Here is a 72,089-nt window from a genome sequence, read left to right as displayed (position 1 = left end):
TGTATGATTCTGGTTGTTCAGCGTTTTTGCTAGGATTTTTTAGGATTAATTTTTGACCGGCTGTCCTCCGCTGTTTTGGGAAGTATCCCGCTTTCAGACAGCAGTTATATAGGTGCAGAAGTAGGTTGGGTGCCAATTCGACCACTCGCTTGACGATCTCAGGTTCCATCTGGTCTGTGATAGGGCACTTTCTATTTCTAATCCTTGCTGCCGCCTGCTGCAGCTCTTCCAAGGTGAAGAGGAGTTCCTGTGCTTCTGGATCATAGTTATCATTCTGGTGGCAGAGTTCTCGCCGTTGTTCAGTTCTCGGCGCCACTTGCTCCCTGTAGATAGTATTCAGAATGTTGTTTATTGATTGTTCCAATGTAATGGTTAGCTAACCTTGGGAAGTTCTTGTTGTTGTTAGTACTTCGCCTCTAGGGAGTTTGTTTCTAGTGACCTTGTACACCACTTCCCAGGGGTCGTTGTTCCCCGTTGTTTTCACTAGTTGTTCCCATGCGTTTCTTTTACTTCTCTGAATCTTGTCAAGTTGTTTAAATGCCTCTACCACATGCTCTGGCCACGTTCTTCGGGTCGCTGGAAGTCCTTTCTTCTTCTTGCTACCTCCTTCCTCAGTTCCTGTAGCTCCAGGGACCACCATGGGACCGCTCCGGCATAGGATTTTTTCTTTTTATTGCAGTTTGAGTGACATTTGTTATGAGATCTGTAGTCTTTTGTTGCCGGGCATCCGACTCAGTCTCCGATTGGATTTCTTGATATCTAGAGTGGATTGCTTCAGTGAGCCTTTCCTCAAAGAGATTCCAATCAGCTTTGTTGATGGCGAACCTATTGAGCTGATGCCTAGTTGCTGAAATTCTGGCAAGGTTTCTTTTGATCTGGAAGGTGATTACCTGGTGGTCCGATGTGGTCCAGTCTACCCTCCAGTTTGGGACATGTGAGGCCAAATTGGTTGTGGCGAGTGAGATATCAATCATCGCCTCCCACTGTAGGTTGCAAAAGGTTGGGAGCTGGTTCGGTTTGTTTAGGTCAGTAAGCCGTGATCCAGGAGCTTTCCGTTGTGGGTCTCTCTTCTATTCTCTGTGGTGCTGTGCCATGTAGGCGATCTGCAGTTGACGTCCGATCCAATGATAATTTTTTGTTCTGGTAATATGTCTAGGAGGTGCTGCAGGTAGTTCTTAGCTGAAGTGATATCCTGCCCCGGTCGGCAGTACAAGGAGACCACAAAAAGTCCCCAATTGGCGAGATCACGTGGGCACAAAGTATTAAAAGTATGCTTGTAGAGTTATTGGAGGCCCCCAGGGTTTCCCCTATCTCCTCCGTATATTAGGCGTTCGCCAAATGCCGGCAGCAGAAAAAAAAAAAAAAAAAAAAGAGATAAAGACAGAAGAAATGTGTTAATTAAGTGTGTGTGTATTGTGTTGTTACTGTTGTGTGTATGAGCCGGCACCTGGCATTTAGCAGCAGGGAGCCGAGGCAATATGCCCAATGCCCGACTCCCCGCTCCCGTCCCTAGCCACGAGGAGGCAGCCAGGAACTACTAGATAGCGAAAAAGTAAGGGGGTACCAGAAAGTCTGATAGCCCAAGAAGGAAAGTAAATTTACTAGTTGGAAAATTCAAATTCTGGATTAAATTATAAGTAAGCAAATTTTGATAAAATAATCTAAAGATATAATTAAATTAAAATAAGGACAAAGTTAACACAAGGTTGTTGGCCAAAAAAAAAAAAAAAAAAACATTTAGTAGCCGGGAACAAAGCATTATAATTTTAGCAAGGTTTACAATAGGTAAGTTCAACATCTAATAATATTAACTAAAAGTTTACAGTCCCGGTACAAAAGGCAACAAAAGTTTGGTGAGACAGAAGTTAACTAAAGTTTTAAAAGTTTTAAGAGGGACTGCTAATAAGTTTTACTAATTAGTTAACTGTTAACTTATCAGTTTATGGAGTAAAATTTGTTTTTATTTTATTGGTCAACTGAGCTTTCACAAATTCTGGACATTTTGTATCTTTGTAAGAATGAGAGGCATCTTTATTTTTAGACCTGCAATTTGGGCAGGATGGAGGACTTTCAAGAGAAGGACAGTTTATGGTCTGGTGTCCAGATAAGCCACAGTGACCACAGGTGAAGGTAGGTTGTTTACAGTACTTGAAGGTGTGCCCGTATTAGAGGCACTTGAAGCAACGAGTAGCAATGAAAAAGTCTTTAATGGTATGAACAGTCCATTCAAAGTATATTCTTCCTCCAAGCTCAAGGAAGTGAGATCTAATTCTAGGTGATACCTCCAGAATCCAGTGTTTGTTAGATTTATTTCTCGCTGCCATTTTAAATCTTAGTTTAATTTCTGATTTATAATCTTCAAAGGATATTGTAGAATTGTTAAAGTTTTTATTGTATAGTTCTTCAAAGAAAGTATTTTCAGAAACATCATTGCTGATGTCATAGACCACTAAGGTAGGATTGAGTCTTTTAGGTGTATCCAATCGGGGGTTTAATTCTTCAATCTTAGAACTTTGTTTCAGGTTTACCAGATCAGTGGAGCTAGCAGTTTCTACCACAACTCCACAGTCACGGGTCTTCCTCATAGATTTAATTCTTACATGTTTCCAATCATCTTTGAAGTTAGTAGTAACAGCAGAGCGTACTTCTTCACTAGTGATCATGTTAGACTTTTCATTTGGTTTAATTAAAACAATATGTTTTGGAGAAGAGCCCTTGGGAATGAGATTTTTGGCCATCTTAGGTTGAACAGGTTTAATAGTAGCTTCAGCAAAATTATTTCAGAGGAGTGAGGTAAAATTGAAGTGTCACGTACTGGAGATTTTAGTTTTAAGATTTCCATTTCCTTAAGGTACAATTCGGCTTCAATAGTTAACTTAGTTATTTGTTCCTTTAAGGTTGCTATTTCCAAGTCTTTAGAACTCAGGACGACCTCGCGAGAGAGCGAAACATTTTCTTCCTTCAGTTTAAAATTATCCAATTCAAGAGCACAAATCTTGTTCTGGGCTATTAGCTGGTTATTTAAATCTTGTAGTTTGTTGATTTCAGCTGTTTTAGAATTCAATTCAGTATCTTCTAAAAGGTTATCTTTTAATTTAGTATTTTCTAGTTCTAAGGTAAGGGATTTCATTTCTGCAACTAGGACATCATTTGCCAACTTAAGTTTCTGAATTTACAATTTTAGGTTGAGTTCGCTTTCTGCAGAAAGGTTACTCTTAGTAGTCTTAACGTTTTCCAGTTCCATTTTAAGAGAATCAGTTTCTGCTAGAAGAGTGTCATAAGCAGTTTTATATTTCTCAATTTTCAATTTATGTTTTAATTCTCTTTCCATAAGAGAACTTTCCCCTGCGGACTTAACATTTTCCAGTTCCAAAGTAAGACATTCAATCTTAGCAAGAAGGACCTCATTTGCGGCCTTAAGTTCAGTAAGCTCCAAATTTGGAGATTGCTTAGTCATCTGAGAGCGAGGCATTAATCTCGCGAAGTTTTACATTTTCAAGTTCTTTGTCATAAATTCTAACACTATCAACCAATCTAGTGTTAGAATCCTGATATCTTACTAACTTTTCATAAATCTTAGCACCATCAATAGCTATGTTAATGCTAATCTTCATAGCCTCGGACCAAATATGAGTAGCTTCATTTACCAATCTAGGAGTAATGGTATCATCTTTCTCAAAGAGATTATGGAATTTTTCTTCATAGTATCTTAGTTCCTTCACGTTACGAATTGAAGTAGTTAGTTCAGTTCCAATATATCGATAAGTTTTTGGTACTACCATAGATCTAAAAAGAAAAACAGGATCATCTTTCCTGATGATGTCAACAAGTTCAACAAGTGGAGATTTTACCTCTTCCTTAGGTACCTCGGACGAAGTTCCAGAGGGAGCCTGAGAAGGATCAGAATCAGGGATAGGTAATTTACCAGCAGGGCCAAGCTTAGGAAACTCATCCATGTTTAAAAACGAAGTCAAATCTGAAGAAATGCAAAGTTCAAGAAATAGACGCTAGGTGGCGCTGTCAGTCGAAAACCAAAGTAAAGATATATATATATATATTCCAAGTTTCATAAAAATTCCTCGATTAGGGACAAAGTTATGGCTGTTTGAATTTTTCCTTAAATATAGCAATTTTTCCGGGATGAAAACACTGTTTTAGAAGGAACTCTAATATCTTGGGAAGTTACTGTACAAATGAACTGAAATTTGGTATTGAGGTGTAAACCTCTGTAAGGAATGCATACACTGAGTTTCAAACAGTTCCAGTGAACGGGGGTTGAGAAAAATGCAAACTAAAAATCTATCCACCAGGGGGAGCTGCCACCCCGGAAAATAGAAAGAGAGTCTTTAAACAAGATAAAGGAAACCAAGATTGGTCCAATCGGACCCATACAAGCTGAGATATTGCACTTTGAAATTTCTTCACAAAATAGCCCAAAAAATAGCCTACAGGGTCTTGGGAGTGTCCAACAGATAATACTTACCAAGGCACTCTAATATTTTTTTGCAAAATTTACATACAATAATTATATATATAAGTTTTTAAGCTAGAAAAACCAAAATGGCAGAACCCATGGGGGCAGCCATATTGCTTAGCACCTTATACTTTTTACCAGTAGTATACATAATATCCATTCCAAGTCAAGACAGTCTAGGCAGCAAAGACACTCACTCAATATATAAGGTTGCCAAGACAACCCAGTAGTATGACGTATGATGTAATGGTAGCTCTCCAAAACAATCGCGCCAGAAATTTTTCCCAACAATCCTATTGGATAGGAATTTGGGGAAGACAATATGGCTACTATTTCTAAAAACTACGACGTAGTTTTATTAGGGCTAAGCCAAAGTTATTCTTTTTTATTAGGCTGGCTATGAACATCACAGGTAAATTTTAAATATATCCCAATGTTCCTAACAGCCTCCCTCACGTTCTAGAATTAAAATTGACCTCAAACACCCCTTGAGAGGGGGTCAGAAATCAAAACAACAAGAAAAATTATCGTTGAAGGAAAAGCACACGTTAATCGTCAGCCATTTTCCTATGTTAAAGCAGTTCAAGATGAACGATAAAATAGCAAATTTGTTTTCTTCTTAGTTTGACACTTCTCCTTCAACAACAAACAAACCAAAAGTATCTATCAACTCACCAACACATTCTGCTTCAGGGATACATACTTATACTAGGGGGGAGGGCCAATAAACACTATAATACCAGATAAATCCACGAGACTAAATCAAGCACATCTTCACAGGGCAAAAGCCATCCAACTAGTATCACGTGGACACAGACTGCCCACGACGAACAGAGCTGTCCGACCTTTGTCACCGTTATGTTAGGGTTTCGCACTATTATTGCTGCCCGTGGGGTGTCGCCATCGTTTTGGATGAGCTTGTAGGCTAAAGGCTCGTAGGCTCTTACTTTCTTACCATGAGTGTATGGCTCCTGAATTAGAAAGATATCAGCCCCCTCCTCATCGGCCTTCAGTCTCAGCTGGTCGGCAACCGCTTTAGCCCTCTGCGCATTGTGCTGGAAAATCTTAACCTCTGTGCAGTTATAATTTTTTTTTACCACGTGTCCCCATAATCGGTTCTGTTTTGGTATATTCCTTTAGCTTTCATATAACATGGGCACTTTGAATCTCTTACTGAGTGGTTTGCATCCATTTTTTGTATTTTGCAGTTCGCGCATTTAGGGTTGGTGCTCTTATTTGGGCAGTTTCTGAACTCGTGCCCCTTTTCTGTAGTGTCCGTAGGTCGGAGCCTTCTGCACACACGTGTGGGTGGTGTGGCCAAACTTCAGACACCTGAAACATTTCGGCACCACCACATGTTCCTTGAATCTATGTGAGCTCCATTGCACATAAAGTCGGGTCAGGTCCCTTACAGTCCGCCATGCATCTGGTGTGAATTCCACAACCCAATTTTGAGCGTTATTATCTCTGGACATAGTCGAGTACCTAGGGGTTATAAGTTCCTTACACTCCGGTCTGGCATAATCTCCTGTAGGTTTCTCTCATAGATTTCTTCTACTAGGTCTTGCGGGCCAATGTCCTTGGGTAGACCAAATATGATCGTCGTTGGGCCCCTCCTTCTAGGGGGTTCCGCCTGCAGTCCCAGAGTTGCCAGCTTGGGGTTTTCCATGATCGCTTGTATTTCTCCTTTATTCTCTGTCTCAATGGCGATTCCAGTGCTCCTCATCTTTTTGATTGCCTTTATCTATGTTCTTTTAAGGTCTTCTTTCATGGATTCCATGATTTTATCTTTGATAACCTCGCTTGTTGTTTCTTGCTTCCCGTTGTTCGGTCGTACAATTACTAGGTTTGGAGTTTTTAAGAGGGTTTTCGTCTTTGGCTGTGCCTGGTCAGCTTCATTTGTAGCTATAGCTGTGGCCGGTGTCCTCAGCGCCTGTCTGTAGGATGGGGCGCGCTGTGGCATTTGGATTCCACTATCTGCTCGGAGGACCTCCAGAACTGCAATCGCTTTCTGGTGCACATCATTAGTTTTAAGCAGTATTGTTTCCAATTTTGTCCATCGTAGGTCAATCTCTGCTCTTAAGATGGAGGATATTCTACTGCTATTGTTTTTCATAATGGCCTCTAACTGTTGGTAAGATTAAGGTCTGCTCCAGGATTGTCCCCTGGGGAAGGGTAGGGTTCAATGGGGGTTTTGTCCCCCTGCCTTTGTCTTCGATACCTTTGTGCTGCTCTGGTAGTTCCTTGGCTTCACTAGTGCTGCGCGTTTCTCGGTCCAAATTTAGGCCCATTCTTCTTCTATTCTTCCATTTTGTGGTGACCCGTCTTTATCATTCAGGATCATCAACTCTTTCAATTGGAGTTTGTTCCATCATGACTTCCTCAGATTGGCTTTGTGAGTCATTGGGGTTTCCATTTTGTAAAGTTTCCGGATTAACGAGGCTGTCCGAATTAGCAGTTCCTAGTTGTATTACTTTATTGGAGGCTCCAAGAGATGCTGAAGGATTCAAACCACAAGTCCGTGGGTATATTTGCTGCCCTATAATAAACGGACGAAGTTTTGGGCTCTTCCCCACTGGCAGGTGGGGGGGGACGCCCAATAACTCTGTATAGTGCCTTCAGATGGAAATTAGGGAAATGCAGCAGTCAAGGTCACAGCTGAAGGAGTTATATCAACCCACTAATCCCTGCGCCGGAGGGGAATATGTACTACACATTCCGTTGTCACACAAGGGGGTATACTTTTCGTTGTCACACAAACCTCTCAAGTCAAGTGCAGGGTATTTGCGTGGCAACCGCAGTATAATTGCCTCTCTATAGCCCTGCTGTCAGCCGCATGGTGACCAGTACGGTCTGGCAACAAAGGATATAGATTAAAAAAAACGTAAATAACCTGCAAAGTTCCCAGTAAATAAGCAAAAGTTTCTCACCCTGAGATCCACTGTGGTAGTTCTACTAAAGAGTACACTTTTCCAAACTAGTAGGCATTGTAACCACAAATTCATGAACAAAATTCAGGAGCGCGGAAAACGTGCGTCCAACCTTCACGGCGGCCATACTGGCTATCTCGCTATACATGGAGATGAAACAGGCAAGGAATTTGAATGCCTTGCTTTGGGCCACTCCAATGTGCCCCGAACTGATTGGAATAAGTGGGAGGGGAAACTCGCCGCGGAGAATTTTTTTTAAAATACAGTAAAGTGATTATTATTTGCACCAGTATGTTAGAGAAAACACTAGGGGTAAGAAAATTGTTGACCTCATCATTAATCACGAATCAGATGACATCACAGCGCATAAAGTATTGCGATGTGAACATACCATTGGCAGGTACTGATCACTCAGTTGTCAGTTGGAAGATGAAGAAAGATATAGTTGTTAAAGGTAAAGACAGGCGTTTAAAATTCCAAAAACTGGAGTATGGAAGTTTAAAACTGTACATGGCATCTATTAATTGGGAGGATTGCAAAGAGGAGGCGAATATACCAACCAGTAGCTTATGAAGGAATTTGATTGCTGCTCTCTGGTTTTGGTTTTAATATTTTATGAGGCAACTCACGTGTTCAGCTTGAGAACAACGACAACTGTTTGTTGAACTTCATAAATGGATTTTACTCAAATAATTAAAAATGTACTCTTCAAAAACTGGTACAATGGTTTTTAAAGGCAATGTTTCCTCCACCAGACCTCCACTTATAAAACTGAATAATATTTCTGTTCCAGTTGTTTCTTGTACCAAATATTTAGGATTAGTTATTGACAGTAAACTCGTTTAAAATAACGTTTAGATTTTGTTCCAATAACTACTATTTTTAATAAAGCCACCTAAAATTGTCTTGTTCCTGGTTTATATTCGTGTTTCATTTTGACGGCACGTGGAACTCTTAATTCAAAGTTATCGTGCTTTAATCTCTCTCCATCTGACCTTTCTGCAGAATCCGTGAGGTCATCTCATATCCTTTTTGATTGTCGTTTATGTAACGAATTCAAACAAGAGCTCTATGCCATTACTACACCCATTTTGCCTGACCAGGAACCTCTTCTTGTGAGCAACACGACCAACTTTAAAGCTTTACAAAACTTTGCCCCGAAAGTTATGATTATGTGTGATGTTAATGTAAACGCATAAACTGAAATATCATTGATATTTATGTTACAAACTTACTTCTAACTCTCTACCAATTGTGACTTTTTAAATGAATTATATTGACTTGACCTCTCACCTGTCATTCTGTTTTAACTTTTTTGCTATGTTCTTTACTGGACTTGTGTTTTGGGAAAAAAGCTTTGCATTGTTCGAGTTTGATAATTGGTCAACCCCGTTTTGGTTGTAATTTCTTTTATTTCTCACGATATAAGGAGCAAAAGTATTAAAGAATTTCATCCAGGAACTCCATGGTGACTCAGAAGAATATTCAATGTGACCAATAAAATCCCTTCAAACCCTTGTTGGTGGTTCTAAAAATTCGATGCTTGTATAATGGAATTACTTTGCTCAGACGTAATAAAAGTTTCCATCTTTACAGGATTCGTCATGGTGCTGGATTCCGCCAGTTCTTTTAACGGCCAGGGATACTTGTTCAGTCGCTCGTTTGAGATTCAGTTTGCTCGGCAGATGTGTGTGTCTTTCGATGCCTTCACTAGCGGTCCCTGGGAGCTTGCTTTCATTCTATATGATCAAACGGCCCGTGTACTTATCGACACTGTGGAAACAAACGGAAAATGGGAGTCTGTACAGCAATCATTCAATTCTAGGGAAGATAGAATCCAGGCAAGTATTTTAAATTTACTCCAATGCGCTTTTTATACATCACATCTTCTTTTGAGATTTGCATAGTCGCTGATCGATGTGATTTTTTTTAATTAATTAGAATATCAATTAGAATTTCTTTTCGATTGTTAAATAAATTCTAGAGTTAGAATTCTAAAATTTATTGACGAGAAAAGTATAATTTCATTAACGTTTCTCTTTTTCGTTCTTGTTTCAGTTTGGTTTCCACGCGAAGGAATACGGTAGTGGATCTGGCTCAGCAGCTATCGACAACTTCAGCTTGAAACCGGGTCCATGTTAAAGAAAGTTCATATATCGTGCTCAACTCTTTCGTCCGGCTAATTTTCTTCTAATAAATGTGTCTTTAGATTGTATTCCCAGGAAATGCAATAAAGAATACTAAGAAAAAGAAAACAAAATCCAAAAAATGTATGTAAATATGAATGCATTCCAGAATGAAGCAGTTTTCTTAAAACACACTTTAGTGTTATATTGGTTGGTTATTAAAAGTGAAAGAATCGCGAGTTACTCATACATTCAGTATAATTGCTGCCATCCAATTCTCAACAGAAATTCCCAGAAAGGGCAGAATATGTCGTAGAGATCTTACAAATTTTAACATGATTATATTCTATAGATATTTGCGTTTAATACCCTTTTAGGCCTCTGACCATATTGTCTTGCCATCCTTTCTGTCCAAACACTAATTTAGAATGGCTTAATATTTTATTCAAGCCTGTCTTGAAACGAAAACTTCAATCAAAGTGGTACAACTACACCTTTGAACTTAGTCCTGGGTGGACAGGTAGGAGGAGGGAACCCCTTGCCCTGGCTGAATTGAGCGTAAGGTGTAGAGGGGACGCGGATTCTGTGTTTAGTTTTGAATTTTGTTATGTGTTCCTGCCTGCCAAAAACGAAATTTTCCTCATTACCGAAATTGGAATAATTGTTTTCTGAGCTAATGTGGGCATCTTAATAAATAAATAATAATAATAAACACACTCACACATACATACACAAGTCCTTAGATCTAAATGGATGTCAGATGAACTGATGATACCCGTGGCAGAGAAGAAAACTGCATGGAATACACGTTAATTATAAGATGACATAAAAGCCTATGGTAGGTATAAACAAGTCTGCAATTAAGTATACAAAGGAAGTAAGACAAGCTAAGGCAGATTACAAGAGGTCCCTGGCCTCTTGTAATCTTATAATATCGAGGGTTTAACTGTTGATGGTCCTCCTGAGGTCGCGACTGAATGAATATGATATATCATAACTGCTTGGCGTTCTTTTAAAGTAGTTGTGCATGAATTTCTTAGAAGAAGGAAAGAAGATAATTATTAATCATCGGTGTGAACTATACTGTTGTTTTCCTCAAAATTTCGGAAATATAAGTGATGAATAAAGGAAACTCTTACAGGCATATTCCCAATATAAAAACAGTATCAAGGTCACTTAGATACTACCATAATGTGTGATTACTGATGGTTTTTTTAAGACGGAAAGTAAAATGGACTGCAAAAAAACTTTATTTCTAAAGAAATAAAATGAATGTAATACATTATATGTTTTATCAAACAATTTTAAAATTAATGACTCATTCTGTTAGTAAAACCGCCATATACAGTCCTAACTCGATTTTAACAAGCTAAGAGTAGAAAAGTTGATCCTTACCCTAATGGTAGCATCCATTTACCCTAATTCTGGCCTCTTGCCAAAGCTATTGGCCGTAACTTTTGCCCATCTCTGCTCCCTCATCTGTCAAAACCAGATGGTTCGGTTCTGTACTGTAGCTAGAGCTTTTGCCGTCCGTCTTAACACACACCAAAAATACTACAAAAAATCAAAACGACGTATAGGGAAATAAATTAAAACACGATTATTTTTGAAGTAGAACTCTAATTCCAACATTCTAAAATTAAAAAAAAAGAAAAAGAAAATTGTGTATCACGTGAAAAGTGTTGCCCGAGGCGGACCTTCTCCTTCGTCCCCCCATAGCTACGCCACTGATTCTGTTGTCACTTCAGCCAAGGATAAAGCTGACCTGCTAGCATCCCATTTTTCTTCCAATTCATGTATTAATGATCTTGGTAAAACACCTCCCACCATATCCAACACGCTTCATTCAATGTCACCGTGGTCTTCCGTCAAAATTATGTCAGAAGGATTTTTACGAATCTTGATGCTAAGGAAGCTCCAGGTCCCGATGGTATTTCTCCACGTGTTCTCAAAACCTGTGCTCCTGAACTTGCTCCCATTCTTTGCCACCTTTTTTCACTTTCTTATTCCAAAGGTGTTTTTTCCTTCTGCTTGAAAATTTGGTCACATCCAGCCAGTTCCTAAAAAGGGTGACAAATCCCTCCCATCCAATTATCGTCCCATTGCAATTACTTCTACTCTTTCTAAAGTAATAGAGAAATCAATTAACCGCCAACTCTTAAACTACCTAGAAACCTTCCGTCTGATCAACGATCACCTGTATGGATTCCGTCAGTGTCGATCCACTGGTGATATTCTGGCTTATGTTACCCATTTATGGACAAATAGAATGGAAAAGTTCGGGGAAACACAAGCAGTTGCTCTTGACATCTCAAAGGCTTTCGATCGTGTTTCGCATAATGGCCTTCTAAACAAGCTTCCATCTTATGGTTTGCCAACTGTTTTTTTTTGTAATTGGTTAACCAGTTTTCTCTCTGATCGCTCACTGACGGTGATGGTAGATTGCTCTCTGTCTTCTAACTTCTCCACTAATGCCGGTGTCCCCCACTCCTTTCCTCTTGTATATTAATGACCTTCTTCCATTGACTGGAAATCCTCTCCATAGTATTGCTGATGATAGCACATTGCATTCCACTTTCCATTTTGAGAAACCTTGTCCTGCTCAATCAGCTTCAACTTCTCGAAAATCTGCTACCAATTCCTTAAATGCCGATCTTCAGGTAATTCTTCAGTGGGGCAAAGACAACTTAGTTGATTTCAACCTTTCTAAAACTCAGTCTTGTCTTATATCTCGCAAAAAGGATTCTTCTGCTCCTATGCTTATCTTTGGTGACACTACGATTTCTAGGCAAAATGATATATCTCTTTTAGGGATTACCCTGACTTCTAATCTCTCTTGGCACAAGCATTACAAATACTGCTTCTTCTGCATCTAAGAAACTTGGATTTCTCTTTTGCTCTCGGCGTTACTTTTCTTCCAAACAGCTGCTCACTCTGCATAAATCGCAAATTCGCCCTGCCGTGGAATATTGTTCTTGCTGTTAGGTTAATTAATGACTCCTCTCCAACAGAGTCTCTCCACTCGCTGTCTCATAGACGCGCTGTTTCTGCTGCATGCCTCTTCTACAGATTCTTCCATGGGCACTGTTCTTCTGAACTGGTTTCTATAATTCCTGCCCTCTCTTTCAAAACAGTCCGAACACGCCCATCCAACATTCATTTACTGTCCAACTTCAAACCCACAGAACCAACTTTTCTTCTTCCTCGTTTATTCATTCAACTGCCGTTTTCTGGAACAACCTTCCTTCATACGTATTTCCTGAAAATTACAGTTTACAGAAGTTCAAGTCCAATGTCAACAAATATCTTCTTTCGTCTTCTCAACCTCCAACTCAAGCACGGTTCTAAGTACTATAGGTTCTAATACCTCTTGTGTTTGGGGTTGCATAAAAAAAAAAATATATATATATATATTATTATTATTATTCGTTTATTATATATTTTTACTATGAAATCGTTTTTCCAAAAACGATATAAAAACTTACCAATGCAATAACACCATCTTGAAAATTTCCTTATGTAATTGCTCTCTTCAGTATTACTAATGTCCTCCCGACTAGATCGCTGAATATTCGAAAAACGATTTTCACTGGCTCGACTCTTCCATGGGATGCCCTCAATGACTGTAGTCTCGACCTTTCCATTGATCTGCACACTCGATGGCTGAATCTAGTTCTAGGACTTGTGCATCCAAGAAAATAACCACCACCGCAATAACAAATGCTTGGTAGACTTCGCAATTATCTAGTTTATTCAAGCTAATGCAGCACCTTCACTCACTATGAAAGGCCTCTGATAATCCATAGGATAGATCTGCTTACCCCAAAGTAAGGGCGGTCGTGAACAAAGAAAACAGCAGGAGCCATCAAAAACTATCTTCAAAGAACGCTGCACAAAAGGAAACCACCTTATCCAGAAGGTACAGCGGAATTTCCCACCCATCTTAATTCTAAAACCTGACTTGAGCATATCACCAGATTCAAGGCAAATAATAAGTCTTATAATTTTCATTTGGAGAATGATGTGTTCATATTCCCCCTGATGAATATGTCCACATTATTATAAACCCTGATGAACATTAATATCTCAAGAGACAACCCATAAATCCTTCAACTTCTGGAGAACATAAGGCACCCCAGTTCCTTCTTAAATGTACCATCCCTTTTATTAGATATTTCCTTATGAACATAAAATTTTCTGTTTATACTCCGGCACGACAACCAATCAGTAGAGTTTACAATAAATCGTCAATACAAATATTTATCGTATTTAGTAGTCAAGGGCTTGAACCCCGGTCCACTCAAGGAACGTGTGCCATGCACTCTCGCTCCTGAACACACGGTCAGGCCTATATAATGGCATTCTGCAAAAAAACCTACTGTCTCGCTCAATGGAACAGGTGTGACTCTCGCTCGAGTCACACCTGTTCTAAAAATCAATGCACCAAATGCTATAAACCATTTTAGGCCATTTGCCAAATCCCCAGCGGCTGAAACTCATGCAGAAAGTTTTGCTCCCGATCTTAACCATCCAAACCGCTATCACAGAGCCCTCCACAGGTACATTATGCACTGAAACTACGATCTACTGTAATAAACCTTCTTCTTCTAAAAACTCAGCGCTAAATGTGTTCCAATAAAATTCCGAGCTCCCAATTGTCTCTCTGAATGTTTAAGCAACCTCTTACAGAGTTGATATCTTCCATCTCTGTGAGAAATACTATCTGACCAAAGGCAACGAACTTCTTTTCAAGATCTCTTCTGTCCAATTGAATTGTTCACTTTAAAGTCAGTAAATCCAACTGGACATAATGTTATTGTTATGTGGTTCCAGTGGTTCCCAGAAATTCAAAGTAATTAGTCTGCGATGTTGCAAACATTGCAAAGCCAGTCGATGAGGGTAGTGTGAGTTGTGTGAGTAGTGTGTTGTGTGACTGGCCTCTTTCTTACTTGGAGGCTCAATCACCAGGAAGGAGCCTCCTACCATCCGTTCACGGGCACGAGGAGCCAGGCCAGGAAGTAAGAAAATATCTGACGGCCGTCCACACTCTTGCAGGAGCGAGAGTGGGGGGGAAAGGAAAGAGCAGCGAAGAGACAGGAAAATGGACGATAGTGAACATAGAGGGGCATGACAGAGTGTAGGCATCCCCCAATGAAAGGAGCAAGAAGCGCTCAAGGTGCAGTTTGGTGAGTCCTCGAGAAAGACTTGGGTAAGGAGAAGAGAACAGTAAAGTTCAAATTAAAGAGTCAGAAATCGTCACAATGATGAACCACGGAGCAGCTTCGGAGGGGCGCCTATTTGGGTGGCCTTTAGAATCGCCCCTCCCAGGGGTGCGCCGTGTGCCACCAGTAAGGCCAGCAGTTAGGAGACCACTTTGAGTTTCATGACTGGGAGTTTCCGGTACTGAGCATCAATTGCTGTGTGGAGGAAGTTGTTCAGGAGTAGTGTTAGGAAGTTGCAGGTGATGCCAGCGACGACGAAAAACCTCATTGGCATATCTGGTCAGTGCATGGAAGGCATTGTTAGACTCTAATAACTTGGTTTCTGGCCGAAGTGATATGGTGTAGAGGTCTAGGAGTAGTTGGGTTCTTAGATCTAAGTATATGTTGCAAGTACATCACGTGGTCCCAGTCTTCAGGTTCTCTGCAGGTACAATGGAAATCTTCAACTAGGCCGAACACTAGACGGCGTCTCTTGAAGGACCTATTGCCAGTTAATAGGAATGAAGCATAGACGTTAGGGAAGAACCAAGTGGAACGTGATTTCTTAATGTAGGTTACCTCAGGGAGAAAAAGTTTAGTAGTTGCACCAATTGTGGAGTTATTCCAGCGGGTTTGTCATAAGTTTATCAGTTCTAGCCAAGCACGTTTGTGTGCCAGTTGGATATCGGGTATCGGTACGAGTTTCAATAGCGAGGAATTCTGCTTCCTCATTCTTCTTAATGGAGAGTACGATAAAAGCGACGTGGAGGTCCAAAGGGAGGCAGCCTATTAGTACCTGTAGTGGTCGACGTATGTAGCACAGTGGTATCGTCACCGTCCTCCCCACATCGGGGTGGAAAAGGCCAGGTTCGAATCCCGTCGATGACGCGAGGAACTTTAATGGGCCTTTTTCACTCCGTGGCTCAGTTAGTCGGTCTTAGGCATAGATAGCAAGGTTTTCTCCAGAAACTGGGGTTTTTCGTCCAACAAAACAGACAACTCGAGCATAGAACACATGCAATTAACAGACATAAGAAACAGCACGGCAGATGAATTTAATTATTCGGGATGAATTTAATTATTAAGTACCTGTAGTACCTCTAGAATTTACGTCATTAATCCTACAGGTTAGTACCTCTAGGATTTACTTCACATAGATTTCGTAAGCTTACAGTTGTAAGTGAATGCTTCAGATGTCTGGGATATGGTCGCAGTGCGCATTTCTGTTCCCATAAAGCTGTATCTTGTGGCCGCTGCGCGGGTGGAGGCCATGGTTTTAATGACGGTATCCACAAGGAGGAACCACCTCAGTGCATTAATTGTTAACTTACAGTTAGGGATTGTAATCACTCTGTTAGGGATAATAAATGCCCCGAGTATCTTAAAGCTGTTGAGTTGACAGACCGAAGGACAAGACATGAATAATACAACGGTAATTGATTCAACAAGTGTCAAACTGCAATAGGGCGAAACAAAAATTCTTTAAATTAATGGTCAGAGATCTCGTGCCGAGGCGACACGAGATCTCTGTGTTACTTTTCTTTATACGCTGAACCGTATTACTTTTCTTAAGTAGGGAGTTCAGCGTATAAAGTTATGGGATATACAATTTCTATACGGATTATTGCCTCAAGTGACGATCGACCCAATGCCATCATAATTGTCTTTAACAGTGAACTAGTAATAACAACTATCTCAAGTGAATGTTCTGCTAGCACAGTTTGTATCCTGGTTTCTTCCAGGCACCAATCGTTTTATCTGCTTGCCCAGTATTTTCCTCCCTCCGAAGATATTCAGCCAGCCTTACACAGACTTGACAGGTAATGTAGTAGATTTTCAGCTAACAACTTAATAATTACAGCTGATCTCAACGCTAAGTGTACACTTTGGAAAAGCGGCTTTTCTGATGCTCGAGGCGAGCAGTTGGTTGATCTGCTCTTGGATCATGTTCTCTGTGTAAAGAACTAACGTGATAAACCATATACATTCTCGACGACAAATGGTGAATCTAATATAGATACTACTTTAACTTCAATTAATCTGCTAGAAGGTGCAAGATTGGGACGTTAATCCGTACCTAATTAACAGTGACCATCGAGCAATCACCTTCACGGTTTTACCGGGGGACAGACAAGTAGATACAACGATAAGGGATTTAAGGCGTTTACAGATGGACAGGGTGAACTGAACCAAGTTTCGCGGATATCTGAACACAGTTTTTAATGGAGATGACAAAGAAATCATTAACATCTTAACAGCAAAAGAATATGTCTTTCTGATTCAATATCATTTATATTAAGACGGAGATGAACTTTCGTTCAGGTGCCGTCCTACATAAGATACTATACATACATACATCATTTATATTAAGCGATGGCCTACTCGACTAAAAGAAAACAGACAAGAAGAACTTCTCTCCCATGGTGGTCTTCAGCACTAACAGAATTGAGACAAGAAACTCAACAAGAAAGAAAAGCATACCAAAGGAACAGGCATTTATCGGACGCAGACACGCATGCTTTATAAATTATTACAGAGACTTGAGGAAGAGGTACCATGAAGCAATTGGCAACGTCTGATGAAGGAAACAGGAAATGCTGACCCTTGAGGTATAATCTATAAGGTATCAAGAAATAAATTTTTGTGCGGTGAAATATACAATACGGTAATTAGAGAGAATCAAGAAACTTCGGACTGGGAATCTACAGTCGAAGTGACAGTGGGTAACCTCTTTCCAGAAGATTTGCCTTATATGACACCCCTGACCAAGCGAAAATTAAACGCATTAATCGAGAATATACGGGAACAACTGAAATTGCCATTTTAACACCGTAGAGCTAAAAGCTGCAGTAGCTAAATTGAACCATAAATATTGCCCTGGCATTGACCTCATCGAGAATCTAGTCATTGAAAAATTTTATGAATTCTTCCCTGAGTCATTATTAAACTTATTAATAAATGCTTGCTACAGGGGCTTTTCCCTCTTGAATGGAAGCTTGCATTCTTAAAAACCATGCATAAACCGGGAAAGCCAAAAACAACCCCAGAGCATATAGGCCAATCTCTTTATTGGTCAATCTTGGCAAATTATTTGAAAGGGTGATTGCCCCACCGATTTTAAAATTATTCACAGAACATGAACTCTCCTCTGATTGCCAGTTCCGATTAAAAAAAATGACGATCCACTAAGGACGCGATCTCAAACTTGCTGACTTATTCCCAATCTATTCCCTCTGGCGGAAGAGTGTCCCCAGGTCACTGCAGATGGCGAAGTGCGATGACTACCTGTTCAAAGTACTTAGTCTTACTTTGAGGACCGACAAATTAGAGTATGTGCAAAGCATTTATCATACACGACTACCGTTTCCAGAGGATGCCCTCATGCTTCAGTCTTGGGACCTCTCTTCTGGAATGCAGTGGTAGACCAGTGGCTCACGAAGGATAGCGAAGGGTTTACCAAAGTTGCATATGCAGATGACCTGGTGGTGGCTGTGCAGGGAGGATCAAACGAAATTCTCGAAAAAAAACTTCAGTCACTTTTCAATGATTTATTGGCATCGGCGAGTTTAAATAAACTAAAGAATTCTGTCATCAAGACCAATTTCATGGTGTTTAAACACCACTTCGATTATGAAAGGCCGCCAAAGGTAACCCTATATAGTACTCAAATTCCATATGTACAGAACACCAAGTATTTGGATTTAACGTTAGATGATCGTCACAGATTTCATGTACATCTCAATAAAACCAATGAAAAAAATCAAAAAGTTTGTAGCTGCAGTTAGAATTTTCTGGTTTTTATCCAAAAAAACACTTCTTTTAAAAACTTTGGCCCAGAATTGCAGGTTAACATAAAACAGAAGTGCTGCTCATTTGATGACAGGATGCTTGCTGTACAGTCATCATCATTGAATGTTTCTGGATTATACTGCGAGTTGATCTTCCGCTCCTGGATTTACAAGACGGTATTTCTTCCCATTGTGGTTTATGGTGCAGCTATTAGTTTGCAGCTGCTATCAAGGTTACAACTAAAGTTAAGCTTCTTTTCCTGCAACGGACAATGCTGTTTATAGTTATACGCGCTCCCAGGAGAGTGTTGACAAATGCCTTGCAGGTTATTGCTGGAACCATCTCCTTGGATTTGCACATTATTTTCCGAGCTATTAAATATAATTTAAAGAAGGGAAGGCCGTTACAAATACTGAATATCACCTCTAATCAAAATAACAACAGGAGGAAAACGTAGAATTTGGGGTGAGCTTGTGAATTGCTGGCAGCATCGTTGGGATGTCAGTGAGTTTGGTTACCGACTCATTCGCATCCCAAATTATTCTCCGTGAGGTTACCAAACCTCACGGAGAATAATTTAGCTCTCTTGGTTCAGAGCTGGGACATCTTTGCTTTGCTTCAGTAATTCTGGGCCAAAGTTTTGGCTGCTCATTTGACGACAGAATGCTTGCTGTACAGTCATCTTCATTGGTTCTTTCTGGACTATACTGCGAGTTGATCTTCCGCTCCTGGATACTCAAATCCAGGCTTGCATTTGAGGTTGGTCTCTAAGTGGAGATAATGTTTTTCTAAGTGTTACTGTTAAGTTAATGTCATTCTAAGTGAGTGTATGTATTTGCTATTTACATGTAAATAATTGTATAATGTTGCTTTTGTTTCAATAAGTGTACATTGTGCCTAGTTGGAATTTTTTTTGCTGGGCTCCAAGTCTGGGCTGCCTTTAGGGGTGGCATTGCTGGCACCTACCGGTATAGCACTTCATCCGGTGTGTGCTGAATTTGTGCATTATACCACACACAGAGAATGGCTGACCCAGGTGTTGGTTGGTCCCTGGTGGTGAAATGGACTGACACGACACTTTTTCTCAGTCCTGTTTTGCAGAGGTTCCGAGCTATCACAGGAGTAATAGGTGGAGACGGGCTTACGTGTAGGAGCCACCCTTCATACCAGGACACATACATGCATAGGTACACAAAGGGGCACAGCATACGTACATAAATTTTGTATATAAATTGATTAATGTGTATCTTGAGAACGTACATACAGTCGCGTATTAATAAATGAAAAAAAAAATGAAAAATGAAATGAAAGTCTGCGCTTGTAGCACAGTGGTATCGTCACCATCCTCCCCACACCGAGTGGAAAAGGCCCTGGTTTGAATCCCGTCGATGATGCGAGGAACTTTAATGGGCTTTTTTCACTCAGTGGCTGAGTTAGTGGGTCTCAGGCGTAGATAGCAAGGTTACCCCCACCAGACACCGGGATTTTTCGTGCAGCAAAACCTGTAGGACAGCAGTTGATGTTTTTCTACACGCGCGGGTCATTTGTAGTACCATACGTCGTTGAATTTGCTGAATTTGACGTTTGCAGGTATTATAGTCATTCGGTGGTACCATACTGCAGTTCCATATGTGGCAATTGGTATTAATGCTGCTAAATATAGAAAGATCTAAGTCATCATCATCATCATCAGCCATTTTCAATCCACTGCAGGATGAAGGCCTCTCTAGCAACTTTCCAGTTCCTTCTGTTTTGAGCACTGGCCATCCATTTACTACTCAAAAACTCATGAATTTCATCTATCCATCTCCGCCTTTGTCTTCCAGGTTTTCTTCTAGCTCCTCTTGGGTACCATTCTGTTATTTTCTTAGTCCATCTGCCATCGTGTCTTCGAGCTATGTGTCCTGTCCAAGACCATTTTAGTTCTTTAGTTTTGATAAGAATGTCCTTTACTTGAGTTTGCTGCCTAATCCATGTGTTTCTCTTCTTATCTAACAGTCTGATTCCCAATATAATTCGTTCCATTCTTCGCTGTGTAGTTCTTAGCTTCTCTTCCATTCTTTTGGTGAGTGCCCAAGTTTCACTTCCATAAGTCATGGTGGGGAGTATACATTGGTTCATTATTTTACGTTTCAGACAAACTGGGATATTGCTCCTCAGTATGTGACTATATTTCCTGAATGCTGTCCATCCAAAATTTATGCTTCTCTTGACTTCCAGCCATTTATCATTATTACAGCTAATAACTTGTCTCAGATAAGTACATGACTCCACCTTTTCAATTACTGCTCCTTCAATCATTATTTCCCTTTCCGTGGCATACTTGTTCATCATTACTTTTGTTTTAGCCATATTCATCTTTAGTCCAAAATCCTTACTAACTGTGCATAACTGATTAAGATTTTCCTCTAATTCTTTGGGATCGTGGCTTATGACCACAATGTCATCTGCAAATCGTAAATGGTTTAGGTACTCTCCGTTCACATTGACTCCTTTCTGCGACCAGTTTAATCTTCTGAAAGCTTCCTCAAGGCAGTAGTAAACAGCTTCGAAGATATTGTGTCTCCTTGTCGAACTCTTTTCTCGATTTTAAATTTCCTACTGTCTTTGTCTAGTCTAATAGAGGAGGTAGCACTCTCATATATTTTCTTCAGAATCATAATATATGGAGTATCTATGCCTTGTCTTTCCAGTGCCCGAAACATTGCCTTATGCTGTGTGGAGTCAAATGCCTTTTCATAATCCACAAATGCCAGGCATAATGGTGATTTATATTCATTTGCTTTCTCCATTAGCTGTGATATTACGTGAAGGTGATCCATAGTTGAGAATCCTCTCCTAAAGCCAGCTTGCTCTTTCGGTTGATTCTCATCAAGTATTCTTTCTAATCTGTTAGTAATGACCCTTGTAAACAACTTGTAGATATGGGATAACAAGCTAATTGGTCTATAATTTCCAATTTCTGATTTATCTCCTTTCTTATGCAGCAAAACTATGATTGCATTATTCCACTCCTTAGGCGTCACACCTTTTCTAATGTACTTTGTGAAGAGCCTTGCCAGTTTTTGTGTTATGTCTCTTCCTCCCAATTTTAACAACTCTACAGTAACTTCATCTTCCCCATGGGGCTTTCCGATTCTTCATTTTCTTCAATGCATGTTCTACCTCATCAGGAAGAATATCGGGTATGTCGTGTGTGTTGCTACTTTGCAATCCATCGTCCCCACTGCTGGTATCATTTCCTCGCTCCTTGTATAATTCTCTATAGTAGTCTTCTGCTATTTGAATTATGCCTTCTCTGCTATTCATAAGTACACCATCGCTATTCTTCAGTTTCAGTATCATTTGTCTTTCTGTATTACTGCTCATGGGTGCTGATTTAAATCCTTTGTTTTCCCTTAATGCTTGTTCTACTTTTCTTGTGTTAAATCTTCTTATGTCCTCTCTGAGTCTCTTTCTAATGGCTTTGCATAACTCAGTATACTCAATTTTCTTCCTGTCAGTGTTTTTCTTGCTCTTCATTTGTCGTCTTTGGTTCATCATGACAAGTGTTTCTTGACTAATTTTTTCTTCTTTGGATTTCTGTTTCCCTATAGGTTTCTTGGGCTTTATCACTTTCAGAAAGTTGTAATATTCCTCGTCGATATCTTGGTCCTGAGCAGTCTGAAGAAGCTCAAACTTGTTCTTAAGTTCCAGTACATACTGCTTTTTCTCCTCCTCTGTTATTTCAAAGACCTTTGTATTATTTACTCGAGTCAGTTTTTTCCTTTCCTTTCCTACATCTATATCAAGTGTACATCTTACCATTCTGTGATCACTTCCAACATTTACCTTATTCAGGACGGTAACATCATTCACAATATATCTTCTGTTAGTGAGGATGAAGTCGATTTCATTAGTTGTTAATCCATTTGGACTCTTCCATGTCCACTTTCTGTTCACCCTTTTCTTGAAAAAAGTGTTCATTACTGACATTCCTTGAGATTCTGCAAATTCCACAAGTCTTTCACCTCTTTTATTTCTTTCACCAATTCCAAAATTTCCTATAGTTCCTCTTTCTGCGCTGTTTTGCCTTTTTCCAACCTTAGCATTGAAGTCCCCCATAATAATAGTGTAGTGGGTTTTCTGCTCATCTAGAAGACTCTCAATTTCAGTGTACATTTCTTCAACCTCTTCATCATCATGGCTCGATGTTGGTGCATAAATCATTATAATCTTTAGCTTGTACCTCTTAGAAATCTTTAGTATTAGTCTTGACACCCTTGGTGATGTACTTTTGAATTCCAAAATGTTGTTTTTAAAATCTTTATGGACCAGAAACCCAACTCCACCTTCACTCCTTTCACTGTTTCCATTGGTGTACAGCAGATTTCCACTCGATAAACTTATAAGTGATTCATTTCTTCTTCTTGTTTCAGCCAAACCGATGATATTCCAATTCACATTTTCTAATTCCTTTTCCAGCTCTAATATCCTGTCTTCACCGATGAGTGATCGTACATTATAACAGGCCAAGTTCAATTTCCGTGCATGGCAGCCTGGTCGTACCCAGAGATTCTTAGCACCCTCTGCTTCCACTCTGATCCTCTCGCTGCCGTAAGAGGGAGAGTGAAAGCTGCTGGGGACTGAGGGCCATTTGTATTGTTGTGCTCTCATTGCTGGAGGATTTGGTCTTTTCCTCTTTACGCTGACCAGGCGTCTTGAAGAGAACCACTCTACACGTTCGTTGCCACCTAAGTGACGTAACAGGGCTTACCATCGAGAAGGTGTGTATGAGTGGATTTTAGGGAGGCAGGCCAACCGGCTAAGATCTAAGTATTTATTAGAATATGAATATATTCGAATAAATACTTATCTCATCCTTGTTTATCTCAGTGTATTAGCCTTTACTGTAATATTGTATTAGCCTCTGTAACCTTATATTAGACTTTGTAACCTTGTATTAGCCTTTACTGTAAACCCCTGGCTTTTAGCCGTGAAGGGTATTGTGTACGGCATGTGCGTTTTGTATGCAATAAAGAGTTCTTCTTCTTCATTCAATGCTAGGGAAGATTTAATCGAGGCAAGTATCTTGTTTTTACTCTAGGTGCGATGTTTATACATCACATCTTCTTAATATTGATTTATTGAAACATTTGAGATTTGAATAGCCGCAAATAGATTTCATATATATTTTAAATATTCATTAGATTATCAATTGGAATTTCGTTTCGATTATTAAATAAATTCTAGAGTTTGAATTCAAAAATGTAATGGTGAGAAAAGTATAATTTCATTAACGTTTCTCTTTTTCGTTATTGTTTCAGTTTGCTTTCCACGCGGATGAACATGGAAGAGGATTTGACTCAGTAGCTATCGACAACTTCACGGTGAAACCGGGCTCATGTTAAAGAAAGCTCATTCGTCGTTCTCAAGTCTTTTTTGTCCGGTTAGGGTGGCTTCTAATAAATGTGTCTTTAGATTGTATTATCAAGAAATGCAATAAACAACACTAAGAGAAAGAAAACAAAATTATGTACATATGAACTTTTTAAATGAATAATATTGACTTGAACTATGACCTATCATTCTGTTTTAAATTTTGCTATGTACTTTAGAAACTAGACTGACTTCCCGATACTGGAAAGTCAGTCAGAACGAGAGCAGTGATGGTTGAATCACATTGGTTCACTTGATATCAATGGTTTAACTGTTGATGATCCTCCTGAGATTGTGACAAACTGAATGTGCAATTTTGCATCTACATTCACGCATGAGGAATTCTTTACAGAAGGGGATGCCACCAGAATTTCATCACAATTTAATATGCAGCTAAATGATTTTGTGATACCTGAGAGGAAACTAGATGAGAAATTGTTGTAATTCAATATAATAAAATGGGCCTGGGTGGATGGGATCAATCCAATTATATTAAGGAAGCAACAAAGAAGATAAGTAAATCCTTCGCCATAATTATGGGTGCGTCTTTGGATTCAGGGTAAGTCCTTACGGTCTGGAGATATGCATGCCCATTCAACAAGGGGAATCAAAAGGTGACATATTTAACTACAGATCTGCCAGCTTAACATCTTTTTTGGGTTAAATAATGGCATCTCTGGTTAAAGAAGTAATGTAGGACCATCACTACAGAAATATAATTATATTGCAGTCACAGCATGGGTTTGTTAAGGGGAAGTCTTGTCTGACCAATTTGGTTGGATACTATGATGTAGATACAAAGGAACTGGATGCAAAAAAAAAACATTTTGATATTATATACTCGGATTTTTGGAAAGCTTTTAATGCTGTTACACATGGAAGACTGCTGTACAAATTGGAGCAGAATGGCATTAAGGGCAAGTTGCTACAATGGATAAAAGGATAGTTAAGTGGGAGAACATAGAGATTTGTTATTAATGGACACTGCTCTTCGTGGACTAATGTTATTAGTGTAGTCCATCAACACTTTAATGCTTGGCCTGATATCGACAAAGGCATATTATACTTAATGTCTAAGTTTGTAGATGATACGAAAGTTGGCAGGGGGGTTAATCACAGTAGTCAGGATAGACTACTGCCAGAAATTTAGAATATAGGTACTTTGGCTTGACTAGTGGCAATTAAAGTTTAATATCAACAAATGCAAGGTACTTCATATGGGGATCAGGGATCAGTAATCCCTAATTAGCGTAGCGCTTGTGTGGTACCACGCTCATGGACGTAAAGACTGAAGAAGACCTGGGCTAATTGTATAGTGAGATATGAAGTTCTCTGAGCAGTGCAGGTAGGCTGCCAGGATAGCTCATTAGCTCATTTGTTTTATTAAATGATGTACAGCTCTGAATGTATTGAGTAAGCTCAATAACGATGGAATCCTTCAGCTTGCTTAAAGTTCCAGTCGTTCTCTCACACACACACACACTGCTGAGAGAACGACTCAAAAATTAACACATCTACCATCTACACATGTGTATTGTGTCTGTAAATTGCATGTGGTCTTTGATCGATTTGTCTGCTTTGCTGGAAGAAAAACCCTCCTTTCCGGAAGGGAGATTAGGCGATCTGGACCGGATACCCTCACTCGGTTCACTTTCCGTCGCTTCCCTTGGCAGGGGATGGTTATTCTGTATCCTCCCCGTGCTACCTCAATATCTTCACCTGGTGAGGCATGGGCCTGCCCCACCGACTTTTGGGGTTATCTTCACTATTGACCCCATATTTCTGTCTTTCAACCCCAGTCTTCAGTCTCGCTTCCCTGTTTGTTTGTTATTTGGTTTTTAGGAGCATTAGCAACTAAGGCCATATTGCTCCGGGATATGCGGTGGTCATTCCCTGAGCTTTCCGCATCCTCCGTATTTGGTGGTCACTGGCTCGAACACCGGGTCTAATCAAGAAGCGTGTGCTCCTTCCCACCTGGCTACGGAGGCGCCTTCGCTTCCCTCTCTAGCTATTCCTGACTAGCATTTGACCCTTGTCAAAACTACACAAGCCCCACGCTCAAAAAAAAAAATTATCTTTACCCAGCATAACTTATATCTCTTTCGGCCTGACCCAATTTCTAGCGTTTCTCCCCCCCCCCCTCCTTTTTTAGGTCCTAGGTACTGAAATCTCAGGAAATTAGGTGGCAGGACCTGCCAGAGTAAATAGTAAATTTCTAAAATACTGGTGTACCTGGTCTGCCTCCACGAGGTATAGTGTGGGCAACGGTGGGTCTCATTAGGGACCCAACGGCTAAAAGACCAGATGAACAACGGTACAAATCATTACACACCACAATATCCATATAAACTTCTGGCCTCTACATTATTCTGTTTCACACCCAAAATAGCATGCTGAGATGCCGTTTGACACTAAACACATTCTACTCTGATCTGCACACATTCCCCGAAATGTCATCAGGTATTGTACCAAAAAAAAAAAAAAAAAAAGCGGCTTGAAACCGCTTTTACTAAGTTTTTGAAGACTTGCTACCTACCGATCCTGTTATTCTCACCCAAACCCCTCCTAAGAATAATGCAATAACACTAACCAAAAGTATCCAGCAAGCTTGCTCTATTGCCATGCCAAAACGTATACCGTTTTCGACCTTTGTCCCATAGTGGAACCCTGAATTGGATAACCAGAGAAAACATTGCATCATGCCCGCAAGGCCTTCCAGAGGGCTAGTGCTTCACTACCTCTCCCTGAAATTGACGCTGCCAAAGAAACCTACAGTTCGCTCCGAAATGCCTACACAGATAATATCAAAAAATCCAAGAAAAAGCCTGGTAGTAATTGGTTTCCTCAATAGGTAACAGCGAGCCCTGGGGAGTGGTATACCGTATCGTAACAACAAACTCCCCAGGGGAGAAGTCCTGTGTTCAACATTGAAACCAGATGGTTCAGTCACCCTACCTTGGGAAGAATCCGTCAACTATATGTTGGACTTCATCTCTCCGAATGAGAGTGACCCATGTCTGCTAATCAACAATGTATTATTACCAGGAAGGCGATCGAACTGCAGCGCCTTTTTTTTATTGGACGAACTTCAAACTGCTGTGTACAAAACCAAAGACAATAATACTGTTGGAAATTATCTTCTTGAGGCGATGTCTTAAAAATGTTTGCTGAAAGATTTCCTCACCACCTAGTAGCTAACTTCAACAACTGTCTTGAGTCTGGATACTTTCTCAAAATCTGGAAGGAGGCTAATATAAAACTTATCATCAAAGGTCCTGAAAAAGCTCCAGAAATTCCAAACTCTTACAGACAAATTATCTTGCTTCCTGTCCTCACCAAACTGCTTGCAAGGCTTCTACACACTCGGATGGAAACACACTACACAGAATCAAGCCTGGCATCCTCCCGTCAATTTGGATTCAAACACGGAACTGGTACGGAGGATACTCTTCAGTACCTCATCGCTTCGGCGAAAAATATTCCTGTGAAATACTCCCTTGTCATCACAGTGGATTCTGCTGGTGTTTTTGATTGCCTGTGGTGGCCAAGCATCCTCAGAAGGCTTACACATGCCAAAACTCCTATCAACCTTTACGGATGCATTTCTTCATACCTCAACCAGCAGAAGATCATGCTCAACTCCAAGTACCAGCTAGTCTCCAGGCTGGTCACTGGGGTTGTACTCAAGGCTCGGTCCTTGGTCCATTATTCTTGTCCATTGTCTTGGACGAGTTCCTGCAGATGGACCTTGAGTGTGCTGTGTCTTTGCCCTTTGCAGACGACCTAGTTTTGGTTATCTATGCTTGTTCTCGAGCCCAGTTGGAAGTGAATGCCACTCTGGCGCACAGAAAGCGCCAGAGCTGGGCCTCCACACACTGGCTGACTGTTTCTGGTGAGAAAACCAAGTCTATCTTGCTCAAGGGATCGCTCTAACTAACCAGACCACCAACCATAAAAATTAATGGTGCACCCATAAAATTGATTGTTCCCTGAAATAAAGTACTTCGGCATAATCCGCGATATGAAGTTGACATTTTATCCGCATCTCGTTCATGTCACAACCAAAATTAGGAAATACACAGCACTGATTGCCAGGATTAGTAGGGCAGACTGGGGCCTTAAACGAATGGCACTTGCACTAATATATGAAACCATCTTCTTGCCAATTGTCTGCTACGGTGTGGTAGTGTGGTATATCAGAGCCAACATCCAGCGAAATAAAGCTAAGTTGGATTCAGTTCAGAGGGTTATGCTCCTCACAGTTACTAGAGCCTGTCGCACTGTTAGTACGCCGGTCCCTCAAGTACTCGCAGGATATCTACCCCTGTCTGTTGAGGTGATCGAGAAAGGCCTATTTGAAAGACTAAAGAGAAGTATTCCCTCTGAGATCCTTGACATCCACCTTGATCTGGCCAACGATCCCAAAAGATAGAGAAAACGAATTGCAAACAAATTCATCAAAATTTGGCAAGACGCATGGGATAACACAAGCCAAGGAGCTATTGCCAAACTTTTCCTACCTCCTGTCGCCCAAACATACCCATGTCCGCTCCCTGGTTTTCACCGGGCCTCCAAGTAACTTTCTTACTTACTGGACACGGACCCTTCAGGAAAAAATTAACGTATCTGGACATCGAACAAAACCCACTTTGCACATGCGGACAACCTGAAAGCTGGGAGCATGTAATGTACTACTGTCCTTATTATGAGGATTACAGGACCAGACTGATCACGAAAACACACGGAAACTTACACCATCAGGAACATCTCGGTGTTTCCTCAATCAATCAATTTTCCAACTCAGATGTACTAATCAAACAACAATCTCCTAGTCAACAGTTCGACAGTAGTACAAAGGGAATTCACCTAAGCGCACTGCAAATCCCTACGGGGTAGGATAAACTAGCGCCTCTGCCGTGGTAAGATACGCTGCAAACCCCATCCAGGGTAGGATTAACTTCAAACTCTGCTGACACCTTCGGGTGTGGGATGATTTTGCACCTATATACTAGAAGGTAGGTCAGGTGCTACAAACGCCTTTGGGTGTTAAATGCCATATGGCACCTGTTTGAAGGGTAACTGTTACCCTGCAATCTTTTTTCTTTCCTTGTCCCTGGGTGGATGGGGTGGATGGGCTCCGCAGGCCAGAGGCTCCAACCTACATTTCCTCCCTTCTTCCGTCATCTGGAGGACGCCTTCTTTCCATATCATCATTATTATTATATTTAATTAATTGATTTTAACCCCTTAATTCTTGGAAATAAATTAACCACAGAGCAACTGATAATTTAATCAGAACTGCCTATGAAACGGAAAATGTTTATTTGCTAACGAGATAATCTCATCACGTAAGGGAAAACAGCCAGATGGAAATCAGCTAACAAATTGAACGTAGTTGCCATCACAAAAGGTGATTTGTTCACATGGGCTGTGGGATTCTCCCTTCTGTTTTCTCCTATAAATAAAGCCGTCCTTTGTTAGAAGATTCTGTTTTCGAAAATGGTGAAAATATTCCTGTTTCTCTGTCTGGTGGGGCTGAGTTTGGAGGACACAACATGGAGTCGGTATCACCATCAGATTCCTTTTTAATGCTTTACATTGTTAAATTTCGCTCTTTGAAAGATGATATGAAATTAAAAGTAATAACGTACAATATTTTTTATTATTTCATTATATTTATAATTTTAATGAAATTGTGTTATTTGGAATATAAGGATTCACCTAATCATACAGTTCATATACTTAAAGTGTGATTTTGTTTCTAGAATCCAAGAAGCGACTTGCCATGGAGAATCCCAGTAAGTTTTTTCCACTTAATCGATTATTAGAATAAACAAATAATTATTTTTCATTTTTAAAATGGACTCTAAATTCAATAAGGTGTTTCAAAATTACCACGTGGCATCATAAAGTTCCGAGCTGATATTTTGGCTTCGTAGTGAGTTTTAACGTGCAATATGTTGGTGCCGTATTACCTCTATCTTCTCATTTCTTCTATCAGTGATTACCAGGCACTCTGAACCTTCTGCAGTGCTGATTTCAATCGTAGAGAGACCTTCGACCCCAATGTTAATGCGAGCAGTCAAATTACAAACACATCATAAATGTAAAGGTAAAAGACAACAGGCTATAAATGCAGCCTGTTGCCTTGTTTGTTGGTTTGATGAATTCGTGAAGAAATTTTTTTCTAGTTTTTTTCTCTGGTTCTTCCTTTACTAAATGCCTCCACACCTTAGAACAGTCTCGATCCTTCTTCTGTGTGGTGAAACTATCATCAACTAATTACTTATTAGAATTAACAGGATATTTCGAACTTGTTCCTGCCTTCTGGACTTGTTTTTTTGAATAATATTATTGCTATTGCATAATTGATGACTCGTACCCCTTGTGGACTGCTTTGGGCTGCACTCGATAAAGGCATGGTTGTGCCATATCCTTTATCGGGTTCCGCGTTTTCTCCCTTTATGCTATTTTCTTCTTCATCACAGTGTACCAAGATACATTTTTTGTTTAAAATGTGTTTAAGTTTACTTTCTGTAATTTTAAAATCTTATTTCAGTAATTTTGTAAAATTAAATTTGAAATCGTTCAAGTTTCACCTAAATAATGGTTCTTCCAAGATCCACTTTCAAACATCGTCCAAGAACATCATGACCTAGGCAGAAATGGCAGTGGGTATTTCCAGTGCGAGTGGTGAATTTGTCACTTGTATAACCTGTGGCACGTATTTTCAGGTTGGTGGATTGGACAAACTAAACTCAACTGACCATTCTTTTCTTTGTGCCCGAAGTAAGACATCGACTGATTTTAAATTAAAACTGCTGCTTTACTTGAAGAATTTGAGTCACTGAAGAAACGGATCACTGAAGTCACTGAAGAAACGGTCCTGGAAATAAATTAACTGGGAACTCGTAAGGGACTCATGTATCTCTCCACCCGCCAAACGATACACCCTCGATTCGGCTCCCAGAACCGAACAGTTAAGTGCATTCTGCTCTGGTTGAAGGAAATTTAATTTTTTTTTGGGAGATTCTATTGTCATGGAAACCGGTAATATTTTTTTTAAATAAAGATTGATGGACCAGAACCAGGGAGCGTTTGTTGGGAGCAAAAATTGATGATGTTACCAACAGACTATCAGATTTTAAGGGAGTTAGAGAGCATTAATATTCATGCGGGGACTAACGATGTTCAAGGAACACTACTTAACGATTTGTCGGATAAATATAGAATCATGGTGAAAAAAATGACGCGAGTTAGGGCAGAATATGTATGACTGCAATTTTTCTCAGACACGAGAGGAGTGATTGCACATACTTGAATACAAAGAAGAATAAAACATATCAGATCGGACCCTTGAGCGCTGGGTATGGGACAGTCAGCTAAACCAGCTGATAATGCATATGAGCTGAATGGTTGTTTCGCATCGGTCTTTACTGAAGAAAGACCTTTCGTGCTGAGGAGAGGGTGTGCAAGTAAGGCTGAGGCATATGAAATTAGTGATGTCGTAATTACAGATAATTGTTTATTATAAAAACTATCGAGCAAAAAAGCAAGTATGGTCCAAGGAGTTGATGACATACATATGCACAATAATTTTGAGGGAAGAGGCCAGAGAATGTATTGAACCATGATGCCCTCTTAATTAACCTCGATGGAGGTTAATTAAGAGGGCATTTTTGGACTCGGGAGAGATTCCTTTGAATCGGAGAAGTGCCAGCATATTGCCAATATATAAAAATGGTTAAAAGAAGGCAATTAATAAGTACGCAATCCATCGGCATTTAGATAGAAATAGGATTCTGATGGAAACACAATTTGGTTGTGTTAAGGGAAAATCATGTTTGACTAACCTGGTAAGCTTTTTGGAAACAGTTACTCATGAGCTGGATGCAGGCAATAATTTCGATATAGTTTATTCGAATTTTAGCAAGGCATTTAACTCAGTCCTTCATGATAGTTAGTGTATAAACTGGAACATGTTGGGATTACTGGGAAGATTCTAAGATGAATCACAGGGTGGCTGCAGGGTAGAAAGCAAAGGGTTGTGATTAATGGATATTCTTTAGAACTGGTCGAACGTCAGAAATGAGATTCCCAAATCTTGATCCTTTGAACCACTATTGTTTCTGATTTTCATAAACGACATCGACTAATGAATAAAGGGCTGATGTCAAAATTTACAGAGGATGGTAAGTTTGGGAGAATCACTAATGATCACTATCAAGCAGCGTTCCTTCATCATAACTTGAAGAAAGCCTTCAAGAATGATCAGAAAAGATTGGCAGCTATGATTTATACACTTCGATTTATATACACACAAAAAATAATAATTTATGCACTTCGATTATGTGGACGCTTTAAATGGGACCTGATTGAGGTTTTAAAGCTCTGAGAGGGGTTAGTAAAATGAACGAAGGCTGAATGTTTACTGTTATAAAGAATTCGAGAACTAGGGGCCGTAAATTTAAATTATAGAGGAAGACGTTTAGAGGCGTGTTTTCTTTTAAGAAGCGAGTTGGTGATTACTGGAACTAGTTGATTCCGAAGATAGTTGAGGCCGACAGATTGAAAAAAAACTAAAGGTCAATTGGACAGTTACTTAAATTTCAATTTCTTATCTATTTTTTTGGCCGATACAGCAAAAGCCTTCTTGTCTTCTTGCACTCCTATATTTATGGCTAATACTAATCCATGAAATACTGCATCCATGAAAATTATTAATAAACGGCAAAGCTTTTAATTGCAGTAACTCACCTCGGAAGAAAGTTAGTGTTAATATTTTCAATATATGAACGGTGACTAACTTGGCAATCCAAATGTTATTTCATAAAATCACCATAACATCCTTCAACGAGTACCGGGATTGCTGTTGTTGGCGAGGCAAACATTTTCAGAATTTAAACTCACTTTGAATGTAAAAGAAATGTTTGTTTATTGTGGAACAATTTCTTGAGTTAAAATCTCGTTGTGTCTTGCAGAATTATTTCAAGGCGACATCACTGGGATTGACTGGAACCAGGTGAGCTTTCAGAATGAATTATTTCCTTTGTAGGAGCAAGAGGTTAGGTACTTCTTTCTTCAGAATTTTCCTTCACAGTATTCTCCGGTAGTATTTCGTATTCAATAAAATGCAAATTTAGCGTTTTTTTTTAATTTTAAAATTATTTGTTATTAAGTAATTTAAAAATTGAATAGCTAATTAAGAATGCTCGAATAATTTAAAACAATAAGTTAATATTCTTTACACACTTAATTTTGTTTAAAAGTTCGTAAAAACTTAACGTACAGCTATCACTAGCAAAGAGTAACCAAATTTCTTTTAGATCCAAGAGAGGAACGGGATTGTGAGTATGAACCGACTGTGGACAGATGGAAAAATCCCATACGTACTTGACAGAAGCGTACGTAAGTGAAGAATCTTCAATCATTTTCATCTATACTATTTTGTTATTATTTTTAGTTATTAAGTACCTTTTTGTTGCTCTCCATTTTAAATTCCTGCTTTGGTCTTCATGATATACAAGAGAGAGTATCACAATGAAGATTGCTTTCTAGCAAGTGTGCCGAGGTGGGTGGTACTTGTAGGACTACCTTTAATAACCGTGTTCAGGTGAAACGGTATTACCTTGATGATGGTTGAATGGCCCTGTCAAAGAGTTTCAAGAATCCACAATCGATGTTGAGTAATCAACAGGACCTTTAAACTAATACTCGTGTTGTTTAAAAGGTTTAAGAATATAGGACTTCTATCATTTGGTCCACCGCTTACAAAATTCCCTTCAATAAGTTCCTGTTGGTTCACTGGTATCAGAAGGGTGTCTGCGCTGGTAGAACAGTGGTATCGTCACCACACCGAGTGGAAAAAGCCCGTTTTCGAATCTCATCGATGACGCGAAGAACTTTAATGAGCTTTTTTCACTCAGTGGCTGAGTTAGTCAATCTCAGGCGTAGATAGCAAGGTTTCCACCCCAGAAACTGTGGATTTTTCGTCCAGCTAAACAGGCAAAACTTCTCTCACAAGTTGGGTGCGACTCATTGTGCTGCACTGATCATATCTCGTGATCACTGAGCACCGTTAACAACAGTCTTGTGGAATGTTTTACTTTGCCTGTTTCTCTTCGGATGAACACCTCTTATTTTCACTTTGAGCTTCATTCTTATGGACTGTTTTGGACCTTCTTTTTTTGTTGATCGTGCTCTGCATGACAGGATGGGATGTGTGATACACATGACACGGTTGTACAGTCCGGCCTCTCTCCACGGGGCAAGGACGAAAAGCATTGAGAGTTTTACTTTGCTGTAGAGATTTTAGACGCATCAGTAACTTAGGCTATATTGCGCCCTATATAATTTATCTGTAAATTGCTTGTGTTCTGTGGTCGATTTAATTGAAAGATGAGTCATCCTTCTGGCTGAGCGGCTGTGTGGGGGATGTATACCATATTTAATAAACTAACTTACTGTGGAGCATTTTGGCCAAAATTAAAGTTCCCACAAGCTGAGGCCTAGGTAGACCAGAAAAAAGAAGGATTGCATTCTCGATTTTATCATACTATGCAGGATTAATGCTAAAAGTGGTGAGCAGCTGAATTTTATTGTGGAAAATATATTCAAAAATATGCAGATATTCGTGTACACTATCTTACCAAAACGTGTGCAAAATCCCTGTGATCGTTAGTAATTGGGCGTCCAAGAAATGTGCAAATAATTTTATAAAAGTGATCAGGGTTTGCATTCAAACATACGTTGTGCTGCCACTCTATTAGGTACACCCCTGCTGTGCACACAAATGGTTTTTCTACAAGGCAGTTTTGAAGGATAAAAGAAGCTCAACACGTTACTAGGTAGGTGTACCTAATAAAGTGGCAGCACAGTATATGCAGAGTACATGACCACGGTTCTGGATATAAATGCAGCAGAACAATCTTTCTAGTATCAGTTAAGCGTACAAACCGTAGCAAGGATGTGGAAAAGGAGTGATCTAACGGACTTCGAACGTGACATGGTAGTAGGTGCAACACGTGCTGGACAAAGCATCTCTGAAACGGCAGTTCTCCTGAACCTTTCACGCACCACAGTTTCAAGGGTGTATCGAGAATGGTGCAAGAAACAGAAAACATCCTCTCAACGGCACTCCTGTGGAAGAAAATCGTTTGTTGATGAGAGAGGTCAGAGGAGGATGGCTAGAATTATTCAAGTAAACAGGCAGGCCACAATGTCGCGCATCACGTCAGAATACAACCTTGGTGAACAGAACAAAATATCGCAACGGACCACTAGTCACACTTTGTCGCGAATGGGCTACAACAGCTGACGGCCACATTGCCTACCTTTGTTATCAATGAAGAACAAGAGAACACGCCTCCTGTGGGCACAGCAACACCAGCACTGGACAATCGAGGATTGGAAAACAGTTGCTTGGTCTGGCAAGTCAAGTTTCTGGTGCATCATGTTGATGGAAGGCTCAGAATTTGGCGAAAACAACATGAATCCATGGATCCACCTTGCACAGTGTCTGACGACTACTGTGCAAGGTGGTGGGGGCAGTGTTATGGTGTGGGGAAAGTTTTCTTGGCACACGTTGGGTTCATTGATATCTATAGATTCACGTCTGCATGCCACATCGTACCTAAACATCGTTGCTGACCAAGTGCATCCGTTCATGTTGACAGTTTATCCTCAGTCAGTTGGAAGTAATTCCAGTAGGATAATGCGCCGGTGCACAAAGCCCGAATCACTAGGGAATGGTTCAGGGAACATGACAATGACTTTTCTTTGCTGCAATGGCCCGCTCAGTCCACGAATCTCAATCCTGTTGAACTTATTTGGGATGAGCTGGAAAGGGCTGTTCGCTTCAGGCCTACACCTCCGTCGAATCTCAAGGAACTGCATGACACACTCATATCTGCATGACACTCCATTTCTGCACAACGTTTTCAGCATCTTGTTCAATCCATGCCTAGACGAATTCAGGCTGTTTTGAAGGATAAAGGAAGCTCAACACGTTACTAGGTAGGCGTACCTAATAAAGTGGTAGCACAGTATATGCAGAGTACAAAAATAGGGTTATTAGAGTTTCAAAGGAATGAAAGTGGATGTCATGAGCAGAAAATGTCTGAATTGTTTGTGAATTAAAAATTGTAGAGCTGATAATTAGGTAATGTGTTTCTGGTGGAATGGACTAGATTCTCTGGTCGCAGTGCATAACTGTTGAATATTGCATTATATATTTTGGACTTTTCTGTACTCTGCAATTTGGTTGATTTCTCTGAATAAATACATATTTTTGTTATAATTACAATTGCCCATGACTTTCGGTAGAACAGTGTTTTTCACACATTTTGATCAGAGGCGTAAAAATATTTCAACTTTAAATATGACCCCGATCTAGACTCTTTGGTGTTCATTACTTATTCTATATTTCTTTCTCTCTCTTTCTCTAGAGTCCGGCGAAGTTCGGAACGCCATAACTCTTGCAATGCAGGACATCGAAAAGAACACATGCATACAGTTCGTTCCAAGAAACCAAATTTTGCACAAAAACTTTATTCTCATACAAGCCTTGGATGGGTGAGAAAATTAACTTAATTTCCATTAGTTCGCTGTTCAGTTTGTATTACTTTTAGTTGAAGTTCTTATGGAAAAGATAAACACAGTTGAAGAAACACAATGTAAAGTGAGAAAACAGGAGAAAAATGAAAAAGAATAGAAAAAAATTAATGCAAGACTATGAAACGTTATTAGAAACATTATTATACTAACAGTTAATCTCAAAAGTTAAAAGTCAAACAGTTAATCTCAAAAATTATGCTCAATTAAATGAATTGGGGGAAGAAGAGACTCAACCACCCCAGGTGGAAGGAATAAAAGAACATAGGGAAAAAGATCCCTATGGTGGAGCTGCATGGTGCCAGCTTGGATAACCATGAGGGCCCCTGATGGCCTGCATAGACATCAGTCTGTCTGGTGAAAAGGCTAAGATAGAACATGCAATTAATAATAACTTTCATTCACTCAACATTTACACAGTTTTACTTTTTATAGTCTTTTCTTACACTTTCTACTTTCTTTTATATACACTGGTGCGCAAAATGTAAGGACCAGTCAGGTTTTCACATGTAGCGTCTAACTGTTCTAATGTCTAATTGTCTAATGTTCTCGACCTTGATGGTGGTACTGCATTTCGGCATTGCTGTTCCTAGAAAGTTTCTCACTATTGGATTGACTTTGTAGATGTTCAGCGCCTGAATTAGCCATCTATGAGGCATGGAATCGAAGGTAAACGATGTAGGCGGTGTACACGTTGCGACGCTTCTATGGAAGCTATGGTTAATTGCTCCTTGAATCCTTTACTCAGCCGATTGTATCCTTTCTGCTGTTTGGCCACTATGTTCTGGCTCTCCAAGTGGTCTGATATCTTCTTGGTTATGCAGTTGGTCAGGATCTTGTATATTGTTGGGAGGCAGGTGGTTGCCCTGTATTTCGCCAGCTTTCTTGTATCTTCGGCTTTAGGCTTCAGATATGTGATTCCTTGAGTGAGAAACTTTGGGATTGTCTCCGGGTGCCTTATCATTCGAGTGAACTGCTGTGCCAGGTGCTTGCGAGTGCAGGGGAGATTCTTGTACCATTAATTTTGGACGTTATCTATTCCTCGGGTTAGCCTGTTGTGGGAGTTTCTCATCATCTATTTTACTTCTTCCTCTCGAATCTCCCGCTCTCTCATCTCTTTGTAAGTCCTTGATTTTCTTCCGTTCTGTTTCTATCCAGGTAGCGCGGCTGTTGTGTATTAGTTCACTGCCCTAGATATTTCCCCAGAACTCCTTGATCGTCTTCTTCTCGGATGGTCTATTTCATGCCTTCTCATCTTTTCCCAGTTTCCTGTAGAAGGCTCTTTGGTCCTCGTCGAAGATTCGGTTGTTTATTTTACTCTGGGAGCTCTCTTTGTATCAGCGTAGTCTCTTTCTGAGTTCGAGGAGGTTCTGCTTCAATGTGTCCAAGTATTCCCCTATTCTCTGATTTCTGGTCTCATGACCAGAAATCATTGCTGTGAACGCTGTCTCTCTTGAGGATGCTCTTCAACTTTCCAATCAATTTCTTACTTCTATTACCCTGTTGGTACTGGGTCAACTGACCTATCTTGGCTCTTAATTCTTTTACCTTCTGCTGAAGTCTTCTTTCCCAAGCTGGCGGTTCCTTCTGTTTTCGGTTGTTCTGCTGCTGATCTCTCGTTTCTTTTCCATTAATCCTAGTAGCTGCTATGGCAGCGCAGTATACGGCGCTGTGGATAGTCTTCAGCGGTGCACCATTGTTGTCAAGGTAATATGGTATTTGCCGATTGAGGTGATCTCCATAGGATTTTATTTGGTCGCTGCTTAGGTATCACGTAGGTTCTTGTAGAGTTCATTCCTTCGAATTCTGTTAGGGCCTGCCTTCTTCCACTCGTCTTCTGTTCTGGACATCGTGACTTCGTCTCTTTGCACATCAGCTACTCTGGGTTGTATTTCGTCTTGCTCTTCCTCCTCTGGGTTGTATTTCTTCTTACTCTTCCTCCTCTGGTTCCGTAGTATGCTGTTCCTCCTCTGGTTTCATATTGGCCCTATTCTTTATTCTTTGTAGTCGATCGCTGACATCCTGCTTGATTTTTTCCAAAGTGGCAGGAGCTATTAGGTTCTTCGTGATGATGGTCCTTCTTTGGTCTGGTAATCGCTGTTCCGTGACCTGAATATCCGGGAATCATTCCAACCAATTGGTTGCGACCTGTACATCGTTATATCGGTGTCTAGCCTGGTTATTTCATAGTATGCTCGCATGATGTACGTATTCATTTCGATGCTCCACTTCATGTGGGACGTCTTCTTCATTCCTGAGTGGTCACTAGCGCAGTTGCGCACGAAGCACTTCCAGTTGGTGGGGCTGGACGGTCTTACCCTTCTCTTGTGGTAGCCATACTTGGGACAGCGCCACTTGCTCTACTGTCTTCCTCGGGAGACCGTCTCCAACTTTTAGAGCCGTTCCCTCTGCCTGAAGGGCTGTGACTTTATCCTGTGCCACACTCGATGCAGTATGATTAACATTTCTCTGCGACATCATCCATCTGTGGAGGTGGACTTGTCTAACTTCGACTTATATGCAGTGGTTTTTTTTGTTTTTTAGTTCTCGCGAGTGACACCAGATGATGGCACAACTGGATCAGCCTTCACTCCGACCTTGGGGAAGAAAAGTGTAATTCAGCAACTTTCACGATGTGTTTTTTCATTATTATATCGCTCTCCCAGCGTAATAAAGCCGCGTTCGCTTCCACCAAGGTGGGATTCGAGCTTGGGTCATTCAGGCTGGTAGTCCCGTGTGTTAACCACTGGGACATCACTCCCTTTTATTATTATTATTATTATTATTATTATTATTATTATTTCTCTCTGATTGGGGGATTCCACTCCTTGATGGGTACTGCTACCAAGTACACAGGGTGGTTGTTGTTATGTCTGGTGTTACTGTCGGTCGAGGAAATCTCTGACTATCCTACAGGTGTTCAGGATTGCGACTTTCTGGAGTTCCTTGTAGGTGTTTTCTGGGAGACCTATTGCTGCTATGTAGAGTCTTTGGCATCATACCGGTTGTTGACACGATGATTGGGATGGTTGATACTTCTTGCATATGCCACATCTCCTCGACTTCATATCTCAGGTTCGTTTACTTCCTGATTTTTTCCTCATGGGTTTTCCGGACATTTTTAGGGTTGGGCACCGCTATGTCAATCAGGTAGGTAGCCTTTTCCATTTTGTCCACAAGGGTTATGTCCGGTCTGTTGTGCGGGACAGTCTAATCCGTTATTATGGCCCGGTCCCAGTACAGCTTATGGGTTCAGGTCTCTAGTACTGCCTGGGGTTCGTAGCAAGGAATTACCAACTGGTATTTCCTCGCTAGCTTCTGATGTATTATCCTGGCTACCTGGTCTTGTCTATGAGTGTACTCAGTCTGGGTGATCACCTTGCACCCCGCGGTGATGTGTTGGATCGTTTCTGAGGCCAGGTGGCATCGTTGACATGTGTCATCTGACATTCTGGGATCCTTTGCGATGTATTTTCTATAGTTTCTGCTGTTGATTACCTGGTCTTGGATGGCCAGCATGAATCCTTCAAAGAGTGTCCCGCTTGTGAGCCATGCATTGAAAGCAATGTTATCGATGTGATCTTGATTAAGGTCATTGTAGTGTCTGCCATGAAGTGTCTTCTTTGCCCATCTTTCTAACTTCTTTTCTTATACCATCTGGGCGGGAGGCGGTTCCTCGCTTAGGTTGAGTGGAGTATACCACTTATCTATCTTCCTCAAGGCCTGGTGGAGTTGTGCTGTGTTGTTCTCGAAAAAATCCTTCAGGTTAACTATGGCTGTTTTCTGTTGCTCTATCAGGCCCCTTCCTCCCTCTTTCCGAGGTGTTGTTATTCTCTCCACTGCTGACTTTGGGTGGTGTTGGCGACTCTTGGTTATTGTTCTCCTTGTCTTTCGCATGATATCTTCTAGATCGGTGTTGGTCTAATCTATGACACCGAAGGTGTATGTTAGTACTGGAGCTGCATAGGTGTTTATGGCTTCAACTGTGTTGAAGCCATAAACACCTATGCTGAGTATCTGATGATATTTTTCGGCCAGGCACTTCTTGATTTCCTGTTACTCTAACTGCTTGGGCGCCTCCGTAGCCAGGTGGGCAGGAGCAGCAGTGCGTAGCACACGCTTCTTGATTAGACCAGGGTTCGAGCCCGTGCTCACCAAATACAGAGGATGCGAAAAGGTCAGGGAATGACCACCGCATAACCGTGGAGCAATATGGCCTTAGTTGCTAATTCACCTAAAAAAAAAAAAAAAAACAATACTCTAACTGCTGAGCCTACATCATCCCTAGGTATTTGTAGGTCTCTCCTTCTGTCATAGCTTCGATCTCTTTACCAGTCAGCAGCTGGTAGTTTCGGCCAACTAATTTTCCCTGTTGTGAGTCTTGCATTTGTCTAGACCAAATTCCATCCTGATGTCCTTGCTGAATTCTTCGGTGATCCGGAGTAGTTAGTGGAGTTGCTTCTCGGTTTCCGCGTAGAGCTTGATGTCATCCATGTACATCAGGTGGGTGAGGGTGTACAGGTTCTTTCTTCCTTCTTTGAAGTTATATCCATACTTGCTGCCGTTGAGCGTGGTGGATAGCGGGTTGAGTGCTACACAAAACCACAATGGGCTCAGAGCATCTCCCTGCAAGATTCCTTTTCTAATGGGGATGGGCCTGGTTGTGATATTCTCGATCATAATGGTGGTGTTCCATTTCGCCATTGTTGCTCCTAGGAAGTTTGTAACTATTGGATTGACCTTGTAGATCTTCAGGGTCTGTATTAGCCAGCAATGAGGTACAGAGTCGAAGGCCTTGCGTTAATCGATGTAGGCCGTGTATAGGTTGCGGTGTTCTTTTAGACTTGCTCCATAATTGCGGCATCTATGGTTAATTCCTCTTTGCATCCTTTGCTCCTCCACTTGCATATTTTCTGCTGTTCCGCCAGTATTTTCTGACTCTCTAAGTGATCTGATATCTTCTTGGTTATGCAGCTGGTCAGGATCTTGTACATCGTTCGGAGGCAGGTGATTGGCCTGTATTTCGCCGGGTTTCTTGTATCTTCGTCTTTAAGCTTCAGATATGTGACTCCTTCAGTGAGAAACTTCGGGAGTGTCGCCGGTGAGAAACTTCAGTGAGTGTCTCCGGGTGCCTTATCATTCGAGTGAACTGCGCTACTAGGTGCTTGTGGAATTTATCCACAAGCACCTAGTAGCACCTTGTGGAATTTATCCACAAGCACCTAGAACACCCACAACTAGCGAACCCCAGGAATTTATCAATTCCAGGGGTTCGCCAGTTGTGGGTGTTACTGATCGACTGTTTAACCTCTTCTTCTCGAATCTCCCACTCTCTCATCTCTTGTATGTCCGTTTTCTTCCGTTCTACTTCTATCCAGAGTGCTCTGCTGTTATGTCTTACTTCACTGCTCCAGATATTTCCCCAGAACTTCTCGATCGTCTTCTTCTGGAGTGGTCCGTTTCCTGCTTTCTCACCTTCACCCAGTTTCCTGTAGAAGGCTCTTTGGACCTCATTGAAGATTCGGTTGCTATTTTCCTCTTCGAGCTCTCTTTTTATTGGTGTAGTCTCTTGCTAAGTGCGAGGAGGTTCTGCTTCAGTGTGTCCAAGTATTCTCCTATTCGCTGATTTCTGGTCTCATGTTTGCTGTGAATGCAGTCTCTCTTGAGGATGCTCTTCAACTTTCCAATCAATTTTTACTTCTATTACCCTTTTGGTATTGGGTCAACTTGATTCTTAATTCTTCTATCTTCTGCTGAAGTCTTCTTTCCCAGGCTGGCGGTTCCTTCTGTTTTCGGTTGTTCTGCTGCTGGTCTCTCGTTTCTTTTCCATTAATCTTAGTGGCTGCTATGGCAGCACAGTATACGGCTGTGTGGATCGCCTCATTATCTTGTTAAGGTAATGTGGCATTATTTGCCGATTGAGGTGGTCTGTTACTCTCCCCAGGATTTTATTTGGCCTCTGATTAGGTATCACGTGCGTTCTCGTGGGATCCATTCCTTCGAATTCTGTTAGGGCCTTCTTCCACTCGTCTTCTATTCTGGATATCATGACCTCGTCTCTTTCAACTTCAGTTATTCTGTGTTGTATTTCTTCTTGATGTTCCTCCTCTTGTTCTATGGTATGCTGTTCCTCCTCTGGTTCCATATTAAACATATGGAACCAGAGGAGGAATAATAATAATAATAATTATTATTATTATTATTGTTGTTGTTGTTGATCCTGAACACCTGGAGGATAGTCAGAGAGTTCTCGAACAACAGTAACACCAGAAATTACAACCACCCTTATAATAATAATAATATTATCATTATGCTCAATTAAACTCTAAACCTCCGCTGTGATTCATTTCGGCACCTTTCTTTTGCCAACTTCCTTCCAGATTTCCAGAGTATCCATCTTTTCCAATGGAACAAATTTATTGGCAGTTTTCAGGATCACCTTGAACACAAAAATCTCTTTGGACACTACCTATTCAGCAGGAACATGAGATGTCTATGGGAACTGTCTGTTAAAGGGTTTTAGAATCACTTTCTACCAGCGACTTCCATTTTGGGCCGTATATAAGACTAAGGTGAGGGCTGTGGGCTGTTTTTGACAGCCCAACTTTTTGACAAGATTAATGACATGGAGAGTTTCCCTACTGATACAGGTGTGAGCTTTAGCAAATGTTCTACCACAATGTATGTCCATTATTGTCCAGAACGTCTAGGTAGTTTCGGCATTCACGATTTTTCCAAAAACAAGTAAAGACCACGGGCCAAAATGCTAAAAATGGTCTCAGACCAATACACTGCCTCTTCCAAACTTCATTGTTGGGACGATACAGTCCGACAGGCGGCTTTCTCCGGTCATTAGACTCATCCAGACACGACAGTCAGGTCGGTAGACCATGTATCGTGCTTGTCACTTCAAAGCACAATTTTCCATTGGTCTACGGTCAACTAATAAATTCGTTCGTTTCATCCTTCCCTCATTGTAATACTGACATTCTACCTTAAAAAGTGCAGTTGGAGTACATCAACGACTACCTAACTGTACAATAAGATCACGTTAATTTTCTTGCGGACTGAATGTGAAATCAGCACAGCACCATTGGCTTTCAAAGAACCATTCGCTGTATGTTTGTGTCATCCATGAATGATATGCTAAATATACTGCACTTTTGCAAAGAAAGGATTAGAAGTCAACGCTAATCCAAACAGTGAAGTGGGGTATTAGAGTTTAACAGCACAATGAATATGAGTTGCAAACTGAGATTTTAGACAAGGGTCGGCAGCCTTTTTGCACCATGGGCAGTTTCGATTAACGTACTTCAAACTGTATACGTGATCTGTCAGATTAAAGATTAGCAGATTACCTCCACTTCATCCAATGAAGCACTAGATTGCTTAAAGCTAAAGGTTAAAAGTAAAGGGGTACTCAACATATGAACCGCTATGTTTTGGGAATTTGGATTTATCAAAATTCGCAGACCGCCAATATTTGAGCTTGTCAGTTTGTCACTCTGCGTTTGGGAAAAGGACCGGTGGATGGCTGCTTGCTGATCCCTGTTATGTTGCCTTCGCAAAACGTAGAGGTCATTGTAGCCACGACGCACCATTTCTTTGACTGAATTTGAAGATACTCGTGATTAGCTGATAACAAAGGATGTATTTTCTGAAACTCCTTCTGTTGTGTTACCTCATCACTGATATGTTTTTTTTTTTTTTTTTTTTTTTTGCTATTTAGCTGTTACTCGGATGTTGGCATGTCCGGAGGTGAGCAGACAGTTTCTTTGGGGGAAGGGTGCCAATACAAAGGGACAGCGATCCACGAGCTAATGCACGCCATTGGCTTCGAGCACGAACAGAGTCGTTCGGACAGAGATGAGTACATAGACATCCACTGGGAAAACATCGAAGAAGGTAAATTTATGTTTGTTTTTTTTTATGTAAACCCCAAACACGAGAGGTATTACAACCTATAGTAATTAGTACCGTGCTTGGGTTGGAGGTTGGGAAGACGAAACAAGATATTTGTTGACATTGAACTTGAACTTCTGTAGATTGTAATTTTCAGGAAATACGTATGAAGGAAGGTTGTTCCAGAAAACGGCAGTTGAATGAATAAATGAGGAAGATGAAAAGTTGGTTCTGTGGGTTTGAAGTTGGACAGTAAATGGATGTTGGCTGGTGGCGGCACGTGTTCGGACTGTTTTGAAAGAGAGAGCGGGAATTATAGAAGCCAATTCAGAAGAACAGTGCCCATGGAAGTATCTGTAGAAGAGGCATGCAGCAGAAACAGTACGTCTATGAGAAAGCGAGTGGAGAGACAGAGATGAATCATTAATTAACCTAACTGCCCTCTTCTGAATGGAATCAAGAATCCTGAGAGAGGTTTTCGGGGCACCACCCCAGATGTGGGAACAATATTCCATGGCAGGGCAGGGCGGATTTGCGATTTATACAGAGTGAGCAGCTGTTTGGGAGAAAAGTAACGCCGAGAGCGAAAGAGAAAACCAAGTTTTTTAGATGCAGAAGAAGCAATATTTGTAATGTGCTTGTGCCAAGAGAGATTAGAAGTCAGGGTAATCCCCTAAAGAGATGTATCATTTTGCCTAGAGATCGGAGTGTCACTAAAGATAAGCATAGGAGCAGAAGAATCATTTTTGCGAGATTATTATTATTATTACTACTAGCCATATGGTGCAAGGAAGCCTGAGGCTTATGCTGCACCAGCCAAAAAAAAAAAAAAAAAAAAAATTCCCGAGTTACCCTGAGAGAGAGAGAGAGAAGTAGAAGGGAATCACCAAGAAAGAGAAGAATGATGATATCCAGCTCAGGACCCTGAGTGTGCCAAGCCCATACTCACTAGATGTGAGCCCCTGGGATAAGACAAGACTGAGTTTTAGAAGGTTTGAAATCAAGTAAGTTCTCTTTGCCCCACTGGAGAATTAACTGAAGATCGGCATTTAAAGAACTGGTAGCAGATAGTCGAGAAGTTGAAGCTGATTGAGCAGGACAAGGTGTCACAAAATGGAAAGTGGAATGCAATGTGCTATCATCGGCAAAACTATGGATAGGATTTCCAGTCAATGGAAGAAGGTCATTGATATACAAGAGGAAAATAGTGAGGGGAAAAACCGAACCCTGTGGGATACCGGCATTAGTGGAGAAGTTAGAAGACTGAGAGCCATCTACCATTACCCTCAGTGAGCGATCACAGAGAAAACCGGATAACCAATTACGAAAAACAGTTGGCAAACCATAAGATGGAATCTTGTTTAGAAGACCTTTATGCCAAACACGATCGAAAGCCGTTGAGATGTCAAGAGCAACTACTTGTGTTTCACCGAACCTTTCCATTGACTTAGTCCATAAATGGGTAACATAAGCCAGAATATCACCAGGGGATCGACACTGACGGAATCCATACTGGCGATCGTTGATCAGACGGAAGGTTTCTAGGTAGTTTAAGAGTTGGCGGTTAATTGATTTCTCCATTACTTTAGAAAGAGTAGAAGTAATTGCAATGGGACGATAATTTGAGGGATTTGTCACCCTTTTTTAGGAACTGGCTGGATATGAGCAAATTTCCAAGCAGAAGGAAAAACACCTTTGGAATAAGAATAGGAGTAAGTTCAAGAGCACAGATTTTGATAACAAGTGAAGAAATACCATCGCGACCTGGAGCTTTCTTAGCATCAAGATTCGTCAAAATCCTTCTGATATCCTTTTCACGGAAGACCACAGGAGGCATTGAATGGAGCGTGTTGGGAATAGTGGGAGGTGTTTTACCAAGATCGTTATTGCATAAGTTGAAAGAAAAAAGGGATTCTATCAGGTCAGCTTTATCCTTGGATGAAGTGACAACAGAACCATCTGGTTTGGACAGAGGTGGGCAAAAGTTGCGGCCAATAGCTTTGGCAAGAGACCAGAATGTCAGCTACCATTAGAGCAAGAAGCAAGTTTTCTACTCTTAGCCTGTTCAAACTCTACTTTGGACTGATTATTAACTGCTTTACAATTGTTGCGAGCTTTGGTGTAGGCAGAAAATGAAACTGAAGAATTAGAAACAAGCCAATTACGATATGCAACATTCTTCTCTTGAACAGCCTTAGCACATTTATTGGAAAACCAAGGGTTAGGTAAAGGAGGAGATTTTAAAGTGGAGTCTGGGATAAAGGATTCCATTCCTGCAAGAATAATTTCACTGACACGATCTGAGCAAATGTTAACATCAGAAATTTTGAAACAGTAATCCGACCAAGGAAAAGAAGAAAAGAAGTCCCGCAGGTCATCCCATTTTGCATTCTTGTAATGCCAAACAAAAAGGTTGGGAATAGCCATGAGATAAAGGTTCCATTGGAGAAGAGACAATCACCAAGTTGTCATCTGAAGTGCCTAAAGGACCTTTCACTTCGACCGTGTACTTAGAACGGTTGTTTGTGAGAAAAAGATCAAGCGTATTGGCTGTATGATTAGGATTGTCCGGTATTCTTGTAGGTAAATGAACAATCTGTGCAAGGTCATTAGTAATTGCAATATCCTCAGCATCTCGACCAACTGGGTCGGTGTGACTAGAAAAACGGAAGCCAACTGGAGTTGTGAACATTAAAATCACCAAGGAAAATTACCTCACTGTTAGGAAAGTTGGACTGAAGAAAGTCAAGTTGCAAAGAGAGGAAGTCAAAGAGCTCCAAGTGATTAGTGGAGTTGGGAGAACGATAGAGACAACAGATGAATTTGACACAATGAGGTAGAGAGATTTTAAGCCAGAGAAGATCAAAGAGAGGAGATTCCAAATTGCCAAGTCTCTGACAGGGAATATTAGAACGGACATATGCACAAGTACCACCTTTGAGGCGAAAGGAATCATACAGCGAATAATTTGGTCATCTGAGATGAGCAGTAGTTGAATCAACCGGTAACTGAGAGTCTGTCAGAAAAAGTTCATGGGGTTTGGCAGACTGCAAGTGGAAATGGACATCATTGAGATTAGAATTGAGACCACGTATATTTGTGAATGGAGTTAGGAAGTGCTTGGGAGGTTTAGATATTTTCGCAGATAAGCTTGCTCTATTAGTTTGACAATTCATGGTGTATTCAATAATAAGAAAAAAGTTGGTGGGACATGCTGTATGAAGTAATGAAATTTTTGGATATGGCGTACACATGGTAAGAACATACCCGGATCCTTGACATAACGTGGCCTCGGCAATGCTCCGCGCATACACACTACTCTGACTCCCTACAGTCACTATCTGGCAGAGTGAGGTAGCAAGATTATACACTAGCTGATCTGGAAGCCTCCTAGAGAGTTGCCAATAGGTTCGGTCCGGTGCACTAACTAGCGGCCCGCCTGGGAACACCGTTTTAGAGCTGTACCGTCGAAATGTAAGGAATATTGGATCTCGCCACGTTGTTCATCATAACCTCAAAAGTCATCAATCATACTGCATGATGGAAGTGATGGGGAAGGGTTGACCGGAACTTAGCTCTAGAGACTAAACATGGGTTCCACCACTTCAAGCGTCCAATAAGCAAAGTGGTGGTATTTCACCGGTTGATGAGAGTCATCTACCACCTAGTACTGCCTGGTAACATAAAGGGGCAGCGTTCCTCCATGTGGTGTGGGCGCCACACCTCGACCCCTGCTACGTTGGTTCACACCTGGGTGGTCACCCACCATGTACTTGTGCATGAAGATTATACCCAGGATTACTACAGTCCCACCATCGTGAAGGTGCAAGCAGAGGATTTGGCTGTCACAGACCGTCCAGGCTTCGCCGAAATTGGGTCCACTTGACTTGAGTGTTACCCGAATATCAGTTCCATCAGCGTTTTAGACTCACAGGTAGCAAGTACAGCTTGTCTGGCTTATCTGAGAGAATGTCTCTGACAAAAAGGACATTAGATCCTCAAAAAGGACCTAATGTGGAGAATACATTAGGTCCTTTTGTAATGACCTTCTCTAAATCACCCGACTTTTACTTATGTTTTAATTTTTGAAAGACAGCGTTTACAAAACAGAGCCTTTAGATTTGTTGAAATTGAAACCACGTATTTATCAATGATGATCACTTCATTTTAATCAGCCTTAATTGAAAATGAAGTGACCATACTTGGACACTTGAATTGAAGCCTATGGATATCTTCTCCCAAACAGATTTTGCAATATTAATCTAAATATCGGTTTTATAATCAAAGGCTGTACAACCATTCTTTAAGCAGACTTCTCCCCTCGATATATATGTCCTTACTGGGACAAAAATAGTAGCCACCCTCCTTCTTCTTTGACCGCATACAAACCAACGAACTAACCAAATTCACCTAATCTTATAACTCTAAGGTATACTGCTTGTGATTAACCCATCTGAAAGTGGAAAGTAGTTGTGAATTTCCCCATTACGATGTATGCACATGTATCATCAACTGCATCATTACCATAAAGGCTTAAGATGATAATGAGTCAACCTTGTTAGAGTCACACAGCGTTGTACTACCAAAGGTTTATCCTAGGGATATCCTCCCTTTCCTCTCCCGTATCTTTTGTGTTAAGTACATCCTGTCTCACACATTTCTGCTCTCTATTTTCCTCTCAGTCAGCTCTATTGAAACACGAATGCAAAACTACAAGATTAATGGGGTCAAGGAAAATAAACAACTCGGAATTAAGGAGTATAAATTTAAGGACCCAAAATCAGACATGTCATAGAAACAGAATAACTTACAACAATTCGTCTGCCGCGACAGCAAGGAACCAACCATTCGATGCCACATATGTAAAATAACCATCTGTGCTCGCTCGGTTAAAACAGACGTCACACATCTTTTCAAACAACTTCTCAGAAGATTTTCTCGTGACAAATGCCTTGGAGATGACTCTGAAATATCCGATCTCTCTCTCTCTCTCTCTCTCTCTCTCTCTCTCTCTCTCTCTCTCTCTCTCTCTCTGTCAGACTGAAACTAGCCCAACCAACCGAACGTTCACTGATCCAAGTCAAACTTCTCAGTTAAATAACGGTTTGCCTGAACCTTCAGTAATGACCATTGCTTTGTAATGGAACAGAGGGAAATGCAACATAACCTGTTCGCACTGCCTACCCAATATATGCAGTGATAAATATAATCAGCCCAATTTTCCATCGGAAATCAACGTTCAAATTTGTGCCTCGGAAGTTAACGTATTCTTCACCTCAAACCAGTCACCACAGGTACTTACCAATATGAGGGTGATTCTCCAAGTATTATGGCCTCGATATGTCCCCCCTCTTCATCATGAAAGTAAGCAGTCCATTTATCACTGGGGTCTTGCTACACATATTTAGAGGGATCCTTCACAAGGGAGTTATCCTTGAAATATGGAAACATTATATCCTAAAACTCCGTTCCTAAAGTAAACATCCGAAAGACAAGGATTTTCGTCCCAACTCTATAAGCTGCAATTTATTAAAATTGTTCGAGAAGACTGTGCTGCCAATTCTTTTCATGCATGTTTTCCAGAAACGACCTCCATATTTACACACTGCGATTCTAAAGAGATTGACTGTAACGAATTTAATATACACCCTATTTCGGATCCAAACGAGTCTGAACGCCAAAGGACAGATTGATGTAATCTTTTTAGAGATTAAATCTGATTTCGACAATGTCTAAATCAATGCCTTGATGACAATACTTGAAAGGCATTGCAGAATACAGGGAAGCTTATTAAAAGTCATCGTTTCCATTCTCAAAAGGCATTTGAGGGTTGAACACAGGACCTTCCAATCGAACCACGTAATTTACAGAGGAGTCCCCCAAGGTGGCGTCCTTTCTGCTCTATTTTTTGCTGCCGCTCTGGACACCTATCTTTCTATACATCCTGACTTGGATTTGGACAGAGGAGTTGGCTGTCACAGACCGTTCGGACTTCGCCGAAATTGGGTCCACTTGTCTTGAGTGTCACCCGAATATCAGTTTAATCAGCGTTTTAGACTCCCAGGCAGCAAGTACACCTTGTCTGGCATATCTGAGAGAATGTCTCTGACAACCTCAAGGACCGAGTAATAGAGGGAAAGAGAGGAGTGGGGAGGAGGAAACTTTCTTGGCTGAAAAACTGGATTGGCAGATCAGCTGAGGATCTTTTTCATCTGGACCAAGACAGAGAGAAGTGCAGCGGGTGATCGCCAACCTCCAATAGGAGATGGCATCAAAAGAAGAAGAAACTCCTGTTATCTTCTCAGCATATTTTCTCTAGTTCTTGTCGTCTGTTTTCTTCTCTTAACCACCCCGCCAACTTTCTGTATGATCAGAAAACTTGGATATTAAATTTCACACGCGTTCACTAGTACCATAGATAAACATTGCAAACAATATTGAATGCCAAGCTACGACGTTAGACGCTAAACTATGCCTTTCGCTCTGAGGAAAAAGATGTGAAGTCACCTTCGAAACGTTAGCGCCTTCAAAAACTTCTTTTCTTGTTTTTTTTTTTTTTTTTGTATGCATTATGTTTTGTTCTTTTCGGTAACAAAGTTCTGTTATTTAGTTAACAAATTGCAATTTATTGTTTCCCTTAGGTATGGAGTACAATTTTTATAATCTACTGATTTGGGAAAACAACCTTCTTGGGGAGCCGTTTGATTACAGCTCCATTATGCTGTACGATGAATATGCATTCTCCAAAGACGGTCGTTCTAAGACAATGACTTCGAAGAAACCTGGAACAGTAATCATAGCCGATGCGGACAACACGGATCTGACAGCGGGCGACATCAGGCGCATTAATAGATTGTACCAGTGCAAAGGTAAGCGGGTACTGAATGGTGTTTGCAATGTGAGAAATCTTTAAGAGGAAAACGCCAACTAATTTTTAAAGCCTCCTAACTACAAATAGATTCAGTACGCTTTTTCTGTTAGAAATCCGTTTCTCAAAAATCGTACATATGCGCATGCTTCCATTTTATTATTCATTCTGTTTTCCTCTTGTCGTATGAATTCCTAAATTTTCTAAACGATTTTTCCTTTTACAGGGGAAACACGTCCCACGCCATCCCCAGTGTCCCCGTACTCCTGCAGCTTCGAGGAAGGCGATTGTCAATTTTCGAATTTGGGCGACCCAAAATTCGACGACTTCAGTAGACAACTCGAATCACTTGGAGGAAGAACAGGTGAAGTGTATTCAACAGGAAACTTTTCCAGCATGTTTACTATCTCAGTAGGACATTACACAGCAATACATGGGTTGTATTTTTCTTATCATTCTTTTATTTTCGCCCAGGAGCGGCTGTGGGCCAAGATGGTCTTATTTGCATTCTGATTGAATCAGTAATAGTTACAGTTCTATCAAGAAATCAGGTAGTAGCAGTGTTTTAGGAGAATCAGTGATATTGTCTAAGCAGTGTATATTGTCTGTAAATTGCGCGTGTTCTGTGGTCGATTTGCTGAACGAAAACCCGAGTCCACGGACATCTTGAGTCAGACTGAAATACCTGTAGCATGAATTCAAAGGTCGGTATAGTAGACAAATCAAACTCAACTGATGGCTCTTTTCTTTTCATCCGATGTAAGGAGTGTACCGATCTCAAATTAGAACTTGGTGCATTACGAGAAATTTCGGTGACTGAAGAAAAGGAGGATTACCTTAAAAATAATTATAGGCAGAAGGAATCAATTTTGTGGAGATGGTATCCATTTGAACAAAGGTGGTGCAAAGAATTTTTCTAGTTTCATTGAAAATTCCTTAAGGGTTCAGGGAAACTGTTAGTCAGAGGGAGAGAAGGGTAATATAGATCTGGGTTTATCTGATGATATTGGTCAAAATAATGCTTGCCCACATTTCAAGAATTCTTGTTTGTTGCCACAACAGTCGATGTTGGGAAGATGTTCTGAGGGTAGCAACGTTTCAAGTGAGAGGAAAGATAAACCAAGGGAAACAAGGCTAAATAACTTCAAGCGGTGTGTCAGAGTAGTAAAGAATAGAAGAATACTTAATGTTAACTGTGTCTACAGTAATGTAAGGAATGATTTCAGCAAAATTCGTACTCCTGGTTAGGACAACTAATGCTGACATAATACAAGTAAAAGAAACGTGGTTCCACGAGAAATTGGTGAAGATGACTTCCATTATAGTATGTATAATATATTTAGGAAAGATACTCTCGTAATCTCGTAATCTGCCTTCGCCTGCATAACCTCCTTTTACAAAGGAGGTTAGGCAGACGAAGGCAGATTAAGAGAAATCTTTGGCAAAGGATGCAAAGAAAAACAGCAAAGAGTTCTTTACTTAAGTAAACTCTAGAAAGAAGGGGATGAATCAGATTGGCACACTTCATATCGATGGTTCAACTGTTGATGATCCTGCTCAGGTAGCTAACAAACTAAATGAATATTTTGCATCGCCATTTACACATGATGAGTTATTCAGCAAGGGGAATGCCAGAGGTGTATTCAACTCTAGCAGTAAGCTAGAGAATCTTGTAATAACTGAGAGGAATGTGGAGGAGAAATTGTTGAAGATAAACACAAGAAAGGCACCTGGGGTGGATGGGATCTATCCAGTTATATTAAAGGAGGCAGCAAAGGAAGTAGGGAAACCCTTAGCCATAATTATGAGAGCTTCCTTGGACTCAGGGGAGGTACCCACAGACTGGAGATATGCAAATGCGACCCCAATTCACAAAGGAGGATCCAAGGCTGACACAAGTAATTAAAGACCTGTGAGTTTAACTTCTGTTCTAGGAAAATTAATGGAGGCACTGGTTAAAGAAGCACTGCAGGGAAAATAGCTCGGACACACCATGGTTTTGTTAAGGGGAAGTCGTGCCTGACCAATTTGATTGGATACTATGATGCAGTCACAAAAGAACTGGATGCAGGGAATAACTTTGATATTATATACTTGGATCTTAGAAAGGCTTTTGATACTGTTGCGCATGGAAGACTGCTGAACAAATTGGAGCAGTGTAGCATTGGAGGCAAATTACTGCTATGGATAAAGGGTTGGCTGAGGGGGAGAAGACAGAGAGTGGTAATCAATGGACACTGCTCATCGTGGACTAATGTTATTAGAGGAGTCCCTCAGGATTCAGTGTTGGGTCCGTTATTGTTTTCTGTATTTATAAACAATATTGATGATGGTATATCAAGCTTAATGTCCAAGTTTGCAGACGATACAAAGGTTGGCAGGGTTGTTAAGGACACTACTGACGCTATGCTGCTGCAACAGGATTTGGAAAGGTTGAGCAGATGGGCTGAAAGGAGGCAAATGAAGTTTAACATTGACAAATGTAAAGTACTACATATGGGAAACAGCAACCCCAGAGCAGCGTATCAACTCTGTGGTACTACACTGACAGTGGTAGAGAATGAAAGGGACTTGGGGGTGGTTGTGCAGGCAGATATGAAGTTCTTTGAGCAGTGCAGACGGGCTACAAGAGTAGCTCATGGTGTCCTGTCAATGATATACAGGAATTTTTCCAGCAGGGATAAGGAGGTGATTATTCCCTTGTATAAGCAATGCTCAGGCCACACGTAGAGCACTGTATTCAGGTCTGGAGGCCTCATTTCAAGAAGGATGTAGAGCTGCTGGAACGAGTACAGAGAAGGGCAACAAGATTAGTGAATGGAACAAAGGGTTGCTCTTACGAAGAAAGGCTTAAGTTTTGCAAATTACAGAGTCTGGAGACTAGGCACCGGCGAGGTGATCTGATAGATCTGATAGGTGTATAAGGCCTTGAATGGTTAAGCATGCTCAATGCCGATGGGATTCTTCCTCTTGCTCAGTATAATCACCTGAGAGGGCATAAATTCAAATTGAGGAAAAACAGATGTGGGATAGATGTGCGGATATTTGCCTTTAGCCAGCGGGTAGTTGGTTTGTGGAACAGACTTCCATCCCTTGTTGTGGAAGGTGATAGCCTAAATAAGTTTAAGGCTCAGCTGGACATGTATTTCCAACGAACGGAGGGGTGAAGTGGAAATTTTTTTCTTTTTCTTTTTTTTTTTTTTTTGGCTGGTGCTGCATAAGCTTGCTTTCTTGCATCATATGCCTCTGCTAATGCTAATGCACGTTTGGAGCGGTGTGGTGATGCTTCTTATCAAAAGAAACCTGAGCACAAAAAGGGAGTTTTTGCTGAGTCACAAGTTACTTCTGCCAGCATAGAATTGTTTGGTGGGAGTTAGTTGGAAGCAAAGGTATAATTAAAGTGGGAGAAATCTACAGATCAGAAGATTGTGAAGAGTATGCCAAGAGGCTATACATGGAGATGAAACAGGCAAGGAATTTGAATGCCTTGCTTTGGGCCACTCCAATGTGCCCAGAATTGATTGGAATAAGTGGGAGGGGAAACTCGCCGCGGGGAATTTTTTTTAAAATAAAGTGATTATTATTTGTACTAGTATGTTAGAGAAAACACAAGGGGTAAGAATATTGTTGACCTGATCATTAGTCACGAATCAGATGACATCACAGCGCATAAAGTATTGCGATGTGAACATACCATTGGCAGGTACTGATCACTCAGTTGTCAGTTGGAAGATGAAGAAAGATATAGTTGTTAAAAGTAAAGACAGGCTTTTAAATTTCAAAAAACTGGAGTATGGAAGTTTAAAACTGTACATGGCATCTATTAATTGGGAGGATTGCAAAGAGAAGGCGAATATACCAACCAATAGCTTATGAGGGAATTTGATTGCTGCTCTCTGGTTTTGGTTTTAATATTTTATGACGGCAACTCACTGTTGGTTGAATTTCATAAATGGATTTTACTCAAATAATTAAAAATTTACTCTTCAAAAATTTACAATGGTTTTTGAAGGCAATGTTTCCTCCACCAGACCTCCACTTATAAAACTGAATAATATTTCTGTTCCAGTTGTTTCTTCTACCAAATATTTAGGATTAGTCATTGACAGTAAACTCGTTTAAAATAACGTTTAGATTTTGTTCCAATAACTACTATTTTTAATAAAGCTACCTAAAATTGTCTTGTTCCTGGTTTATATTCGTGTTTCATTTTGACGGCACGTGGAACTCTTAATTCAAAGTTATCGTGCTTTAATCTCTCTCCATCTGACCTTTGTGCAGAATCCGTGAGGTCATCTCATATCCTTTTTGATTGTCGTTTATGTAACGAATTCAAACAACAGCTCCACGCCATTACTACACCCATTTTGCCTGACCACGAACCTCTTCTTGTGAGCAACACGACCAAATTTCAAGCTTTACAAAACTTTTCCCCAAAAGTTATGATTATGTGTGATGTTAATGTAAACGCATAAACTGAAATATCATTGATATTTATGTTACAAACTTACTTCTAACTCTCTACCAATTGTGACTTTTTAAATTAATAATACTGACTTGAACTCTCACCTGTCATTCTGTTTTAACTTTTTTGCTATGTTCTTTACTAGACTTGTGTTTTGGGAAAAAAGCTTTGCATTGTTCGAGTTTGATAATTGGTCAACCCCGTTTCGGTTGTAATTTCTTTTATTTCTCAAGATATAAGGAGCAAAAGTATTCAAGAATTTCATCCAGGAACTCCAGGGTGACTCAGAAGAATATTCAATGTGACCAATAAAACCCCTTCAAACCCTTGTTGGTGGTTCTAAAAATTCGATGCTTGTATAATGGAATTACTTTGCCCAGACCTAATAAAAAAGTTTCCATCCTTACAGGATTCGTCATGGTGCTGGATTCCGACAGTTCTTTTAACGGCGAGGGATACTTGTTCAGTCGCTCGTTTGAGATTCAGTTTGCTCGGCAGATGTGTGTGTCTTTCGATGCCTTCACTAGCGGTCCCTGGGAGCTTGCTTTCATTCTATATGAGCAAAACGTCCGTGTACTTATTGACACTGTGAAAACAAACGGAAAATGGGAGTCTGTACAGCAATCATTCAATTCTAGGGAAGATAGAATCCAGGCAAGTATTTTAAACTTACTCCAGATGCACTTTTTATGCATCACATTTTCTTTTGAGATTTGAATAGTCGCTGATCGATGTGATTTTTTTAATTAATTAGAATATCAATTAGAATTTCTTTTCTATTGTTAAATAAATTCTAGAGTTAGAATTCTAAAATTTATTGACGAGAAAAGTATAATTTCATTAACGTTTCTCTTTTTCGTTCTTGTTTCAGTTTGGTTTCCACGCGAAGGAATACGGTAGTGGATCTGGCTCAGCAGCTATCGACAACTTCAGCTTGAAACCGGGTCCATGTTAAAGAAAGTTCATATATCGTACTCAACTCTTTCGTCCGGCTAATTTTCTTCTAATAAATGTGTCTTTAGATTGTATTCCCAGGAAATGCAATAAAGAATACTAAGAAAAAGAAAACAAAATCCAAAAAATGTATGTAAATATGAATGCATTCCAGAATGAAGCAGTTTTCTTAAAACACACTTTAGTGTTATATTGGTTGGTTATTAAAAGTGAAAGAATCGCGAGTTACTCATACATTCAGTATAATTGCTGGCATCCAATTCTCAACAGAAATTCCCAGAAAGGGCAGAATATGTCGTAGAGATCTTACAAATTTTAGCATGATTATATTCTATAGATATTTGCGTTTAATACCCTTTTAGGCCTCTGGCCATATTGTCTTGCCATCCTTTCTATCCAGACACTAATTTAGAATGGCTTAATATTTTATTCAAGCCGCTCTTGAAACGAAAACTTCAAAGTGCTACAACTACACCTTTGAGCTTAGTCCTGGGTGGACAGGTCGGAGGAGGGAACTCCTTGCCCTGGTTGAATTCATCGTAAGGTGTAAAGGGGACGAGGCTTCTGCGTTTAGTTTTGAATTTTGTTATATGTTCCTGCCTGCCAAAAACAAAATTTACCTCATTAACAAAATTGGAATAATTGTTTTCTGAACTAATGTGGACATCTTAATAAATAAATAATAACAATAAACACACACACAAACATACACAAGTTCTTATATCTAAATGGATGTCAGATGAACTGATGATACCCGTGGCAGAGAAGAAAACTGCATGTAATACAAGTTAATTATCAGATGACACAAAAGCCTATGGTAGGTATAAAGAAGTCTGCAATTAAGTATACAAAGGAAGCCAGACAAGCTAAGGCAGATTACAAGAGATCCCTGGAAAAGAATGGAAAGACAAACATTAAAGATTTCTTTACTTATATTAACAGTTCACTTGATATCGAGGGTTTAACTGTTAATGATCCTCCTGAGGTCGCGACAAACTGAATGAATATGATATATCTTAACTGCTTGGCGTTCTTTTAAAGTAGTTGGGTATGAATTTCTTGGAAGAAGGAAAGAAGATAATTATTAATCATCGGTGTGAACTATACTGTTATCGAAAATTAATTTTCTTCATTCCCATTTCAATTGTTTTCCTCAAATTCCTCAAAATTTGGGAATATATGTGATGAATAGGAGAACTCTTTCAGACATATTCCCAATATAAAAACAGTATCAAGGTCACTTAGATACTGCCATAATGTGAGATTACTGCTGGTGTTTTAGGATGGAAAGTAAAATGGACTGTAAGAAAAACTTTATTTCTAAAGAAATAAAATGCATGTAATACATTATATGTTTTATCAAACAATTTCAAAATTAATGACTCATTTTGTTAGTAAAACCGCCATATACAGTCCAAACTAGATTTTAACAAGCTAAGAGTAGAAAACTTGATTCTTACCATAATGGTAGCCTCCATTTACCCCAATTCTGGTCTCTTGCCAAAGCTATTGGCCGCAACATTTGCCCATCTCTGCCCCCTCATCTGTCAAAACCAGATGGTTCTGTTCCGTATTGTAGCTAGAGCTTTTGTCGCCCGGGGTGGTCCCTGAGTTTGCTGTCCCTCTCAATACACACCAAAAATATTACAAAAAGTCAAAACGACGTATAGGGAAATAAATTAAAACACGTTTATTTTTGAAATAGAACTCTAATTCCAACATTCTAAAATAAAAATAAAAAACAAAAAAGAAAATTGTGTCTCATGTGAAAAGTGCCGCCCAGGGCGAAATACCCCCCCCCCCTCGCCCCCCATAGCTAAGCCACTGATTCTGTTGTCGTTTCAGCCAAGTATATAGCTGTCCTGCTAGCATCCCATTTTTCTTCCAGCTCATGTATTAATGATCTTGATAAAAGACCTCCCACCATTCCCAACACTCTCCATTCAATGCCTCCTGTGGTCTTCCGTCAAAAGGATAATTGAAGAATTTTGATGAATCTTGATGCTAAGAAAGCTTCAGGTCCTGATGGTATTTCTCCACTTGTTCTCAAAACCTGTGCTCCTGAACTTACTCCTATTCTTTGCCGCCTTTTTTCACTTTCTTATTCCAAAGGTGTTTTTCCTTCTGCTTGGAAATTTGCTCATATCCAGCCAGTTCCTAAAAAGGGTGACAAGTCCCTCCCATCCAATTATCGTCCCATTGCAATTACTTCTACTCTTTCTAAAGTAATGGAGAAATCAATTAACCGCCAACTCTTAACTACCTAGAAACTTTCCGTTTCATCAATGATCGCCAGTATGGATTCCGTAGTGTCGATCCACTGGCGATATTTATGTTACCCATTTATGTTACCCATTTATGGACTAAGTCAATGGAAAGGTTCGGTGAAACACAAGTAGTTGCTCTAAATATCTCAAAGGCTTTACTCCCCCCGTTCTTTACTCCCCCCCCCCTATTTTTCTCTTACAGAATGATTTTTTTTTTTTTTTTTTATTTATTATTATTATTTTTTATTTTTATTTATTTTTTTTTTTGTGGGGAGGTGGTTTTCGTCCACCCGCCACCCCACTCTTCTCTCTGGTGAGGCGTTGGGCATGCCACACTGTCATCAGGGGCCATCTTCTCTATTGGCCCCTTTCTTCTGTTTCCTACCCTCCAGTCTTTGCCTTCCTCCCTTACTTTTCTCTTGCACAACGTTTTTTTTTTTTTTTTTTTTTTTAGTTTATATATATATATATATTTGTGTGTGGGTGTGTGTGTATATATATTTTTATATACACACACACTCATGCCCCCACAGGTCTAAATCTAAAAACATCAAAATTACTGCCCGACCTATTTGGCCCTAGAACAAGTTATCAGCGAACAACCCTACGCTCTGTTAAAATTACAACCGTTGCTCAAGAAACAGCGATCATCTCATTCTTAAATCTGGTCCTAGCCACTGAAATCCCAGGAAAGTAGGTGGCAGGACCCGCCAGAGTACTCTAGCTACAGTGGTACACCCGGTCAGCCTCCCCGTGGCATGGTGTGGTAACGTCGGGTCCCACTAGGGGCTCGGCGGCTAATAGACCGGAGGAACAAAGGGCACAACACAATATACAGCACATGACCCCCACACACTTCAAATCTCTGGCCCCGATACAATGTACACCCGCGGAGATGGGAGAAATCCCAGGAGCCGTTAGACACTAACATACCTTATACCTTATACCTTATCTCAAAGGCTTCGATCGTGTTTGGCGTAAAGGTCTTCTAAACAAGCTTCCGTCTTATGGTTTGCCAACTATTTTTTGACTTCTCCACTAATGCTGCTTCCCCCCCTTACATTTGACGATGGTCTCTAAGTGGAGATAATGTTTTTCTAAATGTTACCGTTAAGTTAATGTCATTCTAAGTGAGTGTATGTATTTGCTATTTACATGTAAATAATTGTATAATGTTGCTTTTGTTTCAACAAGTGTACATTGTGCCTAGTTGGAATTGTTTTTTGCTGGGCTCCAAAATTGGGCTGCCTTTAGGGGTGGCATTGCTGGCACCTACCAGTATAGCACTTCATCTGGTGTGTGCGGAATTTGTGCATTATAGCACACACAGAGAATGGTTGACCACACACCGAGTGGAAAAGGCCCTGGTTTGAATCCCGTCGATGACGCTAGGAACTTTAATGGACTTTTCTCACTCCGTGGCTGAGTTAGTCGGTCTCAGGCGTGGATAGCAAGGTTTCCCCCCACCAGAAACCGGAATTTTTCGTCCAGCAAAACAAAAAAATTTGGTTATTTGTTTTGCTGGACGAAACACCACAGAATTGACGCAATTAACAGGCATAAGATATATAGCACGGCATATGAATTTAAATATTCGGGTAGCCTAATATAACAGTTTTTTTAGTACCTGTAGGGTTTATCGCTTCTCGGCCTTTTGGCTAAGATCAAAGTGTAAAACTTGTAAGACAGCAGTTGATGTTGTTCTACACGCGCGGGTCATTTGTAGGACCATAAGTCGTTGAATTTGCTGAATTTTACGTTTGCAGGTATTATAGTCATTCGGTGGTACCATACTGCAGTTCCATATGTGGAAATTGGAATTAATGCTGCTGAATATAGAAAGATCTAAGTATTTAGAGAGAGAGAAATAATCTTTAATGCCCTTCACGGCCAAAAAGCCAGGGGTTTACATTTTTACAACCTCCCGAAACTTCCGGGAAAATAGAACAATTAAAAAAAGGTAATTTTACAAAAGAAAACATATTTTATACAAAGGAGAGAACTCCTTACGAGAGTTAGGTCTGATTGAGCTGACTTAACATCGAGATAAGAGCACCAGCTCAATCAGACAGGAATAGATGCAAGGTACACATGTCAATGCAGATTAGTCCTACTAGACATAATTTTTTTCCTGTAAGTCCGGTCAATAGCGAATTTGTTCAGGTCGGCGTCAAGTGCCTGGGTTTGCTTGAACATCTGCTGAGGGAGGAACCTGTCCGAGAGATGGAGTCGCGCTGAATGCGAGTAGAGCTCGGGATTGGCCCTAAGGGCAGCAGGGGGGATCCTCCAGCCACAGGTATCCCAGAATGAAGGTGTTGCGATTATGCCTGTTATCATCTTGACTGTTGCTAGGAGGCGTTGGTCTTCGACTAAGGTGGGAAGCTGTGGAATCCCGAGAGAGTTGGCAAGCTGCGTGGTGTGAATCAGAGCTGGAAGGTTGTGCTTCCTGTTGGCCCACTTTAGGAGCCAGAATTCTGTGGCAAAGAGTGGTTTCTTTATTGATGGTGCCGCTGACGCCCAAATTTCAGCAGCATAGAGTAAAGGTGGAAAGATGATTGCTCTTATGTACCTCACGGTTGTCTTTTTATCTCTGATATGAAGGAGATGCTGTTTTGCTATCCACCGGAGTCTTGAAGCACGTGTGAGGAGCATGTCTATGTGGGCGTTGAATCGAAGTTTGGAGTCGAATACAACGCCCAGATCACGATGGCTGGATGCAATTGGGATGAGGATGTTGCCGACCGAAGGCTGGAGAGAAGAAGGAGTTTGCTTCAATGAATACACCATGAATTCGGACTTAGCAGGATTGATCTTGAGCCCGAACTGGCAGAGGTAAGATGTGACTGCAGTGAGAGTGTTGTTAATTTCCGTTTTTACCAGATCAAGGTCTTGACCAGGGATGATGGGAGTCAGTATCTTGATATCATCTGCATAGCTCAGTAGACATCGAGAATGTGCAACCAGTGGGAAGATAATAGATGAGAACAGAAGGCCGGAAAGGACCCCTCCTTGTGGGACTCCTGCGGTGACGGATCTAGTAAGGGTGCGATCTCCTGTATGAAGCTTTATAACTCTGTTATTCAGAAGAGAGGAGAGAAAGCATAATATGTTCCCTGTGATCTGGAAGTGGCATTCCAGGAGAGTGAGTAGTTGGTTTACTTGGACGGCATCAAATGCAGCCTCAATGTCTAAGTAAGTCACAGCTAGTTCGTGCCTTTTCTCGAATGCTGACAAGATAGTATTCGTTGTGGCTAGCAGATTTGTGATCGTTGATCTGTTTGGAAGGGAGTAGTGAATTTGGGCTGGATTACTGGGCATGATCTGCTTGGTGAGGATCGGGAGTAAGGTCTTCTCCAGGAGCTTCAGCAGGCTGGAGGAGTTGGAGATGGATCGGAAATGTTTAGGTTTCGATGGCGACTGAACTTTGGCTAAAGGTTTGATAAGATAGTTTTCCCATTGCTGTGGGAAAATCTGGTTCGAGAGTAACTGGTTGAAAATAATTAAAAGTGGCTGAATAATGTACGGACTTAGGCATTTGAGCATGAATTGGGGAACTCCATCATCACTAGCGGTTGACGAGGCAGGTAGAGAATTGATGGCGACGATCAGCTGTTGTTTTGTGATCTGAATGGTGCTCAACACTTCTTGCTGGGTGAGCTCTGTTAGTAGAGCCAGATCTGAGTTTGGCATAGGATTACGATTAAATCTTGTGACGAAATCGAGCCACAATTCAGGATCAAATTGCAGAGGAAAATGAAGGTTCACTTTCTTGTATGGAATTTTTCCTTTAGCCAGATCTCGGTTAACGTATAATTTGATTGCCTCAGATTTCATGCGATTAAATTGAGCCCGTGCCCTAGAATAAACGATGCGATCATTGACATTTTGCGACTGTTTCCATGTGCGATGGAGCTGTTGCTTCAGCTGGAAACTCATTTTGAGTTCTGAATTCCACCAAAGTCTTGTATATGGACTGATTGTGATTTTTTTAGAGGCGGCATATTTGACAACCGTGTTGATCCAGTTTGTGAGACTGTTCACAGCTAGTTCTGGGTCACAAGTCTCTAAGGCCACCCAGGGAATGAGAGAGGCGGCTCTGATGCACTTATCTACGTCAAGTAAGTTGGGGCTAGTGATGTCAACCTTTTTTGTTGTCTTTCTGGTTTCTAATTTGGGGGCTGGCAGATATGCAGTCACATGTATTGGGACATGATCAGAGTCGAATGACGTTTCTGCAATATAATCAAGGGTGCAAGGGATAGAGGCTAGAACTAGATCTAAGAGGTTATTCCCCCTGGTTGGAGCTTCATTAATAAGTTGTAGATCAGCACATCTCAAGTGTGCCAGAAGATCCTTTTTCATATTAGATAGCTGAGGAGGTAAATTGAAATCACCACAAACTACGTGAGAGGCTGTGGGATGCAGCTGATTGATTATCCAGTTGGAAACTTCAAGGATGATTTGCGGGGAAGGCGTTGGAGTTATGTACACCACACAGAGGTCAAACGTCACGAAGTTGTATCTTAACGTAACGAGGATTGCTTCATAGTTAGGGGAGTTACTGGATTTATTATCCAATAGCTTGAAAGTGGATTTCTTGTAAAATATTGCGACGCCTCCACCCTTGCGTGCAATCCGAGATGTGAATACGACCCCATAATCAGCTGGGGCAGCTGCTGCTAGGAATTCTTCATCGTCATTGAGCCAGATTTCGGTGATGGCGAGCAGGTCAAAATATCCGGGGAGCAGAATTTGCTCCATAGTGTCAAGCTTGTTCCTAAGACTACGCACATTCTGATAAAATATGGTGCAGGCAGGTACTGTAGGTACTTTGATACGGACGGGTGGTCTCTGACATAGCACGACTCGATTCAGCGGGGTGTGTCTAGGACTGATGAGCACAGGGATCGGCATATTGGTGTTCCGTGTCTGTGGTTCTAGTTGCGGTAACGAGATCTGGGATTGCTATGAATCAGGGTACCATTGGTGGGAGTCCTTTCCATTGCTTCTATATCGCTGCCCTTTATGCCCGAGATATGGCATAACAAGAGCTCCAGCAGGCCAGATTTCAGGATTGAAAAGTGCTTCAAAATCTGCATCAGCCACATCGATCTTAAAGGAGGCGTAGGTGGGATATTTCGTGGATAGCTTGGTGACTCTACCATTCATTTTGAAAGCAGCAAGAAGGTGTTCCACATCATCAGCTGTGGTAGCAGGGGAGAGCCTACTAATGAAGACATTACGGATCCGCTTGCTCATCATTCCAGTGTTCGCAATTTGCATCTTGCTGAAGTGCAAATTGGTTCCAATAACTTTAAGATTGGGGCTCAGTTCCTTAACAGTTGGATTACGGGTCAGTGTTTGTTCTTTTGTTCGTTGGCTTGCAATCATTGCATACGTTGTAGTGTCTCTATGGGTCTTTACATTAGATGCAATCGTAGTCCCTGCATAATGGTTACCTCTCACGTTGTTTGAAGCGGAACTACAATTGCGATGTACTTCAGCAGCCAAAGCATTATCCGGTTTTGAGCGCGAGGACCCCATATGTGAGTTTTGTGATCGCGAATAGGTGCGATTTGGCAGATTCTGCTCCTGATGAATTCTTTGGGTCTTCTGTGAGGCAGTATTTCCTGAGTATCCGTTGGCATCTGCTGTGATTTCAATATATACTGGTCTAGTGCTACGTTCAGGGCACACAACTTCAGACTCACATGTTGTAAGAATGGGGGTTGGAGAGGGGTCAAGTGGTAATAAAGATGGGGTGGTTTGGGTAGGAGCTCTCGGTTTCGCGTGAAAGTGTTCGTCCGGAGGCTGCTGCTCATGATGGTTAGTTTGAACAGCAAGATCACAAACCGATTGCTTCAGGTCCTCAAAATTTTTCCGCAACACCTCCAATGTTTTGTGTATGCATTCATTGTGTTCTCGTAGTCGCTTGTTTTCTAGCAGTAGGTCTGCGAGGATATTATGAATTGGCGACAGCTTTATACATAGAGTTTATTAGAATATGAATATATTCGAATAAATACTTAGATCTAGAGTTGGTCCTTTTAGACCCCAGTCCTTGCGAGCAAAGCGTGCTAACATAGTGATGTAATTTTTTTATCTTTTCATTGATAGCTTGGAGATGGGGATAAAAGTTCTCCGGTCGCCCAAAATTACTTTTGGGTACTTCACCGATCAGTAAGTTTTTAGTGGGTGGCCATTAAAAAGTATGGTACGGGGTCTGGAGAAGACAGTTTGCCTTTCAATAGGAGGGTTCTGCTCTTTCAGTTGAGACTGTAAGTTTATATTCCAAGCCAGTAAGCACACGTATACACATACTTATGTATGTGTATACGTGTACATATACACGTATATATGGACTTACTGATTTGGAAAATAAACTATACAGGGTGTCTCAAAAATACACGGCATAACTTCAGGAATGAGTTCCTCACATGTAGACAATAAAAATATTTTATATCAACATAGTTCTGGAAATGCTTGGTTCCCGAGTTATTAACCGGAATGTTTATTAACCCAAACAAATCATCACCAAAAACATCCGCCCAGATGTTGAGGCTGAACCGCTGTTGGTGATATGATGGAAGAATTGCATGTGGGTTTTCCTCAGCCCATACATGCTGATTGTGAAAGTTTTGGATTCCGTCTCGTGTGAACTGTGCATCATCTGTGAATATCACTAAGGCAGGAAAGTGAGGAGTTGTACCACACTGCTGCAAGAACCACTGGCACAACATTACTCGCGCAGGGTAATCTGCTGGTGACAAGGCTTGTACCCGTTGCAGATGGAAAGGATACAGTCGGTGTTCTCGCAACACTCTCCAAATATTCGAACATTGAACAGCCAGTTGTATTGCTATTCTGCGTGAGTCGGTTCCAGGAGTGGCATGCATAACATCCAAAATCTCCTCCTCTACTTCAGGAGTCGTAGATCTTGGTCGTGCTCTGTCGGCAGCATGAGGTGTAAAGGTCCCATGTTCACAAAGACGGCGATGGATCCCTTCAAACGTTTTCCATTATTATTATAGAATATTATAGTTACTCGTAATTGATTACATAAACTCGTATTTGTGTCTGTAAATTGCGTGTGTCTCTGGTCGATCTGCCTTCTTTGCTGGACGAAAAACACCAGTTTCTGAGGGGCAAACCTTGCTATCTACGCCTCAGACCGACTAACTCAGCTACGGAATGAAAAATGCCAATTAAAGTTCTTCGCGTCATCGACGGGATCCGAACCCGGGCCTTTTCCACCTGGTGTGGGGAGGACAGTGACGATTTCACTGTGCTACCCTCGCAGACACAGTACGTCCATGTTCAATCGCAAAGTAATTGCTGGAGTCCCACAGTGTAGCATACTTTCTGGCTTACACTTTATAGCCATCCTCGTCCCATTCATCACCAACAGATTAGGCATATTGTGCTATGAAAATAACATAAAAAGTTTAACTAAAATCCCCTGAACAGATAACCACCAACAAATTTTTCCGGGCCTGACGCTCTTGGTTTTATTTCTGTGTTTCCTTCACCCAACGTCAATGCAAATGTTATCGTATTTATAAGTCACGGGTTTGAACCCTAGTCCACTCAAAGAGCGTGTGCCACTGCACTCTCGCTCCTGACCACTCGGATACGTCGTTGAACGTTGATATACAAATAAATACTTCAAAATATGCAATAATGATCTTCTCACTGAAGTCAAACCTTCCAGTGATACTAAACGGCTGTTTAAATACGAGGTCTGCCACCACATCTTGGATCAAGGAGTGATGTCAGAGCCAATGCTATAGTTCCACAGATATCCTGAAGCCCTTCATACAAAAATGTGTAGATAAGGATGAACAGGAAAGCAGCATTTACTTTATGTTCGAGACTCTTCATCGTCCATCAAATACGTTTGTAGGATGATCTAGGGTTCAACGTACGCATCCACACTTCGTAGCATTCAGTCGATAAATATTGGATGATCAGGTGGCTTGCACGCAAACATAACCTCACAATTGATATCCACACTACTACTGCCAGAGAATAATGGGCAGTCTGGCTTTCCTCCTAGCAGTATGTATGCAACTTGTGGTACCATTAGGGGTCCTGCAGCCAATAGCCAGACCACAGCAACAGAATCCAACATAATACTTCTCATATACAACACAATACTTTTGTCTGGCTTTTACAGAGTGATGTATACTTCACAAGGGTACTTATGGCGCAGTTGTGGGAAACTACCGGTGACGCCCCCTGCCCAAACACTGTGTACACTATGTACACTATATCCACACTACTGACATTATATCAGCCCTCAATTATACAACCAGAAATCAAAGAAGGAAGAAAGAAAGCCGACTACAAAACTGATTATAGGCTACATCAGCTCTCCTGATTTCTGGGACATTTACTATCGGAGGATCCCATATCAAGCCCTCAGAGCCTTTCCCTCTCTCTTCGGCAACTGTAAAAGGCTCCACCTAGCTGACAGCTTCATTCCCGCCAGCATGCTTCACACTGTCCAGAGCCTGGATGCAGATCTCCATCAGTTTATATGGAACAAAAAAGTACAGAAAAGATGTCACGCAATCAGAAGGTTACGCCACTGTAATATCACCGGGAGTCTACTTGTAAAGTTTCATTATCCGTTGTTAAATTTTTATAAGTATCGTATAATTTTTTCTTACTTTATACATTGTAGTAATCTAATTCATCTCTCTAATTTATTTAATATTTGGACAACATACACCAGAAGCCTAAAGACTCAAGATTTCGACATGAGACATCCAGCATTAATTCAGCTTTCAATGTAAAACCCCTGGTATTGACCACGAGGGGTCGTATTATTGCAACGCAATGATGACTTAGATATTATGGCCACCCAAGATCTTATTATCTTATATGCCGATGCGTATTATTCTCATAAATTGCATGTGTGTTCTCTGGTCTATTTACCGCTTTTGCTGGACGAAATCCTCTTTTAGGGAGAAAAATCCTTGCTGTCCATGTCTGACACCGACTAACGCAGCAGCGGAGTGAAAGAGCCCATAAAAGTTCCTCACGTCATTGACGGAATTCGATTCGACTGCAGGTGTTTCCCACCCGAGGAACTTTCATTGGCTTTTTTTTATATATATTCCGTGGCTGAGTTAGTCGGTCTCAGGCGAGGACAGCAAGATTTTTTTCTCGGAAACTCGGATCTTCGGCAAAAGAAGTTAACATCATATAACAAATTTTTTTCAAGGAAAGTAAGCTAGATTTCTAATCCTAAAAAAGGACTGTCAATGCAAATATTTGACATTGTGAGTGACCAAGCGGTGGACTTTAAGCAGGAGACGTTTAATCTTTGGACGAAATTGAACATGATTTGGAAAAGCGGATGGCAAGCCAGTGATACCAATCACACTACTCGTTAATTTGTAGAAGATGCAGTTGTTTGCAGCTAATAAAAAGGCATGGGATGGTTCTGTCCCTCGATGATTAATTTGGATCTTGTTCCAGGTCACGGTTGATTGAAGCATATGATCTGTAAATTTGGACCGGAAACGGATCCGACGTGTTTCTGTGGTGATATTGAAGACTGGAGATATGTGCTGCTTAATTTTCACTTTAAAAGGACCTTAGACGTGAATTAGTTCATTGTACCCAAACAATAAGGGAGGGCAATCTATATACTTTGATCCAGGATGCCAAAACCTTTTTGGCATTTCACACATTCTCAGACAAAGTTTTTAAGAGAAGAATCACTTTCTTCAGTACTGTAAATAGATGATTGTATACAGTATGTCACACTGTTTTTTATAGTATTTTTGGGGCCGTATTACTATTTAACTACTTCAAGTTGCTTAGTTGTTAATTGTATGTTTGTAAATTGTAATGCTTATTTTTCACTTCTTGTGAGGAGTGATGGTAGCGGTCTTAAGAATTATGTTTAGATCTTCTGGTTGTTTAAGATTTAGACTTATTTTGTTGCTACATAAGTTTTGTGGCTAAGCTTAGTCTATATACGCTAGTGTGCAAAACTTAAGGACCAGTCAGGTTTTCGCCTGTAGCCTCTCATAGGAGTGGCCTGAATATGGGAAAAGCATACCAAAGGAACCTCGTGAAGTACAGAAATGATGGAGGAAACAACACCGTCACAACGGAAACAAAACAGTACAGAGGGAATTTATTCAAAAATGGCAACATAGCACTGGCAGCCATCATACAAATGCATCACTGCCAAAGATGGAACAAAGGGAAGAGGTGGTCCTCAGTAGGAGATATGGCCACCCGTAATGTCGATGCAGGCTTTGCACCGCCTGTCCATACTTAGAACAATGTTGTTGATAAGTTATTGAGGTAACATCGTCCATTCCTCAGTCAGCGCCATTTTCTGGTGGGTGTGGACGTGCCGCTAGGCGTCTCCCCAGAGCGTCCCTTTTATGTTCAATGGGATGTAGATCGGAGTAACCGACAGGCGAACAATGTCATCACTTTCCAAAAGCATATCAACAGCTGCAGTGCGATGGGGTGTGGTGTTATCATCCATAAACACGAACTCGGGGCCAATGGCACCTCGGAACAGACTCAAATGGGGAAACAGTAGCATGCACCGGTTACAGTACTGCCTTCCAGTATCTGGAGTTACGTACGTCCATCCAAGATAACGCCTTTCCAGACGAGAACACCTCGACCGCCATATCGATCGCTTTCAGTGATGTTTGCGAGGTGATACCGTGTGCTAACCTCTCGCCAGATTAGCTGACACCCAGAATCGCTGCTGAGACTGAATCTACTCTCATCAGTAAAAAGTACCTTACCGCATTGCATTGCTGTTCAGTCCTTGTGTTCGATGCATCACTGTAAACGGTGTCTCCAATGGGCAGGTGTTAAAGGGACACAGCGTACTTGCCGTGGGGCAAGCAGTCCACCTTTCTGGAGTTGCCTGGTCGCAGAAAATCTCAATATCCTGCGTCCTGTGCAGCTGATTTACAATGGAACCCCCTGTCTGGTGTCGATCCCCCTGATGGCCTGTAGGAGTATATAACGGACATCATTGGACGTTGTTTTCGTGGACGACCACCACTGGTCCTTCGAGCAACTGTACCTGTCGTTCTGAAGGCCGACCACACACGTGAGACTATGCTATGGGCGATACTGAACTCTGCAGCCACACTCCTCGCACGTCGAGCTTCCCAATTATTGGACCCCGGGTAAAGTCATCCAGATGTTGTCTACTGGCTATTTCGTTGTCTGTAGCACTGTATGAAACCAATCCAATGGAACGTCTGTAACAATCGTGCTCACCATTCGGTAATTTTCACATAACTGCTGAACTCACATAAACAGATGAACTGCTTTCATCTGTTTATGTGAGCCCTCTCATCAAGATTCTAATTTTTTCATGTGCACCAGCTTTCTACTGAATGGCCACAGTTATGCAAATCGCCACAGGCTGTTTCGTTTGATTTTGTGGTTGTAACCTTTAGAAATAGTGTTGGTCCTTAAGTTTTGCACACCAGTTTATGCATTTGGTTTTACTTCCTAGTTTTTTCTATTGTGTATTGGACGTCATATGGAGAATTCTCATAATTGGGCTTAACTTTGGAGGTTTATTCCAAGTTTTTTCTTAGAAACGGAGTGCTTTTATTGTGCATTTGCACAGTAGAAATAATTACTTATTTTTCGGATTGCTTTGATTGGCCACTTGGTGGCTAGTTTCGTTTTCAAAATACAGAAACCAATAAAATTTAATAAATCTAAATTCTCATTCCAATAGTCCAATTAAGTTGGCCTCAAAAATGAAAAGTGTATGTCTTGATTTCCAGTGATGTATTTTATCTGGAATTGATAAAACAGATGCAAAATAAGCTGGATTAAATATTCTAAAGGCAGATTAAAAATCAAACGTGTTTTTAGTTGCCATTTAAATATTAAATTGTGTGTTGAATCCCATATACTCCTTATTAAATTGAATTAATGAATATAGTTCCTAGTACAGAGCGAAACGGAAGACAGAATAAATAAATGACAAGTTTAATATTAAATTGTAAAACACATATACTGTATTAAATTCATACAGTACAAATAGCTTTTGGTTATTAGGGTAACCTTCATCAGTCAAACTGACAGTTTAGGAACGTAGAACATAAGGGTGGATGCGTGATGTAGTAGTTAACTGTTTGATGTTGAAGCCTATCGTTGTGATGTATGCGAACGCTTGGCACTCATGAGAATGGTTTCTTCAATAACAGGGTGGACACGACATCCACTGTTTCTGTTGACTGAAGTATTAGAGCACGTGATGTGCAACGACTCCAACCAGACGCGGCTCCGGTAATGGCAAAACCGATCAACAACCACGACATCGATTGGGAGTCAATGTCGTGTCGGTTGACCAGAATGCTCGGCAATGATCAAGTGTTTTATGTCCGCTAAGCGTATGGCCCTTTTGTGTTCTGAAAGATGTTTGCCGAGCTGTCTCCCAGTTTCTCTGATGTAGCAGCTAGTGCAGTCACTGCAAGAAGTTCACTTTGTAGTAAAGTGGGAATGAGTGTTTTTACTCTACAGATGAGGGATCGCAAAATTCCTTGCCTGGGAGCTGTAGGCACTTTATCCCATGTGATTTTACGACCCTAGAAACCTGCTGTGATAGGTTTAGGTAGTATGCGATAAAGGTGCTAGCGGTGGAGTCATTATCTTGAATGTTCCTGTTGGTCGCTATGTCGTCATGTGTCTGCAGGTCACAATTGTCAAGTGTGAGGTGGGATAGCCACACCTCGCAAGGTCTGCCTTGACCTTAGCGATCTCAGTGCACCTCCCTTCCACAGAACTAGTGCGCCCAGGCACGGGTTAATAAAGTCAGGGTACTGCCAGGAAGATGGCTGGGCGCGTGTGTTGACCGATAGTTGGTAAACTGGCCAGCACACATTGGTTTGGGGTAGAAAGTTGTCTTCAAGCGCTTGCCCTCACGTCGGACAAGGGTGTCTAAGTATGGCAGGGTATTGTCCGACTCTAGTTCGATGGTGAATTTTATGAAAGGCAACAGGAGTTGAGGTAGTCTACGGGCCGGTTGCCTTAACTAGGGATAACTACAACCACATCATGGACGTAGCG

The 72,089-nt window shown here is 40.9% G+C and overlaps 1 protein-coding gene across 1 annotated transcript; it reads left to right on the top strand.

The window, feature by feature from the left end:
• Positions 1-32,940: 32,940 nt before the first annotated feature.
• On the top strand, positions 32,941-56,740 carry LOC150082384 (astacin-like metalloprotease toxin 1). Its single transcript, XM_090380502.1, has 8 exons — positions 32,941-32,960; positions 33,265-33,346; positions 36,385-36,511; positions 44,280-44,455; positions 51,094-51,321; positions 51,547-51,684; positions 56,195-56,439; positions 56,657-56,740. The coding sequence occupies exons 2-8, from the start codon at positions 33,292-33,294 to the stop codon at positions 56,738-56,740; spliced, it is 1,053 nt and encodes a 350-aa protein (XP_090236628.1). The 5' UTR covers positions 32,941-32,960; positions 33,265-33,291.
• The last annotated feature ends 15,349 nt before the right edge of the window (positions 56,741-72,089 follow it).

Source organism: Mastigoproctus giganteus, chromosome 8 (genome assembly GCF_048544385.1).
Source record: "Mastigoproctus giganteus isolate SK-2022 chromosome 8, ASM4854438v1, whole genome shotgun sequence".
Classification (NCBI taxonomy): Eukaryota; Metazoa; Arthropoda; class Arachnida; order Uropygi; family Thelyphonidae; genus Mastigoproctus; species Mastigoproctus giganteus.
Note: the sequence above shows the minus strand (reverse complement) of the source record. Positions and strands in the feature narration are given on the sequence as shown.

Excerpts from the sequence above, each read along its gene's own strand:
- LOC150082384 (XM_090380502.1), top strand. The coding sequence starts at position 33,292 with ATGAACCGACTGTGGACAGATGGAAAAATCCCATACGTACTTGACAGA. Across the intron at positions 51,685-56,194 it reads ATCACTTGGAGGAAGAACAG|GATTCGTCATGGTGCTGGAT; the intron begins GTGAAGTGTATT and ends CCATCCTTACAG. Across the intron at positions 56,440-56,656 it reads CTAGGGAAGATAGAATCCAG|TTTGGTTTCCACGCGAAGGA; the intron begins GCAAGTATTTTA and ends TTCTTGTTTCAG.